Genomic DNA, 72089 nt, shown 5'->3' with positions numbered 1-72089 from the left:
TCAAGTCCAGCTCTTTGACAAAGAGTATCCTCTGAGTGACAAACAGAACATTCTGAGAATCCTTCATTCGTGCATTCATATCATTCTGAAGGTTCTATAGGAAGTATTGTAACTCTGTTATTCACTGTATTCCTTCTTTGTTGAAAGAAGTAGACCTCTGTGAAAGAGGGTGTTGCCCTTCTCTGTTGAGAGAAGAAGACCTCTGTGGAAGAGGGTGTGCCCATTCTCTGTTGAGAGAAGAAGACCTCTGAGGAAGAGGGTGTTGTACTATTTATCAGGTGACTCGGATGTTATAGTGGAAAGCTCAAGTGGTTTGCTTGGGGACTGGATGTAGGTCTGGATACTGATCGAACCAGTATAAATTCTGTGTTTTATGTGTTGTGCCTTATTGCCTGATTATTTTATTTTATCGATCTTTATCGTATTTCACTATTCACTCCCCTTCTAGTGGAATTTCATTTGGTATCAAAGCAGGTTTGCTGGTTTCAACGTAACAAGTCTTCCAGCACAAATGACATCTACCTCCTATGCTCGTGATATTGAAGGTCAACACGCATCTCGTCCACCTTTCTTCAATGGCTCCAACTATGGATACTGGAAGTGCAGAATGGCTATATTTCTCAAATCCATAGATTTTGCTGTATGGAAAATTGTTGAGCATCCATACACATCTCCATCCGCAGACTATAGCTTATGGTCTGATGAAGAAAAGAAAATGGCAAACCTAAATACAAAGGCTATGAATGCCTTATATTGTGCCATTGATCAAAACGAATTCAAAAGAATATCTATATGTGAATCTCCATATGATATTTGACATTCTTTGGAAGTTATTCATGAAGGAACCAACAAAGTGAAAGAAGCCAAAATTTCATCTCTTGTTAGAAAATATGAGTTGTTCAAAATGAACAAAGATGAACCCATCACAGAGATGTTTACCAGATTCACCAACATCACCAACGATCTGAAATCTCTGGGTGTAACATATTCCCAGACTGAAAAGGTGAAGAAAATCTTGAGATCTCTCACAACTGATTGGGAGAAAAAGACTACTGCTATTGAAGAAGCTCAAGATTTATCTAAGCTTACTTTGGACGACTTAATAGGCAATCTTATGGCCTATGAAGTCCACATGAAAGAAAGAAGGGAAGAAGAGCAACCAGTAAAGAAAACTCTAGCTTTCCCAGCCCTATCTGAGAATGAAGACTCAGATAAAGAATCAAAAATTGCGCTACTTACCAGAAAATTCCAGCGCTTCATGAGAAGGAACCGACTTCCAAACAGGCACAAGGAAAGAAAAGATCCTAAAGAAGATCCCATGTGCTTTCAGTGTAATAAGCCAGGCCACTTAAGACGTGACTGTCCCCTTCTCAAAAGAAAGTCCAAGACTAAGGAACCAAAGAAGAGGTTCTTCAAGCAAAAGGCTCTGCATGCTCAATGGGATGATTCAGAACCATCCACTAGTGAAGAGTCAAGAGATGATGAAGCCGAAACTGCAAATATGTGCTTCATGGCAAACAAAAGTTCGGTAAGTGAAATCTTTGATTTTTCCTTTGAAGAACTTCTAGATGCTTTTCAAGAACTATTTGAAGAATCTAGAAAATTGAGTTTCAAAAATAAAGATTTAAAATCTGAAAATCTAAAGCTTTCCCAAGAGAATGAAAAACTCAGCAGTGAAAATTCTGAGTTGAAAAAGGAAAATCTTATGCTTATGTCTGAAATTTCTTCTACTAGCTCCAAAACTAAAAATCTGCAAGTAGAAATTTCAAAGCTAAAAAGTAAAACTGAGAACCTCATGAAAACGGTTTTCAAGTTTACTAAAGGTAAAGAGAACTTGGATAAACTCTTATCCTCTCAGAAAGTCTCTTTTTACAAGAATGGTATTGGCTACTCTCATTTCAAAAAGCCTTCTTGTATGAATCAAAAGACCACGTTTGTGAAAAGTTCATCTGAACCAAATAAGGAGTATTATAATGATAATCTTTTTAACTCCTCTAAAGATATAGACAAACCCAAATCCAAATGGATATGGGTTCCAAAGTCTAACAAAAAAGGACCTGATTGGGTACCAAAAAAGGGATTTACTTAATGTTTTGCAGGCTCCAAAGAAGAAGAACAGATGGATACTAGATATTGGATGTTCAAAGCACATGACAGGACATCCAGACCTTTTTGCTGTTCTTCATCATAAAGAAGGAGGAACCGCCACCTTTGGAGATAACAACAAAGGTTTAATAATTGGTATTGGAAATATTGGTAACATAGATAAACCTCTTATCAAAGACGTTCTCCTTGTTAAAGGCTTAAAACATAACCTACTAAGTATCAGTCAAATGTGTGACACAGGTTATAATGTTAGCTTTAATCATGATGCATGCCTCACAGCAGACACCAATGAAAACATCATCTTAAAAGGTATAAGAAAGAATAATATATATGAACTATACCTAGAAAACATCACAGAACATTGTCTTATAGCTAATAATGACTCTCAACATTTATGGCACTTGAGAATGGGTCATGTAAATTCTAAGTACATGTCTAAATTAGCTAAAAATAAGTTAGTACGTGGGTTACCCAAAATTTCTTTTAAAAAGGATTACTTTTGTGATGCATGTCAATTAGGAAAATTATCAAAATCATCTTTCAAATCAAAAAATATCATTTCAAGAAAAAGACCTTTAGAGCTTCTCCACCTGGATCTTTTTGGTCCTTCTAGAGTAGCTAGTCATAATCACAATAAATACGTTTTTGTTATTATAGATGACTACTCAAGATTTACTTGGGTAATATTTTTGAAAAACAAAAGTGACACGTTTTGTCGATTTGAAATCTTATGTAAAAAATTACAAAACAAAAAATCTTGTTCTATTGTTAAAATCCGTAGTGACCATGGAGGAGAATTTGAAAATGAACTTTTTGAAATTTTTTGTAACTTGCATGGTATTTCTCATAACTTTGCCTTTCCTAGAGCTGCACCTCAAAATGGTGTAGTAGAAAGAAAGAATAGAACCCTTCAGGAATCTGCCAGGACTATGCTCCAACACAATAATCTTGCTAAATCTTTTTGGGCAGAAGCTGTTAATATTGCATGCTACATAACAAATAGAGTTCTCATTAGACCCTTATTAAATAAAACTCCCTATGAACTATTCTATGACAGAACTCCAAGAATAGACTATTTCAAAGTCTTTGGATGTAAATGCTTTATCCTAAACACAAAAGATAGCCTGGATAAGTTTGATGCTAAATCTGTTGAAGGCATATTCTTAGGATATTCGAGTCATAGTAAAGCATACAGAGTTTTCAATAAGAGTCATAATACAATTGAAGAATCTATGCATGTTAGTTTTTATGAATCTATTGATCAATTTGTTCATAAACAAACTAATGATGATGATGTTGAAAGTACAGATTTATTTTTAGATAACACAGCTAAGTCTAATGAAGATGATCATCAAAGAACCTTTGTCGATATCAAAGATCATCCTCAAAAGCAGATTTTGGGAGAACTAACAACGGGGGTTCAAACTAGAGCTCAGCTAGAACGGATTGCAAACATGGCATTCATTTCTCAACTTGAACCAAAGAAGATTGATGAAGCCATCATTGATGAGTTCTGGATGCTAGCCATGACTGAAGAACTGAATCAATTCCAAAGAAATGATGTTTGGGATCTTGTACCTAGACCAAAGGATCATCCAATCATTGGGACAAGATGGATCTTCAGAAACAAGCTAGACGAAACAGGTAATGTTATAAGAAACAAGGCCAGACTAGTAGCTCAAGGATACAACCAGAAGGAAGGTATTGATTTTGATGAAACATTTGCTCCTGTTGCTAGACTTGAATCTATTAGAATGTTTTTAGCATATGCAAGCTATATGGATTTCAAATTATATCAAATGGATGTTAAAAGTGCTTTCTTAAATGGTTTTATAAATGAAGAAGTTTATGTAAAACAACCTCTAGGATTTGAAAATGAACAATACCCAGATCATGTTTTTAAACTCAAACGTGCTTTATATGGTTTAAAACAAGCACCTCGTGCTTGGTATGATAGACTTAAAACCTTTCTATTAAAAACTGGTTTTTCTGTTGGCAAAGCAGACTCTACATTATTTGTTAAAGTAGTGAATAATCATACCCTAATTGTTCGAATATATGTCGACGATATCATCTTTCGATCTTCTAACAGCACTCTTTGTGAAGAATTTTCTAAGTCCATGCAGAAAGAATTTGAAATGAGTATGATGGGAGAACTCACCTACTTTCTTGGACTGCATATTAAGCAAACCAAGGATGGATTTTTCATCAATCAATCTAAGTATGCTCGTGAACTTCTGAAGAGGTTCAACATGAACTCAACTGCTTCAAAATCTACTCCTATGAGCACTAGTACTGTTTTGGACAAAGATGAAGATGGTAAGTCTGTTGATACAAAGGTATACCGAGGTATGATAGGATCACTTCTTTATTTAACTGCTAGCTGTCCAGATATTATGTTCAGTGTTTGCTTGTGTGCTAGATTTCAGTCAAATCCAAAAGAATCACATCTTAAAGCTGTAAAAAGAATAATGAGATATTTAAAAGACACAGTTGATTTTGGATTATTCTATTCAAAATCCTCTACATTTGATCTAATCTCATACAGCGATGTTGACTTTGCTGGAAGTAAATCTGACAGAAAAAGCACAAGTGGAACATGTCATATGCTAGGGCACTCATTAGTATCATGGTTCAGTAAGAAACAAAACTGTGTATCCTTATCAACTACTGAAGCCGAATACATTGCTGCTAGCCTAGCTTGTACTCAAGTTATCTGGATGAAACAAACCTTAAAAGATTTTGGTTTAAATTTTGAAAATACAACTATTTTTTGTGATAATACGAGTGCTATAAACTTATCTAAGAATCCTATATTACACTCATGAACTAAGCACATTCAAATAAGACACCACTTCTTAAGAGAACAAGTCTTAAACAACATAATCAAACTAGAATTCATACCCACTAATCAACAGTTAGCAGACATATTCACTAAACCATTGAAACATGAAGACTTTATACGAATTAGAAGAGAACTAGGAATATGCAAACTAAGTGACTTATAAATTAATCACACTTATTATAATACTTATAAGTTTTGTTAAAATCTTATTTTAAATAGGTTTTCTTCTTATCGATTTTTGTTAGTCAAACTAGGTTTCCATATTCACGTATAAGACACATGCTTTATGTCTTTCAACTTGTCATCTTTCAAGTACACATCCATTATGACTCCTTGTCCTATCTCCTTTCACTCATATCCATAAAAACCAATTATATTAAAAGCTATCACAACATCTCATAACTCCTTTATTATTTTTGTCCTTTTGTGAAAACTTCTCTTACGATAAATTGTTTCACCTTTCTACTTGATAACATATTAGTTTATGAGAACTCATGCTTTTCATTAGTTAAAATCGAATGATTATTTTTTTTTGTTCTTTTACCTTTTTCTAAAAGATCTAGTTGCTATGTTCTCACGTAAATTTTTCACTATATAATTTGTTATATCATAGATTACGTACACTCTATCTCACGTAAATTTTTACTATATCATCTTTTATATCATAGCCTAACGAACTATCTATTATCACCTCCTCATATTTTACATCTTTTGCAAAAAGTATCATAAAAACACTTGTACTCCACCCATTAGTACATTTTGTATCACCTTTTTCTCTCTATTTATATTATACGTAGCTCCTTCTCATATATTTTATATCTCTCTCCAATCGAGTTTCTTTAAAAATATGTTTATCAAATAAACATTAATTCATGTCAATCATAACTTTATTTTATGTCTTTCATCTCATATCAATCATGAATTTTTCTCTTGTTTTTTATTCCTATCCTACTCGAAAATCCATATATGTCATCTCACTTTTCTTTATGTCTACTTTTACTCCTTCCACGCATATCCATAAAAATACTTCCTATAAAAAGAATTATTACTCTTCACTCATGAATATCTTTTTCTTTATGTCATCTCTCTCACCACTATTCAAAGTCAAAGTGTGTCCTTCTCATATTTACGTATACTCATAAAAATTACAAATATGAAAACACATTAATCATGACACATTTTTTTTAAGTCATTCTTTTCTTTCAAAATGTCATATCTTTCAAAGTACACATCACATGATCACCCTATGGCCTATTTCCATAAAAACTATTTCTATATTAAATAAGCAATCATGACATTTCTTTCCATCCGTAACCATGCCTGTCTCTTACATTGTATATCTCTCTAAAATCGAGAATCATTAAAGTCTTGTATCCAAGCAAAGCTTTATTTATTTTTACTCTACTTTATGTCATATCTAAATCAAGTAAATGTTGTCCTTTATAACCTTTCTCTCTTCTCTACATATCCGTATCATCTTTTTATATCTTTCACTCTCCTTTTCACGCTTATCCATATATATAAATAAAAACTATTATTGCCTCTCACTCATACCCCATGGGTTGTCCTATTCTAAACTCTCCATTCACGAATTTAGAATACCTCCACATAAAGTAAAAAGTTGCTTGTTTTATTAGGCCATTATTTTCAAAAATCATTCACTCTTTTTACTTCAACATGACACCCCATACTCTATTAATGGCTTCTCTCACTAGTCGATAAACTCACCCATAGTAAAATCTATATATTTCAATACTATGTCATTCTCAACCTAATATAATACACTATCCTCAAACATTGATTTGATTTGTCATTCACAAGTCTCTTAACTTACTCCTCACGGATTTTCTTATTTGACTAAAATCTAAAAATCACTCACTTCCAATGTCATTCAAAACCTATCAAAAATTTTTTCATTCCTCTATTTAATGGATTGGTTCATCACACAACAATTCTACTCGTATCTATCTATCATCATACAAAGCTATTACCCACTTCAAACTCGCCCTTCTTAGTCCTCCTTTTTCCTTACAAACTCTTGCAATGGCCTCTTCCTCCTCCAACAATGTGATTACTGCAGCAGATCTAAGGTATCCAAATTTGTTTCACAATTACAACTTACTATGCTCTCGCCCCATTCATGAAGGTAAATTGGTTAACTTTGATGACTTCATGCTCTTTGACTTAGACACCTATCTCCCTGAACTCAAACCTCTACTAGGATCTTCATCCCAAGCTGCCTATTATCCCGAACTAGTTCGACTGTTTTATACCAACTGCTCTACTGATCATGAACAAACCACAATCACCAGCAAAGTTCGAGGAAAGCTGATGATTTTCGATGCTTCCGACCTAGGTAGAATTCTAAACCTACCTTCTACCGGTACCGACCTTAACACCATAGTACCAATCGAACGATCGGTACTTCGAAAAATACTTCTCTGCACCAACTGCTACCAACTTCCATGGCACATGAGGAATCTCCAACCTCATGCTCAACTACTTGCCCAGATTCTTCTCCACAACATCTATCCCAAGCTTCTCCGCCAGGGATTAGTTCCTCGAAAAATCTCTCTTCTAATCTACGCAATTTTTTCTTCTCTTCCGACAAACTGGTCATCCATTATTTTCGACCTTTTTATTCGTTATCAAAAATTTGAGCCTCTTCTTTTTGGGTGTTTCATAACTCCCATTCTCAAATACTTCAAAGTACCCCTTCACAACGAAGTCATCCTCCGTCCCTCTCAGGTCCTCGATGATACCACCTTCAATCTAAGGTCCCTGCACATGCCCGGCTCTGATGAAGCAGATCCAACATCCTCCTTCAATTACTTTTCTGCTATGATGGATATCGAGCACTCTCTGGATCGTATCCTTCGTAATCAAGTCCTGTTACAGCAGACTCGCAAGCGGAATCGTGCCGACCGAACACATTCACCTCCTCCACCTTCGAGATAAACTCATTTTTTTTGGTCTGTAATAACTTTTAATTACTTTTAGACTATAATATTTGGTCTGTAATAACTCTCTTACTCTGATCCCTTCCTTTTTGTCCATGACAAAGGGGGAGAAAACCTGTCTCCATTATTGGAGAAATACTCTCTTTAAATATTTTTTCAAATTTTTTATCATATTATTATTTCTATGCATAATGTCTTTTTGACAGGGGGGAGCATATTTTGTCATCATCAAAGAGGGGGAGAATGTTGAGAAACTCTGTTTTGATGTCACATAATATGATACACTGTCTCATTTGATTTTATATGATATGATAATATGTCCTCTTGAAAAATGTTATATTATGACTGAATATGTTTTGCCATAAATCTAACGAGTATTTGATGCAAGGATATCTCACCCAATAAGGATGGAGACTTCCTGTTCAAGTACAACTATGGTGCAATCATACTCCTTGAAGAAAAAGCTTGATGAGAGCCATGCATTCCTAAAGTTCAAATAAAGAGATCGGCTACCTCAAGATGAAGACTTTTTTCTTCTTTAGAGTCATATGTAATAGAACCTTCAGGAACTTGCATATTGCATATTACATACTCATTCATAAACACTATATCATAAAAGTATACGATAGTTTCAAAAAACTCCTTTTTGAAAACCAATAATTGTACCTTCTTACAACCCTTTATGAAAAAGATATTTTGTCATGTAATAATTGTACCTTCTTACAACCCTTTATGAAAAAGATATTTTGTCATGTAATAATTGTACCTTACACTATATACAAGAAAACATGAAAAAGAAATGTAGGAAAAAGACAAAAACATAAAATCGGCTACAAAAGAAAAACAAATATAATATGTTTTTGAAAGGACTCTAGTTACCTTTTTATAAAACCATAGAATGTCGACTTACTTGAAGTCATCATTCTCTTTACAAAGCATTAAATATCTCCTGTAACAAATCCTTGTTAATATCCTTCTCAAATAATGTCGACCTTCTTTTGGTCCTCATTCTTTCTGAAGACTTTGAAAAACACAACATAAAGAAAACACTTGACATGACTATGTACAAATAAATATCTCAAAGCACTCATTGTACTTACACTCATTTAAAGTAAAGAAGTACTTATGTACCTCAAATCATTAATTAGAATAAAGACAAAACTACAACCCAACGTTCAATGTACTATTGTAAGAAATAGACTTTTTACACAAAATATGTATTACCTAAAATATTACAAAGACTAGTGTACCCTTTATTTTACTTTTATGGAAAAAGGCATTCTCGAACTTCTCTAAAAGATATTTTTGAAATGACATAACATTTCACATTTCAAAAAGTTACAATTCCAAAATGTAACGACTACTTTTTAAAAGCTATATAAACACACTCAAATAAACTATTCAAACAATGGAATGGAATATACGTGTGAGCTTACAACGAGAAAAATTCCTATTCGATATTTGAAAAGAGAGCCTTGAAAAAGAAAGAGAAAAAGAAAAGAAAGAAAAGAGAAAAAGTCAAGTCCAGCTCTTTGACAAAGAGTATCCTCTGAGTGACAAACAGAACATTCTGAGAATCCTTCATTCGTGCATTCATATCATTCTGAAGGTTCTATAGGAAGTATTGTAACTCTGTTATTCACTGTATTCCTTCTTTGTTGAAAGAAGTAGACCTCTGTGAAAGGGGGTGTTGCCCTTCTCTGTTGAGAGAAGAAGACCTCTGTGGAAGAGGGTGTGCCCATTCTCTGTTGAGAGAAGAAGACCTCTAAGGAAGAGGGTGTTGTACTATTTATCCGGTGACTCGGATGTTATAGTGGAAAGCTCAAGTGGTTAGCTTGGGGACTGGATGTAGGTCTGGATACTGACCGAACCAGTATAAATTCAGTATTTTATGTGTTGTGCCTTATTGCCTGATTATTTTATTTTATCGATCTTTATCGTATTTCACTATTCACTCCCCTTCTAGTGGAATTTCATTTGGTATCAAAGCAGGTTTGCTGGTTTCAACGTAACAAGTCTTCCAGCATAAATGACATCTACCTCCTATGCTCATGATATTGAAAGTCAACACGCATCTCGTCCACCTTTCTTCAATGACTCCAACTATGGATACTGGAAGTGCAGAATGGCTATATTTCTCAAATCCATAGATTTTGCTGTATGGAAAATTGTTGAGCATCCATACACATCTCCATCCGCAGACTATAGCTTATGGTCTGATGAAGAAAAGAAAATGGCAAACCTAAATGCAAAGGCTATGAATGCCTTATATTGTGCCATTGATCAAAACGAATTCAATAGAATATCTATATGTGAATCTCCATATGATATTTGACATTCTTTGGAAGTTATTCATGAAGGAACCAACAAAGTGAAAGAAGCCAAAATTTCATCTCTTGTTAGAAAATATGAGTTGTTCAAAATGAACAAAGATGAACCCATCACAGAGATGTTTACCAGATTCACCAACATCACCAACGATCTGAAATCTCTGGGTGTAACATATTCCCAGACTGAAAAGGTGAAGAAAATCTTGAGATCTCTCACAACTGATTGGGAGAAAAAGACTACTGCTATTGAAGAAGCTCAAGATTTATCTAAGCTTACTTTGGACGACTTAATAGGCAATCTTATGGCCTATGAAGTCCACATGAAAGAAAGAAGGGAAGAAGAGCAACCAGTAAAGAAAACTCTAGCTTTCCCAGCCCTATCTGAGAATGAAGACTCAGATAAAGAATCAGAAATTGCGCTACTTACCAGAAAATTCCAGCGCTTCATGAGAAGGAACCGGCCTCCAAACAGGCACAAGGAAAGAAAAGATCCTAAAGAAGATCCCATGTGCTTTCAGTGTAATAAGCCAGGCCACTTAAGACGTGACTGTCCCCTTCTCAAAAGAAAGTCCAAGACTAAGGAACCAAAGAAGAGGTTCTTCAAGCAAAAGGCTCTGCATGCTCAATGGGATGATTCAGAACCATCCACTAGTGAAGAGTCAAGAGATGATGAAGCCGAAACTGCAAATATGTGCTTCATGGCAAACAAAAGTTCGGTAAGTGAAATCTCTGATTTTTCCTTTGAAGAACTTCTAGATGCTTTTCAAGAACTATTTGAAGAATCTAGAAAATTGAGTTTCAAAAATAAAGATTTAAAATCTGAAAATCTAAAGCTTTCCCAAGAGAATGAAAAACTCAGCAGTGAAAATTCTGAGTTGAAAAAGGAAAATCTTATGCTTATGTCTGAAATTTCTTCTACTAGCTCCAAAACTAAAAATCTGCAAGTAGAAATTTCAAAGCTAAAAAGTAAAACTGAGAACCTCATGAAAACGGTTTTCAAGTTTACTAAAGGTAAAGAGAACTTGGATAAACTCTTATCCTCTCAGAAAGTCTCTTTTTACAAGAATGGTATTGGCTACTCTCATTTCAAAAAGCCTTCTTGTATGAATCAAAAGACCACGTTTGTGAAAAGTTCATCTGAACCAAATAAGGAGTATTATAATGATAATCTTTTTAACTCCTCTAAAGATATAGACAAACCCAAATCCAAATGGATATGAGTTCCAAAGTCTAACAAAAAAGGACCCGATTGGGTACCAAAAAAGGGATTTACTTAATGTTTTGCAGGCTCCAAAGAAGAAGAACAGATGGATACTAGATATTGGATGTTCAAAGCACATGACAGGACATCCAGACCTTTTTTCTGTTCTTCATCATAAAGAAGGAGGAACCGTCACCTTTGGAGATAACAACAAAGGTTTAATAATTGGTATTGGAAATATTGGTAACATAGATAAACCTCTTATCAAAGACGTTCTCCTTGTTAAAGGCTTAAAACATAACCTACTAAGTATCAGTCAAATGTGTGACACAGGTTATAATGTTAGCTTTAATCATGATGCATGCCTCATAGCAGACACCAATGAAAACATCATCTTAAAAGGTATAAGAAAGAATAATATATATGAACTATACCTAGAAAACATCACAGAACATTGTCTTATAGCTAATAATGACTCCCAACATTTATGGCACTTGAGAATGGGTCATGTAAATTCTAAGTACATGTCTAAATTAGATAAAAATAAGTTAGTACGTGGGTTACCCAAAATTTCTTTTAAAAAGGATTACTTTTGTGATGCATGTCAATTAGGAAAATTATCAAAATCATCTTTCAAATCAAAAAATATCATTTCAAGTAAAAGACCTTTAGAGCTTCTCCACCTGGATCTTTTTGGTCCTTCTAGAGTAGCTAGTCATAATCACAATAAATACATTTTTGTTATTATAGATGACTACTCAAGATTTACTTGGGTAATATTTTTGAAAAACAAAAGTGACACGTTTTGTCGATTTGAAATCTTATGTAAAAAATTACAAAACGAAAAATCTTGTTCTATTGTTAAAATCCGTAGTGACCATGGAGGAGAATTTGAAAATGAACTTTTTGAAATTTTTTGTAACTTGCATGGTATTTCTCATAACTTTGCCTTTCCTAGAGCTGCACCTCAAAATGGTGTAGTAGAAAGAAAGAATAGAACCCTTCAGGAATCTGCCAAGACTATGCTCCAACGCAATAATCTTGCTAAATCTTTTTGGGCAGAAGCTGTTAATATTGCATGCTACATAACAAATAGAGTTCTCATTAGACCCTTATTAAATAAAACTCCCTATGAACTATTCTATGACAGAACTCCATGAATAGACTATTTCAAAGTCTTTGGATGTAAATGCTTTATCCTAAACACAAAAGATAGCCTGGATAAGTTTGATGCTAAATCTGTTGAAGACATATTCTTAGGATATTCGAGTCATAGTAAAGCATACAGAGTTTTCAATAAGAGTCATAATACTATTGAAGAATCTATGCATGTTAGTTTTTATGAATCTATTGATCAATCTGTTCATAAACAAACTAATGATGATGATGTTGAAAGTACAGATTTATTTTTAGATAACACAACTAAGTCTAATGAAGATGATCATCAAAGAACCTTTGTCGATATCAAAGATCATCCTCAAAAGCAGATTTTGGGAGAACTAACAAAGGGGGTTCAAACTAGAGCTCAGCTAGAACGGATTGCAAACATGGCATTCATTTCTCAACTTGAACCAAAGAAGATTGATGAAGCCATCATTGATGAGTTCTGGATGCTAGCCATGACTGAAGAACTGAATCAATTCCAAAGAAATGATGTTTGGGATCTTGTACCTAGACCAAAGGATCATCCAATCATTGGGACAAGATGGATCTTCAGAAACAAGCTAGACGAAACAGGTAATGTTATAAGAAACAAGGCCAGACTAGTAGCCCAAGGATACAACCAGGAGGAAGGTATTGATTTTGATGAAACATTTGCTCCTGTTGCTAGACTTGAATCTATTAGAATGTTTTTAGCATATGCAAGCTATATGGATTTCAAATTATATCAAATGGATGTTAAAAGTGCTTTCTTAAATGGTTTTATAAATGAAGAAGTTTATGTAAAACAACCTCCAGGATTTGAAAATGAACAATACCCAAATCATGTTTTTAAACTCAAACGTGCTTTATATGGTTTAAAACAAGCACCTCGTGCTTGGTATGATAGACTTAAAACCTTTCTATTAAAAACTGGTTTTTCTATTGGCAAAGCAGACTCTACATTATTTGTTAAAGTAGTGAATAATCATACCCTAATTGTTCAAATATATGTCGACGATATCATCTTTGGATCTTCTAACAGCACTCTTTGTGAAGAATTTTCTAAGTCCATGCAGAAAGAATTTGAAATGAGTATGATGGGAGAACTCACCTACTTTCTTGGACTGCATATTAAGCAAACCAAGGATGGATTTTTCATCAATCAATCTAAGTATGCTCGTGAACTTCTGAAGAGGTTCAACATGAACTCAACTGCTTCAAAATCTACTCCTATGAGCACTACTACTGTTTTGGACAAAGATGAAGATGGTAAGTCTGTTGATACAAAGGTATACCGAGGTATGATAGGATCACTTCTTTATTTAACTGCTAGCTGTCCAGATATTATGTTCAGTGTTTGCTTGTGTGCTAGATTTCAGTCAAATCCAAAAGAATCACATCTTAAAGCTGTAAAAAGAATAATGAGATATTTAAAAGACACAGTTGATTTTGGATTATTCTATTCAAAATCCTCTACATTTGATCTAATCTCATACAGCGATGTTGACTTTGCTGGAAGTAAATCTGACAGAAAAAGCACAAGTGGAACATGTCATATGCTAGGGCACTCATTAGTATCATGGTTCAGTAAGAAACAAAACTGTGTATCCTTATCAACTACTGAAGCCGAATACATTGCTGCTAGCCTAGCTTGTACTCAAGTTATCTGGATGAAACAAACCTTAAAAGATTTTGGTTTAAATTTTGAAAATACAACTATTTTTTGTGATAATACGAGTGCTATAAACTTATCTAAGAATCCTATATTACACTCATGAACTAAGCACATTCAAATAAGACACCACTTCTTAAGAGAACAAGTCTTAAACAACATAATCAAACTAGAATTCATACCCACTAATCAACAGTTAGCAGACATATTCACTAAACCATTGAAACATGAAGACTTTATACGAATTAGAAGAGAACTAGGAATATGCAAACTAAGTGACTTATAAATTAATCACACTTATTATAATACTTATAAGTTTTGTTAAAATCTTATTTTAAATAGGTTTTCTTCTTATCGATTTTTGTTAGTCAAACTAGGTTTCCATATTCACGTATAAGACACATGCTTTATGTCTTTCAACTTGTCATCTTTCAAGTACACATCCATTATGACTCCTTGTCCTATCTCCTTTCACTCATATCCATAAAAACCAATTATATTAAAAGCTATCACAACATCTCATAACTCCTTTATTATTTTTGTCCTTTTGTGAAAACTTCTCTTACGATAAATTGTTTCACCTTTCTACTTGATAACATATTAGTTTATGAGAACTCATGCTTTTCATTAGTTAAAATCGAATGATTATTTTTTTTGGTTCTTTTACCTTTTTCTAAAAGATCTAGTTGCTATGTTCTCACGTAAATTTTTCACTATATAATTTGTTATATCATAGATTACGTACACTCTATCTCACGTAAATTTTTACTATATCATCTTTTATATCATAGCCTAACGAACTATCTATTATCACCTCCTCATATTTTACATCTTTTGCAAAAAGTATCATAAAAACACTTGTACTCCACCCATTAGTACATTTTGTATCACCTTTTTCTCTCTATTTATATTATACGTAGCTCCTTCTCATATATTTTATATCTCTCTCCAATCGAGTTTCTTTAAAAATATGTTTATCAAATAAACATTAATTCATGTCAATCATAACTTTATTTTATGTCTTTCATCTCATATCAATCATGAATTTTTCTCTTGTTTTTTATTCCTATCCTACTCGAAAATCCATATATGTCATCTCACTTTTCTTTATGTCTACTTTTACTCCTTCCACGCATATCCATAAAAATACTTCCTATAAAAAGAATTATTACTCTTCACTCATGAATATCTTTTTCTTTATGTCATCTCTCTCACCACTATTCAAAGTCAAAGTGTGTCCTCATATTTACGTATACTCATAAAAATTACAAATATGAAAACACATTAATCATGACACATTTTTTTTAAGTCATTCTTTTCTTTCAAAATGTCATATCTTTCAAAGTACACATCACATGATCACCCTATGGCCTATTTCCATAAAAACTATTTCTATATTAAATAAGCAATCATGACATTTCTTTCCATCCGTAACCATGCCTGTCTCTTACATTGTATATCTCTCTAAAATCGAGAATCATTAAAGTCTTGTATCCAAGCAAAGCTTTATTTATTTTTACTCTACTTTATGTCATATCTAAATCAAGTAAATGTTGTCCTTTATAACCTTTCTCTCTTCTCTACATATCCGTATCATCTTTTTATATCTTTCACTCTCCTTTTCACGCTTATCCATATATATAAATAAAAACTATTATTGCCTCTCACTCATACCCCATGGGTTGTCCTATTCTAAACTCTCCATTCACGAATTTAGAATACCTCCACATAAAGTAAAAAGTTGCTTGTTTTATTAGGCCATTATTTTCAAAAATCATTCACTCTTTTTACTTCAACATGACACCCCATACTCTATTAATGGCTTCTCTCACTAGTCGATAAACTCACCCATAGTAAAATCTATATATTTCAATACTATGTCATTCTCAACCTAATATAATACACTATCCTCAAACATTGATTTGATTTGTCATTCACAAGTCTCTTAACTTACTCCTCACGGATTTCCTTATTTGACTAAAATCTAAAAATCACTCACTTCCAATGTCATTCAAAACCTATCAAAATTTTTTTCATTCCTCTATTTAATGGATTGGTTCATCACACAACAATTCTACTCGTATCTATCTATCATCATACAAAGCTATTACCCACTTCAAACTCGCCCTTCTTAGTCCTCCTTTTTCCTTACAAACTCTTGCAATGGCCTCTTCCTCCTCCAACAATGTGATTACTGCAGCAGATCTAAGGTATCCAAATTTGTTTCACAATTACAACTTACTATGCTCTCGCCCCATTCATGAAGGTAAATTGGTTAACTTTGACGACTTCATGCTCTTTGACTTAGACACCTATCTCCCTGAACTCAAACCTCTACTAGGATCTTCATCCCAAGCTGCCTATTATCCCGAACTAGTTCGACTGTTTTATACCAACTGCTCTACTGATCATGAACAAACCACAATCACCAGCAAAGTTCGAGGAAAGCTGATGATTTTCGATGCTTCCGACCTAGGTAGAATTCTAAACCTACCTTCTACCGGTACCGACCTTAACACCATAGTACCAATCGAACGATCGGTACTTCGAAAAATACTTCTCTGCACCAACTGCTACCAACTTCCATGGCACATGAGGAATCTCCAACCTCATGCTCAACTACTTGCCCAGATTCTTCTCCACAACATCTATCCCAAGCTTCTCCGCCAGGGATTAGTTCCTCGAAAAATCTCTCTTCTAATCTACGCAATTTTTTCTTCTCTTCCGACAAACTGGTCATCCATTATTTTCGACCTTTTTATTCGTTATCAAAAATTTGAGCCTCTTCTTTTTGGGTGTTTCATAACTCCCATTCTCAAATACTTCAAAGTACCCCTTCACAACGAAGTCATCCTCCGTCCCTCTCAGGTCCTCGATGATACCACCTTCAATCTAAGGTCCCTGCACATGCCCGGCTCTGATGAAGCAGATCCAACATCCTCCTTCAATTACTTTTCTGCTATGATGGATATCGAGCACTCTCTGGATCGTATCCTTCGTAATCAAGCCCTGTTGCAGCAGACTCGCAAGCGGAATCGTGCCGACCGAACACATTCACCTCCTCCACCTTCGAGATAAACTCATTTTTTTTGGTCTGTAATAACTTTTAATTACTTTTAGACTGTAATATTTGGTCTGTAATAACTCTCTAACTCTGATCCCTTCCTTTTTGTCCATGACAAAGGGGGAGAAAACCTGTCTCCATTATTGGAGAAATACTCTCTTTAAATATTTTTTCAAATTCTTTATCATATTATTATTTCTATGCATAATGTCTTTTTGACAGGGGGGAGCATATTTTGTCATCATCAAAGAGGGGGAGAATGTTGAGAAACTCTGTTTTGATGTCACATAATATGATACACTGTCTCATTTGATTTTATATGATATGATAATATGTCCTCTTGAAAAATGTTATATTTTGACTGAATATGTTTTGCCATAAATCTAACGAGTATTTGATGCAAGGATATCTCACCCAATAAGGATGGAGACTTCCTGTTCAAGTACAACTATGGTGCAATCATACTCCTTGAAGAAAAAGCTTGATGAGCCATGCATTCCTAAAGTTCAAATAAAGAGATCGGCTACCTCAAGATGAAGACTTTTTTCTTCTTTAGAGTCATATGTAACAGAACCTTCAGGAACTTGCATATTGCATATTACATACTCATTCATAAACACTATATCATAAAAGTATACGATAGTTTCAAAAAACTCTTTTTTGAAAACCAATAATTGTACCTTCTTACAACCCTTTATGAAAAAGATATTTTGTCATGTAATAATTGTACCTTCTTACAACCCTTTATGAAAAAGATATTTTGTCATGTAATAATTGTACCTTACACTATATACAAGACAACATGAAAAAGAAATGTAGGAAAAAGACAAAAACATAAAATCGGCTACAAAAGAAAAACAAATATAATATGTTTTTGAAAGGACTCTAGTTACCTTTTTATAAAACCATAGAATGTCGACTTACTTGAAGTCATCATTCTCTTTACAAAGCATTAAATATCTCCTGTAACAAATCCTTGTTAATATCCTTCTCAAATAATGTTGACCTTCTTTTGGTCCTCATTCTCTCTGAAGACTTTGAAAAACACAACATAAAGAAAACACTTGACATGACTATGTACAAATAAATATCTCAAAGCACTCATTGTACTTACACTCATTTAAAGTAAAGAAGTACTTATGTACCTCAAATCATTAATTAGAATAAAGACAAAACTACAACCCAACGTTCAATGTACTATTGTAAGAAATAGACTTTTTACATAAAATATGTATTACCTAAAATATTACAACGACTAGTGTACCCTTTATTTTACTTTTATGGAAAAAGGCATTCTCGAACTTCTCTAAAAGATATTTTTGAAATGACATAACATTTCACATTTCAAAAAGTTACAATTCCAAAATGTAACGACTACTTTTTAAAAGCTATATAAACACACTCAAATAAACTATTCAAACAATGGAATGGAATAGACGTGTGAGCTTACAACGAGAAAAATTCCTATTCGATATTTGAAAAGAGAGCCTTGAAAAAGAAAGAGAAAAAGAAAAGAAAGAAAAGAGAAAAAGTCAAGTCCAGCTCTTTGACAAAGAGTATCCGCTGAGTGACAAACAGAACATTCTGAGAATCCTTCATTCGTGCATTCATATCATTCTGAAGGTTCTATAGGAAGTATTGTAACTCTGTTATTCACTGTATTCCTTCTTTGTTGAAAGAAGTAGACCTCTGTGAAAGAGGGTGTTGCCCTTCTCTGTTGAGAGAAGAAGACCTCTGTGGAAGAGGGTGTGCCCATTCTCTGTTGAGAGAAGAAGACCTCTGAGGAAGAGGGTGTTGTACTATTTATCCGGTGACTCGGATGTTATAGTGGAAAGCTCAAGTGGTTTGCTTGGGGACTGGATGTAGGTCTGGATACTGACCGAACCAGTATAAATTCTGTGTTTTATGTGTTGTGCCTTATTGCCTGATTATTTTATTTTATCGATCTTTATCGTATTTCACTATTCACTCCCCTTCTAGTGAAATTTCATTTGGTATCAAAGCAGGTTTGCTGGTTTCAACGTAACAAGTCTTCCAGCACAAATGACATCTACCTCCTATGCTCGTGATATTGAAGGTCAACACGCATCTCGTCCACCTTTCTTCAATGGCTCCAACTATGGATACTGGAAGTGCAGAATGGCTATATTTCTCAAATCCATAGATTTTGCTGTATGGAAAATTGTTGAGCATCCATACACATCTCCATTCGCAGACTATAGCTTATGGTCTGATGAAGAAAAGAAAATGGCAAACCTAAATGCAAAGGCTATGAATGCCTTATATTGTGCCATTGATCAAAACGAATTCAATAGAATATCTATATGTGAATCTCCATATGATATTTGACATTCTTTGGAAGTTATTCATGAAGGAACCAACAAAGTGAAAGAAGCCAAAATTTCATCTCTTGTTAGAAAATATGAGTTGTTCAAAATGAACAAAGATGAACCCATCACAGAGATGTTTACCAGATTCACCAACATCACCAACGATATGAAATCTCTGGGTGTAACATATTCCCAGACTGAAAAGGTGAAGAAAATCTTGAGATCTCTCACAACTGATTGGGAGAAAAAGACTACTGCTATTGAAGAAGCTCAAGATTTATCTAAGCTTACTTTGGATGACTTAATAGGCAATCTTATGGCCTATGAAGTCCACATGAAAGAAAGAAGGGAAGAAGAGCAACCAGTAAAGAAAACTCTAGCTTTCCCAGCCCTATCTAAGAATGAAGACTCAGATAAAGAATCAGAAATTGCGCTACTTACCAGAAAATTCCAGCGCTTCATGAGAAGGAACCGGCTTCCAAACAGGCACAAGGAAAGAAAAGATCCTAAAGAAGATCCCATGTGCTTTCAGTGTAATAAGCCAGGCCACTTAAGACGTGACTGTCCCCTTCTCAAAAGAAAGTCCAAGACTAAGGAACCAAAGAAGAGGTTCTTCAAGCAAAAGGCTCTGCATGCTCAATGGGATGATTCAGAACCATCCACTAGTGAAGAGTCAAGAGATGATGAAGCCGAAACTGCAAATATGTGCTTCATGGCAAACGAAAGTTCGGTAAGTGAAATCTCTGATTTTTCCTTTGAAGAACTTCTAGATGCTTTTCAAGAACTATTTGAAGAATCTAGAAAATTGACTTTCAAAAATAAAGATTTAAAATCTGAAAATCTAAAGCTTTCCCAAGAGAATGAAAAACGCAGCAGTGAAAATTTTGAGTTGAAAAAGGAAAATCTTATGCTTATGTCTGAAATTTCTTCTACTAGCTCCAAAACTAAAAATCTGCAAGTAGAAATTTCAAAGCTAAAAAGTAAAACTGAGAACCTCATGAAAACGGTTTTCAAGTTTACTAAAGGTAAAGAGAACTTGGATAAACTCTTATCCTCTCAGAAAGTCTCTTTTTACAAGAATGGTATTGGCTACTCTCATTTCAAAAAGCCTTCTTGTATGAATCAAAAGACCACGTTTGTGAAAAGTTCATCTGAACCAAATAAGGAGTATTATAATGATAATCTTTTTAACTCCTCTAAAGATATAGACAAACCCAAATCCAAATGGATATGGGTTCCAAAGTCTAACAAAAAAGGACCCGATTGGGTACCAAAAAAGGGATTTACTTAATGTTTTGCAGGCTCCAAAGAAGAAGAACAGATGGATACTAGATATTGGATGTTCAAAGCACATGACAGGACATCCAGACCTTTTTGCTGTTCTTCATCATAAAGAAGGAGGAACCGTCACCTTTGGAGATAACAACAAAGGTTTAATAATTGGTATTGGAAATATTGGTAACATAGATAAACCTCTTATCAAAGACGTTCTCCTTGTTAAAGGCTTAAAACATAACCTACTAAGTATCATTCAAATGTGTGACACAGGTTATAATGTTAGCTTTAATCATGATGCATACCTCATAGCAGACACCAATGAAAACATCATCTTAAAAGGTATAAGAAAGAATAATATATATGAACTATACCTAGAAAACATCACAGAACATTGTCTTATAGCTAATAATGACTCTCAACATTTATGGCACTTGAGAATGGGTCATGTAAATTCTAAGTACATGTCTAAATTAGCTAAAAATAAGTTAGTACGTGGGTTACCCAAAATTTCTTTTAAAAAGGATTACTTTTGTGATGCATGTCAATTAGGAAAATTATCAAAATCATCTTTCAAATCAAAAAATATCATTTCAAGTAAAAGACCTTTAGAGCTTCTCCACCTGGATCTTTTTGGTCCTTCTAGAGTAGCTAGTCATAATCACAATAAATACGTTTTTGTTATTATAGATGACTACTCAAGATTTACTTGGGTAATATTTTTGAAAAACAAAAGTGACACGTTTTGTCGATTTGAAATCTTATGTAAAAAATTACAAAACGAAAAATCTTGTTCTATTGTTAAAATCCGTAGTGACCATGGAGGAGAATTTGAAAATGAACTTTTTGAAATTTTTTGTAACTTGCATGGTATTTCTCATAACTTTGCCTTTCCTAGAGCTGCACCTCAAAATGGTGTAGTAGAAAGAAAGAATAGAACCCTTCAGGAATCTGCCAGGACTATGCTCCAACACAATAATCTTGCTAAATCTTTTTGGGCAGAAGCTGTTAATATTGCATGCTACATAACAAATAGAGTTCTCATTAGACCCTTATTAAATAAAACTCCCTATGAACTATTCTATGACAGAACTCCAAGAATAGACTATTTCAAAGTCTTTGGATGTAAATGCTTTATCCTAAACACAAAAGATAGCCTGGATAAGTTTGATGCTAAATCTGTTGAAGGCATATTCTTAGGATATTCGAGTCATAGTAAAGCATACAGAGTTTTCAATAAGAGTCATAATACTATTGAAGAATCTATGCATGTTAGTTTTTATGAATCTATTGATCAATTTGTTCATAAACAAATTAATGATGATGATGTTGAAAGTACAAATTTATTTTTAGATAACACAGCTAAGTCTAATGAAGATGATCATCAAAGAACCTTTGTCGATATCAAAGATCATCCTCAAAAGCAGATTTTGGGAGAACTAACAAAGGGGGTTCAAACTAGAGCTCAGCTAGAACGGATTGCAAACATGGCATTCATTTCTCAACTTGAACCAAAGAAGATTGATGAAGCCATCATTGATGAGTTCTGGATGCTAGCCATGACTGAAGAACTGAATCAATTCCAAAGAAATGATGTTTGGGATCTTGTACCTAGACCAAAGGATCATCCAATCATTGGGACAAGATGGATCTTCAGAAACAAGCTAGACGAAACAGGTAATGTTATAAGAAACAAGGCCAGACTAGTAGCTCAAGGATACAACCAGGAGGAAGGTATTGATTTTGATGAAACATTTGCTCCTGTTGCTAGACTTGAATCTATTAGAATGTTTTTAGCATATGCAAGCTATATGGATTTCAAATTATATCAAATGGATGTTAAAAGTGCTTTCTTAAATGGTTTTATAAATGAAGAAGTTTATGAAAAACAACCTCCAGGATTTGAAAATGAACAATACCCAGATCATGTTTTTAAACTCAAACGTGCTTTATATGATTTAAAACAAGCACCTCGTGCTTGGTATGATAGACTTAAAACCTTTCTATTAAAAACTGGTTTTTCTGTTGGCAAAGCAGACTCTACATTATTTGTTAAAGTAGTGAATAATCATACCCTAATTGTTCAAATATATGTCGACGATATCATCTTTGGATCTTCTAACAACACTCTTTGTGAAGAATTTTCTAAGTCCATGCAGAAAGAATTTGAAATGAGTATGATGGGAGAACTTACCTACTTTCTTGGACTGCATATTAAGCAAACCAAGGATGGAGTTTTCATCAATCAATCTAAGTATGCTCGTGAACTTCTGAAGAGGTTCAACATGAACTCAACTGCTTCAAAATCTACTCCTATGAGCACTACTACTGTTTTGGACAAAGATGAAGATGGTAAGTCTGTTGATACAAAGGTATACCGAGGTATGATAGGATCACTTCTTTATTTAACTGCTAGCTGTCCAGATATTATGTTCAGTGTTTGCTTGTGTGCTAGATTTCAGTCAAATCCAAAAGAATCACATCTTAAAGCTGTAAAAAGAATAATGAGATATTTAAAAGACACAGTTGATTTTGGATTATTCTATTCAAAATCCTCTACATTTGATCTAATCTCATACAGCGATGTTGACTTTGCTGGAAGTAAATCTGACAGAAAAAGCACAAGTGGAACATGTCATATGCTAGGGCACTCATTAGTATCATGGTTCAGTAAGAAACAAAACTGTGTATCCTTATCAACTACTGAAGCCGAATACATTGCTGCTAGCCTAGCTTGTACTCAAGTTATCTGGATGAAACAAACCTTAAAAGATTTTGGTTTAAATTTTGAAAATACAACTATTTTTTGTGATAATACGAGTGCTATAAACTTATCTAAGAATCCTATATTACACTCATGAACTAAGCACATTCAAATAAGACACCACTTCTTAAGAGAACAAGTCTTAAACAACATAATCAAACTAGAATTCATACCCACTAATCAACAGTTAGCAGACATATTCACTAAACCATTGAAACATGAAGACTTTATACGAATTAGAAGAGAACTAGGAATATGCAAACTAAGTGACTTATAAATTAATCACACTTATTATAATACTTATAAGTTTTGTTAAAATCTTATTTTAAATAGGTTTTCTTCTTATCGATTTTTGTTAGTCAAACTAGGTTTCCATATTCACGTATAAGACACATGCTTTATGTCTTTCAACTTGTCATCTTTCAAGTACACATCCATTATGACTCCTTGTCCTATCTCCTTTCACTCATATCCATAAAAACCAATTATATTAAAAGCTATCACAACATCTCATAACTCCTTTATTATTTTTGTCCTTTTGTGAAAACTTCTCTTACGATAAATTGTTTCACCTTTCTACTTGATAACATATTAGTTTATGAGAACTCATGCTTTTCATTAGTTAAAATCGAATGATTATTTTTTTTTGTTCTTTTACCTTTTTCTAAAAGATCTAGTTGCTATGTTCTCACGTAAATTTTTCACTATATAATTTGTTATATCATAGATTACGTACACTCTATCTCACGTAAATTTTTACTATATCATCTTTTATATCATAGCCTAACGAACTATCTATTATCACCTCCTCATATTTTACATCTTTTGCAAAAAGTATCATAAAAACACTTGTACTCCACCCATTAGTACATTTTGTATCACCTTTTTCTCTCTATTTATATTATACGTAGCTCCTTCTCATATATTTTATATCTCTCTCCAATCGAGTTTCTTTAAAAATATGTTTATCAAATAAACATTAATTCATGTCAATCATAACTTTATTTTATGTCTTTCATCTCATATCAATCATGAATTTTTCTCTTGTTTTTTATTCCTATCCTACTCGAAAATCCATATATGTCATCTCACTTTTCTTTATGTCTACTTTTACTCCTTCCACGCATATCCATAAAAATACTTCCTATAAAAAGAATTATTACTCTTCACTCATGAATATCTTTTTCTTTATGTCATCTCTCTCACCACTATTCAAAGTCAAAGTGTGTCCTCATATTTACGTATACTCATAAAAATTACAAATATGAAGACACATTAATCATGACACATTTTTTTTAAGTCATTCTTTTCTTTCAAAATGTCATATCTTTCAAAGTACACATCACATGATCACCCTATGACCTATTTCCATAAAAACTATTTCTATATTAAATAAGCAATCATGACATTTCTTTCCATCCGTAACCATGCCTCTCTCTTACATTGTATATCTCTCTAAAATCGAGAATCATTAAAGTCTTGTATCCAAGCAAAGCTTTATTTATTTTTACTCTACTTTATGTCATATCTAAATCAAGTAAATGTTGTCCTTTATAACCTTTCTCTCTTCTCTACATATCCGTATCATCTTTTTATATCTTTCACTCTCCTTTTCACGCTTATCCATATATATATAAATAAAAACTATTATTGCCTCTCACTCATACCCCATGGGTTGTCCTATTCTAAACTCTCCATTCATGAATTTAGAATACCTCCACATAAAGTAAAAAGTTGCTTGTTTTATTAGGCCATTATTTTCAAAAATCATTCACTCTTTTTACTTCAACATGACACCCCATACTCTATTAATGGCTTCTCTCACTAGTCGATAAACTCACCCATAGTAAAATCTATATATTTCAATACTATGTCCTTCTCAACCTAATATAATACACTATCCTCAAACATTGATTTGATTTGTCATTCACAAGTCTCTTAACTTACTCCTCACGGATTTCCTTATTTGACTAAAATCTAAAAATCACTCACTTCCAATGTCATTCAAAACCTATCAAAATTTTTTTCATTCCTCTATTTAATGGATTGGTTCATCACACAACAATTCTACTCCTATCTATCTATCATCCTACAAAGCTATTACCCACTTCAAACTCGCCCTTCTTAGTCCTCCTTTTTCCTTACAAACTCTTGCAATGGCCTCTTCCTCCTCCAACAATGTGATTACTACAGCAGATCTAAGGTATCTAAATTTGTTTCACAATTACAACTTACTATGCTCTCGCCCCATTCATGAAGGTAAATTGGTTAACTTTGACGACTTCATGCTCTTTGACTTAGACACCTATCTCCCTGAACTCAAACCTCTACTAGGATCATCATCCCAAGCTGCCTATTATCCCGAACTAGTTCGACTGTTTTATACCAACTGCTCTACTGATCATGAACAAACCACAATCACCAGCATGTTGAGAAACTCGGTTTTGATGTCACATAATATGATACACTGTCTTATTTAATTTTGTATAATATGATAATATGTTCTCTTGAAATAATGTTATATTATGACTAAATATGTTTTGCCTTAAATCTAACGAGTATTTGATGCAAGGATATCTCACCCAATAAGGATGGAGACTTCCTGTTCAAGTACAACTATGGTGCAATCATACTCCTTGAAGAAAAAGCTTGATGAGCCATGCTTTCCTAAAGTTCAAATGAAGAAATCGGCTACCTCAAGTTGAAGATTTTTTCTTCTTTAGAGTCATATGTAACAGAACCTTCAGGAACTTGCATATTGCATATTACATACTCATTCATACATACTATATCATAAAAGTATACGATAGTTTCAAAAAGGTTCTTTTTTGAAAACCAACAAGTTTACCTTCTTACAACCTTTTATGAAAAAGATATTTTGTCATATAATAATTGTACCTTCTTACAACCTTTTATGAAAAAGATATTTTGTCATATAATAATTGTACCTTCTTACAACCTTTTATGAAAAAGACATTTTGTCATTATACCTTACACTATATACAAGACAACATAAAATCGGCTACATAAGAAAAACAAATAAAATATGTTTTTGAAAAGACTTAAGTTATCTTCTTTAATGAAATGTTTCTTAATACAAGAAGAAGACAAAAACATAAATCGGCTACACAAAAGAAAAACAAATAAAATATGTTTTTAAAGGACTCTAGTTACTTTTTCTCATAACCATAGAATGTCGACTTACTTGAAGTCATCATTCTCTTTACAAAGCATTAAATGCCTTCTGTAACAAATCCCTACTAAATATCCTTCCCAAAGAATGTCGACCTTCTTTTTGGGTCCTCATTCTCTCTGGAGACTTTAAAATACACTACATAAAGAACACACTTGACATGACTATGTACAAATAAATATCTCAAAGCACTCATAGTACTTACACTCATTTAAAGTAAAGAAGTACTAATGTACCTCAAATCATTAATTAGAATAAAGACAAAACTACAACCCAACGTTCAAATGTACTATTGTAAGAAATAGACTTTCTTACATAAAATATGTATTACCTAAAACACTACAACGACTAGTGTACCCTCTATCTTACTCTTCTGGAAAAAGGCATTCTCGATCTTCTCTAAAAGATATTTTTGAAAAGACATAACATTTCATATTTCAAAAAGTTACAATTCCAAAATGTAACGACTACTTTTTATAAGCTATATAAACACACACACATAAACTATTCAAACAAGAAGAATGAAATAGACGTGTGAGCTTACAAAGAGAAAAATATTCTATTCGTGATTTGAAAAGAGAGCCTTGAAAAAGAAAGAGAAAAAGAAAAAGAAAGAAAAGAGAAAAAGTCAAGTCCAGCTCTTTGACAAAGAGTATCTTCTGAGTGACAAACAGAACATTCTTAGAATCCTTCATTTGTGCATTTATATCATTCTGAAGGTTCTATAGGAAGTATTGTAACTCTGTTTATTCACTGTACTCCTTCTTTGTTTAAAGAAGTAGACCTCTGTGAAAGAGGGTGTTGCCCTTCTCTGTTGAGAGAAGAAGACCTCTTGGGAAGAGGGTGTGCCCCTTCTCTGTTGAGAGAAGAAGACCTCTTGGGAAGAGGGTGTTGTACTATTTATCCGGTAACTCGGATGTTATAGTGGAATCTCAAGTGGTTTGCTTGGGGACTGGATGTAGGTCTGGAAATTGACCGAACCAGTATAACTTCTGTGTTTTATGTGTTGTGCCTTATTGCATAATTATTTTATTTTATCGATCATTATCATATTTCACTATTCACCCCCCCTCTAGTGGAATTTCATTTGGTATCAGAGCAGGTTTGCTGGTTTCGACGTAACAAGTCTTCCAGCACAAATGGCATCTACCTCTTATGCTCGTGATATTGAAGGTCAACACGCATCTCGTACTCCCTTCTTCAATGGCTCCAACTATGGATATTGGAAGTGGAGAATGGCTATCTTTCTCAAATCCATAGACTTTGCTGTATGGAAAATTGTTGAGCATCCATACACATCTCCATCCGCAGAGTATAACTTATGGTCTGATGAAGAAAAGAAAATGGCAAACTTAAATGCAAAGGCTATGAATGCCTTATATTGTGCCATTGATCAAAATGAATTCAACAGAATATCTATATGTGAATCTGCATATGACATTTGGCATTCTTTGGAGGTGATTCATGAAGGAACCAACAAAGTTAAAGAAGCCAAAATATCATCTCTTGTTAGAAAATATGAGTTGTTCAAAATGAACAAAGATGAACTCATCACAGAGATGTTTACCAGATTCACCAACATCACCAACGATCTGAAATCTCTGGGTGTAACATATTCCCAGACTGAAAAGGTGAAAAAAATCTTGAGATCTCTCAGAACTGATTGGGAGAGAAAGACCACTGCTATTGAAGAAGCTCAAGATTTATCTAAGCTTACATTGGACGACTTAATAGGCAATCTTATGGCCTATGAAGTCCACATGAAAGAAAAAAGGGAAGAAGAGCAACCAGTAAAGAAAACTCTAGCTTTCCCAGCCCTATCTGAGAATGAAGACTCAGATAAAGAATCAGAAATTGCGCTACTTACCAGAAAATTCCAGCGCTTCATGAGAAGGAACCGGCTTCCAAACAGGCACAAGGAAAGAAAAGATCTTAAAGAAGATCCCATGTGCTTTCAGTGTAATAAGCCAGGGCACTTAAAACGTGACTGTCCCCTTCTCAAAAGAAAGTCCAAGACTGAGGAACCAAAGAAGAGGTTCTTCAAGAAAAAGGCTCTGCATGCTCAATGGGATGATTCAGAACCATCCACTAGTGAAGAGTCAAGTGATGATGAAGCCGAAACTGCAAATATGTGCTTCATGGCAAACGAAAGTTCGGTAAGTGAAATCTCTGATTTTTCCTTTGAAGAACTTCTAGATGCTTTTCAAGAACTATTTGAAGAATCTAGAAAATGGAGTTTCAAAAATAAAGCTTTAAAATCTGAAAATTTAGAGCTTTCTCAAGAGAATGAAAAACTCAGCAGTGAAAATTCTGAGTTGAAAAAGAAAAATCTTTTGCTTATATCTGAAATTTCTTCTACTAGCTCCAAAACTAAAGATATGCAAGTAGAAGTTTCAGAGCTAAAAAGTAAAACTGAGAACCTCATGAAAACGGTTTTCAAGTTTACTAAAGGTAAAGAGAACTTGGATAAACTCTTATCCTCTCAGAAGGTCTCCTTTTACAAGAATGGGATTGGCTATTCTCATTTAAAAAAACCTTCTTGTATAAATCAAAAGACCACATTTGTGAAAAGTTCATCTGAACCAAATAAGGAGTATTATATTGATAATCTTTTTAACTCCTCTAAAGAGATAGACAAACCCAAATCCAAATGGATATGGGTTCCAAAGTCTAACAAAAAAGGACCCGATTGGGTACCAAAAAGAAGATTTACTTAATGTTTTGCAGGCTTCAAAGAAGAACAGATGGATACTAGATAGTGGATGTTCAAAGCACATGACAGGACATCCAGACCTTTTTGCTGTTCTTCATCATAAAGAAGGAGGAACCGTCACCTTTGGAGATAACAACAAAGGTTTGATAATTGGTATTGGAAATATTGGTAACATAGACAAACCTCTTATCAAAGACGTTCTCCTTGTTAAAGGCTTAAAACATAACCTACTAAGTATCAGTCAAATGTGTGACACAGGTTATAATGTTAGCTTTAATCATGATGCATGCCTCATAGCTGACACAAATGAAAACATCATCTTAAAAGGTATAAGAAAGAATAATATATACGAACTATACCTAGAAAACATCACAGAACATTGTCTTATAGCTAATAATGACACTCAACATCTATGGCACATGAGAATGGGCCATGTCAATTCAAAATACATGTCCAAACTAGCTAAAAATAAATTAGTACGTGGGTTACCCAACATATCTTTTAAAAAGGATTATTTTTGTGATGCATGTCAATTAGGAAAATTGTCAAAATCTCCTTTCAAATCAAAAAATGTCATCTCAAGTAAAAGACCCTTAGAGCTTCTCCACCTGGACCTTTTTGGTCCTTCTAGGGTAGCTAGCCTTAATCATAATAGATATGTTTTTGTCATTGTAGATGATTACTCAAGATTTACTTGGGTAATATTTTTGAAAAACAAAAGTGACACGTTTTGTCAGTTTGAAATCTTATGTAAAAAATTACAAAACGAAAAATCATGTTCTATTGTTAAAATCCGTAGTGACCATGGAGGAGAATTTGAAAATGAACTCTTTGAAAATTTTTGTAACTTGCATGGTATTTCTCATAACTTTGCCTTCCCTAGAGCTGCACCTCAAAATGGTGTAGTAGAAAGAAAGAATAGAACCCTTCAGGAATCTGCCAAGACTATGCTCCAACACAATAATCTTGTAAAATCTTTTTGGGCAGAAGCTGTTAATACTGCATGCTACATAACAAATAGAGTTCTCATTAGACCCTTATTAAATAAAACTCCCTATGAACTATTCTATGACAGAACTCCAAGAATAGACTACTTCAAAGTCTTTGGATGTAAATGCTTTATCCTAAACACAAAAGATAGCCTGGATAAGTTTGATGCTAAATCTGTTGAAGGCATATTCTTAGGATATTCAAGTCATAGTAAAGCATACATAGTTTTCAATAAGTGTCATAACACTATTGAAGAATCTATGCATGTTAGTTTTTGTGAATCTATTGATCAATCTGTTCATATACAAACTAATGATGATGTTGAAAGTACAAATTTATTTTTAGATAACACAGCTAAATCTAATGAAGATGATCACCAAAGAACCTTTGTCGATATCAAAGATCATCCTCAAAAGCAGATTTTGGGAGAACTAACAAAGGGGGTTCAAACTAGAGCTCAGCTAGAACGGATTGCAAACATGGCATTCATTTCTCAACTTGAACCAAAGAAGATTGATGAAGCCATCATTGATGAGTTCTGGATGCTAGCCATGACTGAAGAACTGAATCAATTCCAAAGAAATGACGTTTGGGATCTTGTGCCGAGACCAAAGGATCATCCAATCATTGGGACAAGATGGATCTTCAGAAACAAGCTAGACGAAACAGGTAATGTTATAAGAAACAAGGCCAGACTAGTAGCTCAAGGATACAACCAGGAGGAAGGTATTGACTTTGATGAAACATTTGCTCCTGTTGCTCGACTTGAATCTATTAGAATGCTCTTAGCATATGCAAGCTATATGGATTTCAAATTATTTCAAATGGATGTTAAAAGTGCTTTCTTAAATGGTTTTATAAATGAAGAAGTCTATGTAAAACAACCTCCAGGATTTGAAAATGAACAATACCCAGATCATGTTTTTAAACTCAAACGTGCTTTGTATGGTTTAAAACAAGCACCTCGTGCTTGGTACGAAAGACTTAAAACCTTTTTATTAAAAACTGGTTTTTCTGTTGGCAAAGCAGATTCTACACTATTTGTCAAAGTAGTGGATAATCATACCCTAATTGTTCAAATCTATGTCGACGACATCATCTTTGGATCCTCTAACAACACTCTCTGTGAAGATTTTTCTAAGTCCATGCAGAAGGAATTCGAAATGAGTATGATGGGAGAACTCACCTACTTTCTTGGACTGCATATTAAGCAAACCAAGGATGGAGTTTTCATCAACCAATCTAAGTATGCTCATGAACTTCTGAAGAGGTTCAACATGAACTCAACTGCTTCAAAATCCACTCCTATGAGCACTACTACTGTGTTGGACAAAGATGAAGATGGTAAGACTGTTGATACAAAGGTATACCGAGGTATGATAGGATCACTTCTTTATTTAACTGCTAGCCGTCCAGATATAATGTTTAGTGTTTGCTTGTGTGCTAGATTCCAGTCAAACCCAAAAGAATCACATCTTAAAGCTGTAAAAAGAATAATGAGATATTTAAAAGACAGTTGATTTTGGATTATTCTATTCAAAATCCTCTACATTTGATCTAATCTCATACAGTGATGCTGACTTTGCTGGAAGTAAATCTGACAGAAAAAGCACAAGTGGAACATGTCACATGCTAGGGCACTCACTGGTATCATGGTTCAGTAAGAAACAGAATTGTGTATCATTATCAACTACTGAAGCCGAATACATTGCTGCTAGCCTAGCTTGTACTCAAGTTATCTAGATGAAACAAACATTAAAAGATCTTGGTTTAAATTTTGAAAATACAACTATTTTTTGTGATAATACAAGTGCTATAAACCTATCTAAGAATCCTATTTTACACTCACGAACTAAGCACATTCAAATAAGACACCACTTCTTAAGAGAACAAGTCTTAAACAACATAATTAAACTAGAATTCATATCCACTAATCAACAGTTAGCAGACATATTCACTAAACCATTAAGACATGAAGACTTCACACGAATTAGAAGAGAACTAGGAATATGTAAACTAAGTGACTTATAAATTAATCTTAATATAATACTTCTTGTAAGTTTTGTTAAATCTTATTTTAAAAGTCTTTTTCTTCTTATCGATTTTTGTTAGTCAAACTAGGTTTCCATATTCACGTATACTCTAAACTCTTATAAGACACATTCTTTGTGTCTTTCAACTTGTCATCTTTCAAGTACACATCCATAATGACTCCTTGTCCTATCTCCTTTCACTCATATCCATAAGAACTAATTATATTAAAAGCTATCATGACATTGTTCACATCACTCATCTCATATCTCCTTTATTATTTGTTGTCCTTTTGTGAAAACTTCTCTTACGATAAGTTGATTCACCTTCAACATGATAACATATTATTTTATGAGAAATCTTACTTTTTAAATTTTAGTCAAAATCGAATGATTTTTTTTTTGTTCTTTTTACCCTCTTCTTCTAAAGATCTAGTTGCTATGTTTTTACGTATAAATTTTACTATATCATTTGTTATATCATATAGTATGTACACTCTATTTTTATCATGTCTTCCTTTCATCCTATCGACACTTCACTAAGACATTAATGCCCTTCATGAAAAATTCAAATGATTATCCTCTCGTACCACCTTTTAAGTTATTATATTTCACATAAATTTTTACTATATCATCTATTATATCACAGCCTAAGAACAATCTATTATCATCTCTTCATGGTTTACATCTTTTACGAAAAAGTACGGTAAAATTCTCTTTTCAAAAACTTGTACTCCACTCATTAGTACGTTTTGTATCACCATTTTATCTCTCTCTCTACATTATACGAAGTTCCTTTTCATCCGTGACCATGACTCTCTCATATATTTTATATCTCTCTCCAATCGAGATTCATTAAAACCTTGTCCTTCACTCCACTTTATGTCATACAATTTCTATCCAACTTCAACTGATTGGTGTCCTTTATGACCACTCTCATTTCTTTTACATATCCGTATCACCCTCCTTTATATCTATTCACACTTTTTTCACGTATATCAAAATATACACTTCTTAAATAAGAAATTATTGCATTTCCTCATACTCTCATGTTTGTCCTATTCCAAACTCCCTCTTCACGATTTTGGAATGCTTTCACATAAAGTAAATTCTTGAAAAAAGTTGTTTGTTCTTATTAGGCCATTATTCACTCTCTATTCTTCATGATCTTCACGAAAAACTTTAAAAACTCTTGAATCATTCTTTCTCTTACGTTTAATATGACACTCCATACTCAATTCATGACTATTCTCACTATCCAACAAGATTGCCCATAGTAAATTTGTTACATATATAGAAAAATTATTTCGAAACTATGTTCTTCTTAATATCTATGCTAATATAATACACTTTCTTCCAAAATTGATTTGATTTGTCATTCACAAGTCTCTTATTTTACAACTCACGCATTTCCTCATTTCATATCAACAATTATTTTCTTCCTTCTATTTAATCAATTGGTTCATCTCCTACCATTCCATTCGATCTTTTCTATCCTTATACAAATTTTCTCTCGGTTCTAGCTCCTTTCTCTCCTAGTGCTTTATTTTCAAGACACTCGAAAATGGCTTCCTCTTCTACCAATGTGATCACCTCCGCCGATCTAAGGTATCTTGATTTGTTTCACACCTACACCTCACTCTGCTCTCGCCCCATTCATGAAGGAAAATTGATCAACTTTGACGACTTCATGTTCTTCGACTTAGACACCTATCTCCCCGAACTCAAACCTCTCATAGGATCTTCATCCCCAGCCGCCTATTATCCTGAACTAGTTCGACTGTTTTATACCAACTTCTCTTCTGATCATGAACAAACCTCAATCACCAGCAAAGTCCGAGGACAGCTGATGATTTTCAATGCTTCCGACCTAGATAGAATTCTAAATCTACCTTCCACCGGTACCGACCTTAACGCCATAGTACCAATCGACCGATCGGTACTTCGAAAAATACTTCTTTGCACCAACTGCTACCAACTTCCGTGGCACATGAGGAATCTCCAACCTCAAGCTCAGCTACTTGCCCAGATTCTTTTCCACAACCTCTATCCCAAGCATCCCCGCCAGGGATTAGTTCCTCGAAAAATCTCTCATCTTATCTACGCAATCCTTTCTTCTCTTTCGATAAATTGGTCATCTATTATTTTCGACCTTTTTATTCGTTACCAGAAATTTGAGCCTCTTCTTTTTGGGTGTTTTATAACTCCCATTCTCAAATACTTCCAAGTACCACTTCACAACGAAGTCATCCTCCGACCCTCTCACGTCCTCGATGCTACCACCTTCAATCTAAGGTCCCTGCACATGCCCGGCTCTGATGAAGCAGATCCACTGTCCTCCTTCAATTACTTTTCTGCTATGATGGATATCGAGCAAACTCAAGATCGAATCATTCGTAATCAAGCCCTGTTGCAGCAGACTCGCAAACGGAATCGTGCCAACCGAACAACTTCACCTTCTCCACCTTCGAGATAGACTCATTTTTTATTATAATTGGTCTGTAATAACTTATTAAATACTTTCGGTCTGTAATAATTTTTTTATTACTCTGATCCCTCCTTTTTGTCCATGACAAAGGGGGAGAAAACCTGTTTCTTTAAACATTATTTCACCTTTTTTTTCTATGCATAATGTCTTTTTGACAAGGGGAGCATATTTTGTCATCATCAAAAAGGGGGAGAATGTTGAGAAACTCAGTTTTGATGTCACATAATATGATACACTGTCTTATTTAATTTTGTATGATATGATAATATGTTCTGTTGAAATAATGTTATATTATGACTAAATAAGTTTTGCCTTAAATCTAACGAGTATTTGATGCAAGGATATCTCACCCAATAAGGATGGAGACTTCCTATTCAAGTACAACTATGGTGCAATCATACTCCTTGAAGAAAAAGCTTGATGAGCCATGCTTTCCTAAAGTTCAAATGAAGAAATCGGCTACCTCAAGTTGAAGATTTTTTCTTCTTTAGAGTCATATGTAACAGAACCTTCAGGAACTTGCATATTGCATATTACATACTCATTCATACATACTATATCATAAAAGTATACGATAGTTTCAAAAAGGTTCTTTTTTGAAAACCAACAAGTGTACCTTCTTACAACCTTTTATGAAAAAGATATTTTGTCATATAATAATTGTACCTTCTTACAACCTTTTATGAAAAAGATATTTTGTCATATAATAATTGTACCTTCTTACAACCTTTTATGAAAAAGACATTTTGTCATTATACCTTACACTATATACAAGACAACATAAAATCGGCTACATAAGAAAAACAAATAAAATATGTTTTTGAAAAGACTTAAGTTATCTTCTTTCATGAAATGTTTCTTAATACAAGAAGAAGACAAAAACATAAATCGGCTACACAAAAGAAAAACAAATAAAATATGTTTTTAAAGGACTCTAGTTACTTTTTCTCATAACCATAGAATGTCGACTTACTTGAAGTCATCATTCTCTTTACAAAGCATTAAATGCCTTCTGTAACAAATCCCTTCTAAATATCCTTCCCAAAGAATGTCGACCTTCTTTTTGGGTCCTCATTCTCTCTGGAGACTTTAAAATACACTACATAAAGAACACACTTGACATGACTATGTACAAATAAATATCTCAAAGCACTCATAGTACTTACACTCATTTAAAGTAAAGAAGTACTAATGTACCTCAAATCATTAATTAGAATAAAGACAAAACTACAACCCAACGTTCAAATGTACTATTGTAAGAAATAGACTTTCTTACATAAAATATGTATTACCTAAAACACTACAACGACTAGTGTACCCTCTATCTTACTCTTCTGGAAAAAGGCATTCTCGATCTTCTCTAAAAGATATTTTTGAAAAGACATAACATTTCATATTTCAAAAAGTTACAATTCCAAAATGTAACGACTACTTTTTATAAGCTATATAAACACACACACATAAACTATTCAAACAAGAAGAATGAAATAGACGTGTGAGCTTACAAAGAGAAAAATATTCTATTCGTGATTTAAAAAGAGAGCCTTGAAAAAGAAAGAGAAAAAGAAAAAGAAAGAAAAGAGAAAAAGTCAAGTCCAGCTCTTTGACAAAGAGTATCTTCTGAGTGACAAACAGAACATTCTTAGAATCCTTCATTTGTGCATTTATATCATTCTGAAGGTTCTATAGGAAGTATTGTAACTCTGTTTATTCACTGTACTCCTTCTTTGTTTAAAGAAGTAGACCTCTGTGAAAGAGGGTGTTGCCCTTCTCTGTTGAGAGAAGAAGACCTCTTGGGAAGAGGGTGTGCCCCTTCTCTGTTGAGAGAAGAAGATCTCTTGGGAAGAGGGTGTTGTACTATTTATCCGGTAACTCGGATGTTATAGTGGAATCTCAAGTGGTTTGCTTGGGGACTCGATGTAGGTCTGGAAATTGACCGAACTAGTATAACTTCTGTGTTTTATTTGTTGTGCCTTATTGCTTAATTATTTTATTTTATCGATCATTATCATATTTCACTATTCACCCCCCCTCTAGTGGAATTTCACAGCAAAGTTCGAGGAAAGCTGATGATTTTCGATGCTTCCGACCTAGGTAGAATTCTAAACCTACCTTCTACCGGTACCGACCTTAACACCATAGTACCAATCGAACGATCGGTACTTCGAAAAATACTTCTCTGCACCAACTGCTACCAACTTCCATGGCACATGAGGAATCTCCAACCTCATGCTCAACTACTTGCCCAGATTCTTCTCCACAACATCTATCCCAAGCTTCTCCGCCAGGGATTAGTTCCTCGAAAAATCTCTCTTCTAATCTACGCAATTTTTTCTTCTCTTCCGACAAACTGGTCATCCATTATTTTCGACCTTTTTATTCGTTATCAAAAATTTGAGCCTCTTCTTTTTGGGTGTTTCATAACTCCCATTCTCAAATACTTCAAAGTACCCCTTCACAACGAAGTCATCCTCCGTCCCTCTCAGGTCCTCGATGATACCACCTTCAATCTAAGGTCCCTGCACATGCCCAGCTCTGATGAAGCAGATCCAACATCCTCCTTCAATTACTTTTCTGCTATGATGGATATCGAGCACTCTCTGGATCGTATCCTTCGTAATCAAGCCCTGTTGCAGCAGACTCGCAAACGGAATCGTGCCGACCGAACACATTCACCTCCTCCACCTTCGAGATAAACTCATTTTTTTTGGTCTGTAATAACTTTTAATTACTTTTAGACTGTAATATTTGGTCTGTAATAACTCTCTTACTCTGATCCCTTCCTTTTTGTCCATGACAAAGGGGGAGAAAACCTGTCTCCATTATTGAAGAAATACTCTCTTTAAATATTTTTTCAAAATTTTTATCATATTATTATTTCTATGCATAATGTCTTTTTGACAGGGGGGAGCATATTTTGTCATCATCAAAGAGGGGGAGAATGTTGAGAAACTCTGTTTTGATGTCACATAATATGATACACTGTCTCATTTGATTTTATATGATATGATAATATGTCCTCTTGAAAAATGTTATATTATGACTGAATATGTTTTGCCATAAATCTAACGAGTATTTGATGCAAGGATATCTCACCCAATAAGGATGGAGACTTCCTGTTCAAGTACAACTATGGTGCAATCATACTCCTTGAAGAAAAAGCTTGATGAGCCATGCATTCCTAAAGTTCAAATAAAGAGATCGGCTACCTCAAGATGAAGACTTTTTTCTTCTTTAGAGTCATATGTAACAGAACCTTCAGGAACTTGCATATTGCATATTACATACTCATTCATAAACACTATATCATAAAAGTATACGATAGTTTCAAAAAACTCCTTTTTGAAAACCAATAATTGTACCTTCTTATAACCCTTTATGAAAAAGATATTTTGTCATGTAATAATTGTACCTTCTTACAACCCTTTATGAAAAAGATATTTTGTCATGTAATAATTGTTCCTTACACTATATACAAGACAACATGAAAAAGAAATGTAGGAAAAAGACAAAAACATAAAATCGGCTACAAAAGAAAAACAAATATAATATGTTTTTGAAAGGACTCTAGTTACCTTTTTATAAAACCATAGAATGTCGACTTACTTGAAGTCATCATTCTCTTTACAAAGCATTAAATATCTCCTGTAACAAATCCTTGTTAATATCCTTCTCAAATAATGTCGACCTTCTTTTGGTCCTCATTCTCTCTGAAGACTTTGAAAAACACAACATAAAGAAAACACTTGACATGACTATGTACAAATAAATATCTCAAAGCACTCATTGTACTTACACTCATTTAAAGTAAAGAAGTACTTATGTACCTCAAATCATTAATTAGAATAAAGACAAAACTACAACCCAACGTTCAATGTACTATTGTAAGAAATAGACTTTTTACATAAAATATGTATTACCTAAAATATTACAACGACTAGTGTACCCTTTATTTTACTTTTATGGAAAAAGGCATTCTCGAACTTCTCTAAAAGATATTTTTGAAATGACATAACATTTCACATTTCAAAAAGTTACAATTCCAAAATGTAACGACTACTTTTTAAAAGCTATATAAACAGACTCAAATAAACTATTCAAACAATGGAATGGAATAGACGTGTGAGCTTACAACGAGAAAAATTCCTATTCGATATTTGAAAAGAGAGCCTTGAAAAAGAAAGAGAAAAAGAAAAGAAAGAAAAGAGAAAAAGTCAAGTCCAGCTCTTTGACAAAGAGTATCCTCTGAGTGACAAACAGAACATTCTGAGAATCTATCATTCGTGCATTCATATCATTCTGAAGGTTCTATAGGAAGTATTGTAACTCTGTTATTCACTGTATTCCTTCTTTGTTGAAAGAAGTAGACCTATGTGAAAGAGGGTGTTGCCCTTCTCTGTTGAGAGAAGAAGACCTCTGTGAAAGAGGGTGTTGTCCTTCTCTGTTGAGAGAAGAAGACCTCTGTGGAAGAGGGTGTGCCCCTTCTCTGTTGAGAGAAGAAGACCTCTGAGGAAGAGGGTGTTGTACTATTTATCCGGTGACTCAGATGTTATAGTGGAAAGCTCAAGTGGTTTGCTTGGGGACTGGATGTAGGTCTGGATACTGACCGAACCAGTATAAATTCTGTGTTTTATGTGTTGTGCCTTATTGCCTGATTATTTTATTTTATCGATCTTTATCGTATTTCACTATTCACCCCCCCTCTAGTGGAATTTCAGATCCTATCTTTCCAGAAGGTCACATCTCCTATGAGGTGCGACAAAGTCGTCCTGAACATCGATCCCTTAGCACCGGAACTTTCATTTCCCGGTGGTACTATTTCTGGCTCAAAAGCTTTTCCCGAATGTTCCCGGACCATTTGAGCGAGTGCGGATTAGAATTGGCGTCAACAGTCAGAAAGCAGACCATCAACGGCAACCTGATCCACCCAATGGCAGAGCGATGGAATCCACGGACATGTACCTTTTGGTTCCCATGGGGAGAGATGACCCTTTTAATGGATGAATTTTCAGAAATCATGGGATTACCAGAACCAGTCGGTCAACCCAAAGATTCGTTAGAGCATCAATTTTTGATCAATGTCAAGGGTTTGGACCCCCGAGACTCATTAGCTCATATGACAGGCCGTCGATCTTGGCCCTTGATCTAGTTGGATGAAAATGAATATGTCAACCTGCTCGAGCTGTACCGCCAGTACGGGACCTTCATCGAAGTCAGCTCACTATCAAGAACAACTAAAGAAAGGATCCAGAATGCAATGGTTCTGTGCACTGTAGGATTAGCCCTCTTTCCAGATGGACAAAACTAAATGGACATCAGAATAATCCAACTTATGAGAAGATGGGGAAGTCGACAAACCAACTGTCTCTCTATCGCCATGGCAGCGCTTGCTTTTCTGTATTGGGGTCTGACTCGTTTCTCACTTGGAGAGTCCATTCTCGTCGAAGGTTGAATCTACGCACTTAAATCCAGGTTCTTCCAACACGTTCCAGCCCGAGCAAGCTCTTTCAGATACAATGGTCAACAACTTCTTCCAGTGGCACAGTACCGGTCCATGATCGACAGCATCCAAGAAGATGACATAGTCTGGGACTATTTTGATCAACAATTGTCCCCTCCCAGATACACATACGCTTATGGCAAGCGGTTCAAGTTGCTGAGACCATTCTTCTGCACTTACTATCAACCGGAGCGATGTGTTCGACAGTTCTCTCAGAGGCACCAGTACATCGAAGCCAAACTACTATCAGGAGCCATGGCAGAGTTCGATCTCACTTCCGCACAATGGTCCGGGGCATATCATTCTGTCCGCTACAACTGGGATTCCTTTGTTTCTCTCAAAATCTTTCCTGGTCCTAGAGTGTCTGCCGACTATCATGAATGGTGGCAAATTGTTTGTCCTCCACCTCTTTGTCAAGATCAATAAAAGTTCAATTTTCTCATTCCAATAAAATTTTCTCTTTCTATTATGGTTTGACGACCTCGCCTAGGTAACAAGGCATATTTTCGTTGTTTATTTCTCTTGCAAAAAGAATGACAACACAAATGTCATGATTCCCGCGATGACTCAGTCCCTAGTAATGGGATATCTTTTTTAAATTGTCTACCATATTTTCAGCAAATATTTCTTCCAAAAAACCAATTCCTTCAGAATCTAATCATGCATTTGCCCTGCAGAGAGCATCCATAACATTTGATGGTTTGGACAAGATCAGGCAAAAGAACAACGGCATCTCAATACTCGTCAGCCTCAGAAGCAGAGATGGGCTCCCCGCGATCCGGGAGGAGTCAAGAGCAGCAACAAGAGGATGATGGTATAGACCCACAAATGTATGCCATGTTCCGAAAAATGATGAATAAGATGATGAATGAGCAGCCCGGTACCAGCTCAAAAAGAAATCCATTCAGAGAGAAGTTCCACGGCCACAAGGATAAGAAGGCTCCAAAGAAGCAAGTTCAGCCGGAAGAGATCTCAGACGGATCAGACTCAACTGAAAACACCGATGAAGAATATGAGGTGCCTCCGGCATTTCAGAAGCCGGGCCAAGAACAAAGGAAAAGCCGCAAATCAAAGAGTCAGGTCGCAGAAGCACCCATGCAAGCACAATTCAAGGAAATGGCAAGAGTGTTAAAGATTTGCAAGCCCGCGATAAGGGCAAGAAAGTCTTCACCAGTGAGGACTTTTATGATGGCTTAGAAGGGGACGATGATCTGGAAAACCTTTCCCGAAAATTCATCAAGTTCGATGGTTCTGGCGATCCGAAAGCTCATCTTGCCACATTCTTTGCTGAGTGCTCAAGGTTCAAGAGAGATAACAGGGCACTATTTCTATGCTTTCCCCGTAGCTTGGAAGGAGTTGCAGCTAAGTGGTATGCTAAGCATATCAATCCCATTGAGCTCAAGGAGTTCGATAAAGTGGTAAACTTGTTTATCGAACGCTTCTTGTTCAACACAGAGGCACTCCCAACACTAAGTCATCTCTACAATCTAAGGCAGAATGAGAATGAAAAGGTGCGGGACTTTATTCACAGATGGAGGTTAACCTACAACAAAATGAGAGATCTTATTTTAGAAAGGCATGCCCTGTCATTGATCCTCAATAATTTTTTGCAACCATTAAGAGGATTAATCTCTACTGCATCATCCCGTACTTTTATTGAGCTGACCGAGAGAGCCGAATGGCTCGAGCTGAGTGTGGAGAATACACTCTACGAAGGCTTCACTTTTTCCAAAAACAACCCTCAAGGTGAGCAGAAGACGAAAGCTCACTTCACCTATTCTGCCAACAACAACAACAGCAGTTAGAATCAGTATAAAGGGCAGAAGAAAGATTACTACTACAACGCAGGAAGTTCAAACAACAAAGGCGATCAGAAAGGAAAGCCTGCTCCTCAATACAGCAAGCCTCCTCAGCAGGATCAAGGGCCGAAACTGCGTGAGAAAACCAAACATGAAGGATGAAGCTATGACCGAAAGTTCACACCTTTAGACCAATCACTCGAAGATGTGCTCGAGTATATGCTGTCGAAAGAGATGGTCAAGTTGCCAAGACTGGTTGATCCCCCTGTGCCCATGGGGAAGTGGAAAGATCAATTCTGCAAGTTCCACAGGACAGTGGGACACAACACTGAGAACTGCTTTGTTCTCAAAAACATTGTGCAAGATCTTATCGATAAAAATCTTTTAGTGGAAGGAGATGAAGAAGAGAAAATGGATATTCTAAAGCAGCTCTTTCCTTCACACACCACAACAGTAGTATCTGAACAACCGTTCCTACCTCATGAACACATCAAGCCATGTTCTGTTCAGGATCTCCAAGTTCAACATCAGGTGTCAGTGCTATGACAAGCAGCCTCAGCTTCTAAGAAAATGGACATAATCTCAGCATTCGACAAGATGAAAGTTTTTGAAGCACCTGCAAAGTCATCCCTTAAGCCAAAGAGAATTCCCGACTTCCTCAATCGAATCATCAAACCCAGGCCAGAAAATTTAAGTCAGAAGCCTCTGACCGCTCTATCCAATGTTTTCATTCTTGACTTGGCCAAGAATTCTCGCAAGCATCAGCAAGTACTGGATGATCTGCTCAGAAAGATTAAAGTTAAGCCCAGTACCACACCCGAAGACATGGCACAAATTGTGAACTCCGCCATGACCAATGCACCGATCACCTTCTCAGATGAGGACCTTCTGAAGCCTCATTCCTTTCATAATAATGCCTTGTACATTGTCGTTTGAGTCAGAATAATGATGGTACTACATGTGCTAGTTGATGGAGGCAGTAGCCTCAACATATGTCCTGAAATGACAACAAAAGCATTAGGGATCAAGGATGAAGAATACATTCCAGATCCTATCACCATCTATGGGTTTGACAATCATGGTCAAATGGCCAAGGGCAAGATATTTCTAGAGGTGTTCATCAACTACTCGGTGCACTCAGTACTTTTCCATGTGGTCAATGTACCACCCACCTACAACCTGCTGCTCGGAAGGACGTGGATTCATAATGCTAATGCAGTGCCTTCCACCCTGCATCAATGCGTGAAATGGTCAAAAGGTGGAATGATTACGACAGTACTGAGAGAAGACCCAAAAGAATCGCTCCCGCAGCCCATGATCCCTCGACCATCATTCACGGCGGATATCCCCAGCATCAGAGAGAGCGAAGAAATCAATCTCGGAGAAAATCGAGAAATACTCCAGACATCCTCAGAATTATCTCTGCACATTGTAGCCATGACCCGATAGAGAGGTCCTCAATTCTTCAAGATTGGAGGCCGGATCAACTACAGCGCTATTAAAGATCATCCGTTGTTCCCGCAATTCATGAAAGCAAGAAAGGGATTTGATTTACTCCTGAAACACGAATATCAACCCTTCAAAGGATTGGGCAAAAATGAAGATGTCCGCATTGAGCCAGTGATCCAAAAGGATCGTCCCCACAGATCAGGACTAGGGTTCTCCGGCGGAAGCTCACCAAAGAAGACTGTTTTTGTCAAAGGGGCACATTAAAGACCATTCATTATTTTCTTTCTATTCTTTTCAATAAATGTCTCATTTTTATTAATGTCCTTGATCCATTCAAAATCAATAAAATTTCAAGTTTCTTTGTCTATCTGGATGCCATCTGTCTCCTTTCCGTCTATCTCTTCATTTTATATTTTTAATGTCATTTTATGCATAGTTCTCTTCAAATGATTGTTTGACTTATGATGGGTGATTTTATCTGAATCAAGTTTCTCATCCAAAATTTCAGAATGACTTCTCGGACAATCAAGAAGCTCGTTTTCAATCCGAAGGCTTTTCAGAAGTCGACAACAATTCACAGAGTCAAAGCAAGCACTGAAGATGGCAAGATTGCAAAGCGGTCAGATGATTGTGCAGAATATGATCAGTCTCTTCAGGAATTACCAGAGTTCGCCGCAGTTCAGAAGCAGAATGAACCATCTCCTCTAGTACAAGATCCGACTGAAGATGTCAATATCGGTTCAGAGGACGATCTCAAAATTCTCCAGATCGGAACCAGTCTGAGTCCGGAAGAGACAGAAAGGCTCACTAATTTCCTCAAGCAACATGAAGAAGTGTTCGCATGGACATATGAAGATATGCCAGGTTTAGACCCAAAATTGGTCGAACACCGCCTCGTTTTAAAGTCAGATGCTAAGCCAGTCAAGCAGAAGCTAAGAAAAATGGATCCCAGAATAGAACAACAAGTCAAAGAAGGACTTAAAGATTTGCTCAAAGCAGGGTTCATTCGGACTATTGACTACCCAGATTGGTTAGCTAATATTGTTGTCATTCCAAAGAAAAGTGGCAAAGTGAGGATTTGTATAGACTTCAGAGACCTCAATAAGGCAACTCCGAAGGATGACTATCCACTTCCAAGCATCGATCTTCTAGTCGACAGCACGGCAAGACATGCCATGTTCTCTTTCATGGATGGATATTCCGGCTACAATCAGATTAAGTTGGCCGCCCGCGACCAATCCAAAACTTCCTTCACTACGCCTTGGGGCACCTTTTGCTATACAGTCATGCCTTTTGGGCTCAAGAATGCTGGAGCAACGTATCAACGAGCAATGGTTGTTATCTTTTACGATCAGATGCGCAAAATCATGGATGCGTATGTTGACGATATTCTCGTGAAATCCAAAGAAGAAGAAGATCACCTCGAAGCGCTTGATCAAGTCTTTAAGTGACTCATTCTTTACAAGTTAAGGCTTAACCCGCAAAAGTGTGTCTTTGGAGTCAAATCAGGCAAACTGTTGGGTTTTCTGGTCAGCAAAAAGAGAATTGAAGTTGACCCAGCCAAAGCAAAGGCTATCATTAATATGCCACCCCCAAAGAATCTCAAAGAACTGCGTAGCCTTCAGGGACGTATGCAATCAATTCGACGATTTATCTCCAACTTGGCAATGAGATGTGGGCCCTTTAACCACTTACTCAGAAAAGGAGTGAAGTTCGAATGGGGACCAGAGTGTCAGCAATCGTTTGTTCGGATCAAGAAGTATCCTCTCGATTCTCCCATCATGAAGCCGCCAGAATTAGAAAAACCTCTTTTGCTATATATATCAGTCAATCAAGTCGCATGCGGCGAATTCTTGGCGCAGTATAAAGAAGGCAGCCTGATAGAGCATGTGTAAACACCCCAAATTTTCACCCTCATCTAGTGTTTACATTTCATATATCATCGCAAAATCATTTCATTCATTTGACATGTCATTTCACTGCATTGCATGGCATTGCATGTAATTACATCTCATTTTCGAGATCCAGCACTTCTGTTTTCAAAGTATTTAATCCAGATTCGGGTTTTAAAACTTTTCTTTCAAAATCAATTTTAAAACCTGGGTTTTTAATCAGCATTCTGTCATTTGCCAACCCCCAGGACCTTATATTTTGAAATGTTTTCTCAGAAAACAATCTGCATTTGCTTTAAACTCAATTTTCAACCGATTTTAATTCTCAGATGAGACTCATTTAGATGATGTCGCTTCTGGATTCCTTTACTTGTCAAAAATCTCAAAAATTTTAGAGTCCTAGTTGGATCAGGACTCTGTATCTTTTTAAAATTCCATTCTGATTTTAAACCAGTTATGGTCATATCCCTTGTCAGTTTCCTCTGTTTTGGCTAAAATCTTAGAGTTCTACTTGGATCAGGACTCTTTTTCCAGAGTCCAGTCGGATCAGAACTCTACTTTTCACTACCTTTTTACCTGTTTTCGGAGAAAACCTTTCAAAATCCTCTGTTTTGGCCAAAATTTAAGTGTCTTAGCTGGATCAGGACTCTTCTTCAAGAGTCCAGTCGGATCAAGACTCTTCTTCAGAGTTTTAATCGGATTAGGACTCTAATCTTTTACAGCTACTTTATCCATTTTCAATCAAATCTTTTAAAATCTTTCAAAATGAGTCAAAAATTCAAAGTTCTAGTTGAACCAGGACTCTGTTTGAAGAGTTCTAGTTAGATCAGGACTTTGATCCTGATTCCAATTTTGAGAGAATTTTTTAGAAATCTTTCAATCTACCAAAACTATTATACTTTTATCAAAGAATTTCAAAATTCTGAGGTTTTAGCCCAGAGTCCTGATCAAATCAGGACTCTACCCCCAGAGTCCTGATCGAATCAGGACTCTATCCAAAATTGGTTTTTATACTTCATTTTCATTGGTTTTCAAAAGCTTTGCCCAAATTTCATCATTTGCTTATCAGAAAACCAAAATTCTTAGAGTTTTGATCGAATCAGAACTCTTTTTCGTAAGACCCACATTTTTTCAGAAAATATCTGAATAAAATTCATGAGGCATTTACCGGTAAAAATAGCATTTCTTCTCAGAATGCAAAACGAATCAATTCCTGCGAGCCAGCTATACTTAGGATATTCGTCGAATCGCGAATATATGCTCAAACACTCGGGAAGCCATAACTTCCTAACTAAACGAAATCAATAGATTCGTACGAGCCAACTTTCTTAGTTACGTCAATACGAAGAAAATGGCGTACTCAGAATTTTTCGAAAAAAATCGCCGGAAACCCGAAATTCTTGCGGGACCCACGGAAATATTGGTGGGACCCACAGAAATATTCCTCAGAAAATATATGGTGGGACCCACAAAAATATCCCATGGAATATCCAAGTGGGCCCCACACCAAGGAACCTCTTGGAATTAAAAAGAAGCCAAGGGGGTAGTTTGGGCATGGAAAAACCCAAGAGGAGGTGGGCTTGGGCTATAAATAGCCCTCCCCACTCTCTCTCTTCTCATAAAAAAATCGACCCCCCCTCTCTCTCTTGCCTTCTCTCTCTCTCCTAAACCTCCCCTACCTAGCCTAGCCCACCTGAGCCCACCTGACCTGGTCTGAGCCTGCCTGACTTAGCCTGAGCCTGCCTGACCTGGTCCTAACCCACCTGACCTGGGTCTGAACCCACTTGACCTGGTCCAAACCCAGTTGACTTGACTTGAACCTAGTTAGGTTTAAAGTCAAAGTCAAAGTCCTTTTTAGTCCTAATTCCGGTTTGGGTTTCTGAACCCAGACTTAGCCTACTTGAGCTGAGTTCGAACCTGCTGAACCCAGTTGACTTGGATTGAACCCTGTTAGGTTCAAACCACTTAGGTTGAGTAGCTTGACCTGCTCTACCTCTTTCTCAACTAAGTCAGCTTCATCTGACTTAGTCTGACCTCTCGAAGGAAGGCTCGAAGCCAAAGAAGCAACCCGGAGCCGTTTCTTCCACGATTTGAAGTAAGTTCGCTTCGTTGATCCATCTCTCTCAAGTATTTGATTGTTTGTATATAGAATATACTTTCTGAAGTAGTATCTTGCTTTAGTTCTTGGTTGAGCCCTCTAGGACGCTTCGGTGTTCACGCGCTCGCCTCGTAACTATCGTCGGATATATATGTTCGAATGCGCAGTATATGCGTTCTTCAAAAATAGTATCTCACCCTAGTTCTTGGTTGAGCCCTCTAGGACACTTCGGTGTTCACTCGCTCGCCTCGTAACTATCGTTGGATACAGATCTAGGTGTATATCTGCTGATTCTGCCGACGCGTCTTATATCGCACAGGCTATGTAATTTACCTTTGCCGTCGCGTCGTATGATGCCAAGGCTCCCTGTTTTCTGCACTTCCGATTATGCATTTACTTACGCCGTCGCGTCGAACGATGCCAAGGCTCCTGCTTTCTGCAATGTCTTTACTTACGCCGTCGCGTCGAACGATGCCAAGGCTTCTGCTTTGTTATATATGTAGAATATTTCGTTCAGTTACACACCCTGAACAATAGTATATGCATTTCTTTACGCCGCCGCTGTATAAAGCACAGGCTTCTGCTTATACTACATATATAGCGCATAAATGAGCGTTCAAATGGAGATCAAACTCCAAATCGCCCATGCGATTCCTTGACCGCTCCTCGTTCAAGATTCTGCTTGACGAATGAAGCCCCTATTGGAAAGGCTTTGGTTTTTTGGCAAAATGCTCTTTACGTAATGACTAAGCCAATTTCGTATGGCCTGGCTATGGCCAAGGGTTCCTGCAACCTTGATGGATGCAAAGTACGCACAACGGTGCGCATCCATTTCCCGAATTAAGCGTGGCGATTTCCTACCAAAGAGGGGAGATGCCGCTGAAATGGATAAAAGAAACGCACGCTTTCTCCGTAAAAGAGAGGAAGTGCTGCTGAAATTTCTGAAGAAGCTATGAATAGCTCAGAAAGAACGTAGCAGGATACTCTGACATATAGCAGAGTGCTACCCAGTTCATGGTTTGCCCTCTACAACGTAGAAGGGTTTGTCGCACCACTGCCGGTAGAGCAGGGGAGGTGCTGACGAAATGGTTGGCAGAAGAGCTGCCGGAACCAATGGAACGGCATAATGATGTCCGTTGATGGAACGATGCCAGATCGGCTCGTATCCTTGTGCCTGCAAGGGCACCTTGCTCGTAAGGGCCGCTGAGCCGGAGTAGAGGTTGCGCCTTGGCTAGGTTTGGACTCGTTGCGTAAAAATACGCCGAGTAGCCGATCTATTTAGATCGAGTCATATGCATGCTCATTGAGAACGGTTACACAACCAGACTCGTAAGGGCCGAAGAGCCAGAGTGTGTTGTTTCCACCCAAAGAGGTGTGATGCTCGTGGTGGCCGAAGTGCCAAAGAGCGGTGTTCTGCATGCATATGAATAAGACTTAAGGTCGCACATACCCCGCGGTTGAAAATCGTGTTAGGGGTACCCCCTCAGTAATGACTGTGTTGGGGAAGACTGAATGGGGTCGGGTACATACTCCCGTAGTGCTGAAAGCACGGGCTGCCTAAATGGCATGCAGATTCTGTCCAAGTAATTGTAAGACTGGCAGACCCCTTCAGGAATTATGCTCACTGTGGAATGACAGTGATGGTACAGCCTTGAGTGACATGTATTTTACTTTGGACCTGATAGAGTCCACGATGGCCTCAGTCACTCATGGGTTTTGGGGTCGTGGTTATCCTTAAGATCTAAGGATTGAACCCAACTACTGCAAGTAGAGGATGCATCCGAATATGGGCCTAGTAGGATTCTCCCAGTTGAAACACACTGCCCTACTATGGATAGGGTCAACAGGCCTCTGGGGTATCTAAAATACATAGAATAATCAACCCCCAGAACGTCGCGTTGATGCCCGGACAATAGCTCTACCTGCGTACCAAAGGCGGGAGCGGTTAATTATCAAACAATGCATTAGTTCTAGGTACAGCGATGTTTTGAATGTATGAGTGGATGACGTGTTGAGTCAGTCCTGCATAACCTTTGTGAAGGTGTCATGTTCGGTATACTACTGGACCGACTGGGCAAAGACCCGTGTTGTATCCGCACGACTAAGCGAAGCTCGAGGAGTTGTCCTTAGATGCGTGGGATACGGATGTGCCAAGTATGAAGACTTGAGCTAGACATCACTTTGAGACCCGAAAGAGGTCATGGCTAAGTCGTGGAGACTTATGCGACTATTCAAATCACAGCCCGGAAAAGGCTTGCTCTAAGTCATGAAGACTCGAGCGGATGTTCAACTCATAGCCCTGAGGAGGCTCTTGCGATATACGCTAAGTCTTGGAGGCTTGAGCGTCGTTATTGCGCATTGCGACCCTGAGTGGTCATTATTGTATTTGAGTTGAATGGATGTATGACTGCATACTTACCAGACCATCAGTGGTTCTGACCCCGTTTTATGGGGATTTCAGGTGTTGGACCTGCGTGGCGATATACGGAGCAAGGCGGCATCAAGTTCCAGGGTTTCTCTAGACAGAGTTGTACTGCTTCCTTTTATTGAACCTATACTGCTTTTCTAAGCAGTAGTGTTGTAATAAACATATGTTTTCGATAAAATGGAACACTTTGGTGGTCAATGAGTTGCTTGGCCACATACCTGCAACGTGCTTGGAGTTTTCTAAAACTGACGACTCATTATCGTCTGATTCCGCTGCTAAAAGCTTTTCTAAGTTCCGCTGCAAAAGAAAAAAAAAAAGAAATTCATGAAAATTTTAACTTAGCTTTGTTTTGGAAATCTGGGGCGTTACAGAATTGGTATCAGAGCATGAGTCTGAGAAACCTGGTTCAAGATCCGTCATGGTACCGATATCGCACTGTAAGTATATGTTTTTTTCTTTTGTTCTGATCTGGGTGCATCTTTGTATAGATGGCAACTCATGACTCGCGTGGATATTGCTATCGCTGCAAGGTCATGCACGATGAGTGGATATGCCCGTATGAAGTCCAAGACTGCCAATATTGTGGCGAAGATGGGCATTCCGCCAACGAATGCCAAAGGAAATATACCGCCGATATGGGTCGGCGGGCTTCAAAGGGTCTCAGGGATGAGACTTTGCGTGTCAGTGGACCGCATCACTCTAGTGTTGGGAGCAACCATACCCCAACATCTTTTGATGAATTACCAAGGCTGAGGGATTTTGATTTGAACTTCCCTGCGGAGGTCTATCACTCGCCAAGCTACCATCCGGCACCACATATGCCGAGCTTAAATGGCAGGAACAAAAGAGGGGATTCTTTCTGTTCGCCAATCATTATTCCAGACTCCCAGAGTCTTGATCTTGCTGACTGGGAAAGTGGACTGGAGTCTCTCATATATCCCCAGTATTCGCTTGCTAGTGCGGAAGTGCCGCCCAAGCCAAAGCTAGTAGTGCCTGCACCAAGGCCATGTGGCAATAGATGGACCTTTTGGAGTTCGTCTTCATCAAAGAAATCCAAGTCTTAAAGAGACTGGTGATGTTTTGGAGTCAATAGACTCATGTATATAGTTTCTCAACGCCTAAAGTCTGCCAGTGCGGCATGACGTTTTGTTTAAGGCGATGCTTGTGTAAATGTGATGTATATTAAGTAAATAAAGCTTTTACTTCCTCATATACATCGAGAAACTAAAAACAAGTGCTTGTGTGTGCATAGATAAATGGCTCCTACGACGAGGAGAACCATACCAAGCGAGGAGTCTCATACGCAAGGATTCCTGTTGGAGACACTCAACAACCTGGTTACCGCTATCCGTGAAACAAGGCCAGAACCAGTCGCACCACGAAACGAGCACCTGGGAGGAGTGACTTATGAGAAGTTCCTCAAGCTTGACCCGCCAGTTTTCATTGGCAGAGCCGATCCTGAGCTCGCGGAGAGTTGGATCGAAGAGACAGAACGTGCCTTCTTAGTACTGGGAGTACCAGAGGAAAAGAAGACCAACTTTGGCACGTATCGATTAAAAGACAATGCACGGAAGTAGTGGGATACCACTAAACTTATCCAGTTCTCACAAGTCGAAGTCATTCCTTGGACTGACTTTCGGAGGACTTTTATGGATAACTACTTCCCGTTGCATTCCAGAAACAAGAAAAAGATGGAGTTTCTGGAGTTGGAACAAGGCGGTATGAGTCTAATGGACTATACCACCAAATTTCAGAATCTAGAGCGCTACTGCTCTCGATTGTTCGAAACAGACCAAGAAAGGGCCGACAAATATGTGAATGGTCTGCGCGAAGGGCTGCGATCTCGAGTGATAACAAGCATGCCTTCGACCTTTCAGGCTGCGGTAGCAGCAGCTTCAAAAATCCAAGAGGACTGGGCACGATCTAAAGTGATCGTAGCAAAGAAGCCCATAGTGAATGGTGGGAATCGTAAAAGGACATTCCCAAGTGGCCAGGGTTCACGACAACCCTTTTCAAAAGAAGAAGTTTCAAGGAGGGAACAACACTCAACAAGTCATGAGGCCAAGACAGAACCCAACTCCGAATGGTCAGCAGTCCAACTTCAGCTGCCCAAGGTGTCGTATGAACCACCCTGGAAAGCCATGTCCTCGTGACATTGGTGGGTGCTTATATTGTGGCAAGATGGGCCACTTTATAAAGGATTGCGCCAAGAAGGCTGCAGATGAACAGAGGGGTAATGCCGGATCTGCCGGACCCTCTCGACCAGCGCCACAACGTTCTCAGTTTCAACGACCTCCACCTAGAGTAGAACAAAGGCCTGCTGCAGGTCGTGTATATGCTGTAACGACTGAACAAGTCGAAAATGGTGACCTGATTGAAGGCACCGTACCTGTTAATGGACATGCAGCTTACGTCTTGTTTGATTGTGGTGCTACTCATACGTTTATCTTTGACGATTTCACCGAACAACTCCACGCTTCGGTGCAACCGATTGATAAAATGATCGAAGTATATAACCCGTTGGGTTCACGCACCAAATGTATCCGGTGTGTGAAAAATTTGGATATTGAGATAGCAGGGCAACACTTGCCTACTGACGCCATCCTGATCGATATGATACAGTACGATGTCATTCTGGGAATGAATTGGTTGGCTCAGAATAATGCCAAGATTCTGTGCCGCGAGGGCAGAGTGATTCTATCTCGACCCGGATTCCCTAAGATGGAGTACCGATTATCCAAACCAGTTCCACAGAAAAGGCTCATATCAGCACTTAAGGTACAAAAATACCTTAGGAAGGGTTGTGTGGCCTTCCTGTTGAGTCTCTCGGTGGAAAAATCCAATGACCAAACCCTTGAGAGTTTGGAAGTGGTGCGGGAGTTTCCCGATGTGTTTCCTGAGGAATTGCCAGGACTTCCGCCACTTCGTGAGGTTGAATTTGGAATTCAATCCTTACCTGGAACAGCGCCGATATCCAAAGCCCCGTATCGAATGGCGCCAGCTGAACTCAGTGAGTTGAAGTGTCAGTTGGAAGAACTGATGGAACAAGGGTTCATCCGTCCTAGTGTGTCACCGTGGGGAGCCCCGGTACTGTTTGTAAAGAAGAAGGATGGATCCCTTCGGTTATGCATCGATTATCGGATGCTTAACCAGGCAACTGTTAAAAATAAGTACCCGTTGCCTCGGATTGAGGACTTATTCGATCAACTCAGAACAGCGAGGGTGTTCTCCAAGATCGACCTCAGGTCTGGGTACCATCAGCTCAGAGTAAAGGAAGAGGATATACCCAAGACTGCCTTCAGAACGAGATACGGCCATTATGAGTTCGTAGTAATGCCCTTCGGACTCACTAATGCGCCTGCTGCCTTTATGGATCTAATGAACCGGATATTCAGACCATATTTGGATAGCTTTGTCATCGTCTTTATTGATGACATTCTCGTATATTCTGAGAACAAGGAACAACACGTGGAGCACTTGAAAATCGTCTTGAAAACCCTTCAAGATAACCAACTCTATGCTAAGTTTTCAAAATGTGAATTCTGGCTAGATAAAGTGATGTTCCTTGGTCATGTGATCTCGAAAGATGGAATCGCAGTAGATCCTGCGAAGGTGGAAGCTGTGATGGACTGGAAGCAGCCAGAAAATATCACTGAGGTCCGTAGCTTCCTTGGACTTGCCGGATATTATCGGAAGTTCATACAAGACTTCTCCCGAATCGCCGTACCGATGACGAAATTGCTGAAAAAGGGAGTCAAGTTTGAATGGACTGACCAGTGTAAGGAGTGCTTTGAGGTTCTCAAACAGAGGCTTACCACTGCCCCTGTCCTTACCTTACCTTCTGGTCAGGGAGGCTTCGTGGCATATACCGATGCCTCATGAACAGGTCTGGGTTGTGTGTTGATGCAGCATGGCAAAGTAATCGCCTATGCATCACGACAGTTGAGGGTCCATGAGAAAAACTATCCAACCCACGACTTGGAGCTTGCCGCGGTAGTGTTCGCGCTTAAAATCTGGCGACACTACCTGTATGGAGAGAAATTTGAGGTCATGTCGGACCATAAAAGCCTAAAATACCTCTTTTCTCAAAAAGAACTCAATATGCGGCAACGGCGATGGCTGGAATTCCTCAAAGACTATGAATTCACGCTTTCCTATCACCCTGGAAAGGCGAATGTTGTAGCAGATGCCCTTAGTCGCAAGACTGTTGGCACTCTGGCCAGCCTAACCGGACAATGGAAGTTGATGGAGGATTTCGTCAAGTGGAAGCCATTTTTGGCTGATTCAGGTAGAATCCAAATGTCATGTTTGACGATCCACATTGAGTTCCTCGATCGCATCGTAGCCAAACAGTTCAAGGATCCCCAGTACTTGGAATTAAAAGCTCGTGCTGAAAAAGATGACACTTTCTTCCATTTGAAAGAAGATGGAGGAATATGGATGGAAGAAAGGATTTGGGTTCCAAATAACCCTGAGCTAAGACAGGAAGTACTCCAGGAGGCCCATAGTAGCAAATATACTATCCACCCTGGGGGTACGAAGATGTTCCGAGATTTGCAGAGAAAGTACTGGTGGAAGGGTATGAAGCGTGATGTGGCTACGTTTGTCTCGAAATGTTTGATCTGCCAGCAAGTTAAGATCGAACATCAGCGCCCTGGTGGAAAGATGCAACGGATCGAGATTCCAGAATGGAAATGGGAAGGCATTACGATGGATTTCATCGTTGGATTGCCTCGATCCAAGAGACAGCATGACTCAATCTGGGTGATTGTGGACAGACTCACCAAGTCTGCTCACTTTCTGCCAATCAACACTCGATACTCAACAGAACGATTGGCGGAGATCTACATTCGGGAAATCGTTAGACTCCATGGAGTGCCGATTTCGATCATATCTGATCGTGACCCGAAGTTCACCTCTCACTTTTGGGAGCAGCTTCAGAGAGCCCTGGGGACGAAACTCAAGTTTAGTACAGCATTCCATCCCCAAACAGATGGGCAATCAGAACGAACCATACAGACTCTTGAAGATATGCTCAGAGCCTGTATGCTGGAATGGAAAGGTGATTGGGATTCCCACCTAGCGTTGGCTGAATTTGCTTATAATAATAGCCACCACGCTAGCATTGGGATGGCGCCGTATGAAGCCTTGTATGGACGACCCTGTAGATCACCGATCCATTGGGGTGAGGTGGGTGAGCGAACCTTGGACTCGCCCATTGTGTTGCAGCATTATACTGAGCAAGTCCACATGATCAGAAAGAAGCTACTGACTGCTCAGAGTCGACAGAAGAGCTACGCCGATCAGCGGCGTAGGGAACTCACTTTTGCGGTTGGAGATAAGGTTTTTATCAAGGTCTCTCCAACCAAGAGTGTGTTTCGTTTTGGAAAGAAGGGGAAGCTCAGCCCTAGATTCGTTGGTCCCTTCGAAGTTTTGAGCCGGATCGGAGAGACTGCCTACCGAGTAGCATTGCCACCCCAATACGCGCAAATACATGATGTATTTCACGTATCAATGCTTAGAAAGTACGTTCATGATCCTTCTCACGTTATTCAACATGAAGACATTGACATCCGAGAAGATATGACGGTAGAAGAAAGGCCAGTGGAGATCATGGACCGACGGGAGCAAGTGCTAAGAACGAAGGTCATTCCACTTGTTAAAGTGAGGTGGCAGCATCATGGAATCGATGATTGCACTTGGGAGCCCGAATCGGATATGCGGGATAAATATCCTGAACTCTTCACCTTGTACTCTTAGCTGAATTTCGCGGACGAAATTCCTTTAAGGGGGTAATGATGTAAGACCCACATTTTTTCAGAAAATATCTGAATAAAATTCATGAGGCATTTACCGGTAAAAATAGCATTTCTTCTCAGAATGCAAAACGAATCAATTCCTGCGAGCCAGCTATACTTAGGATATTCGTCGAATCGCGAATATATGCTCAAACACTCGGGAAGCCATAACTTCCTAACTAAACGAAATCAATAGATTCGTACGAGCCAACTTTCTTAGTTACGTCAATACGAAGAAAATGGCGTACTCAGAATTTTTCGAAAAAAAATCGCCGGAAACCCGAAATTCTTGCGGGACCCACGGAAATATTGGTGGGACCCACAGAAATATTCCTCAGAAAATATCTGGTGGGACCCACAAAAATATCCCATGGAATATCCAAGTGGGCCCCACACCAAGGAACCTCTTGGAATTAAAAAGAAGCCAAGGGGGTAGTTTGGGCATGGAAAAACCCAAGAGGAGGTGGGCTTGGGCTATAAATAGCCCTCCCCACTCTCTCTCTTCTCATAAAAAAATCGACCCCCCCTCTCTCTCTTGCCTTCTCTCTCTCTCCTAAACCTCCCCTACCTAGCCTAGCCCACCTGAGCCCACCTGACCTGGTCTGAGCCTGCCTGACTTAGCCTGAGCCTGCCTGACCTGGTCCTAACCCACCTGACCTGGGTCTGAACCCACTTGACCTAGTCCAAACCCAGTTGACTTGACTTGAACCTAGTTAGGTTTAAAGTCAAAGTCAAAGTCCTTTTTAGTCCTAATTCCGGTTTGGGTTTCTGAACCCAGACTTAGCCTACTTGAGCTGAGTTCGAACCTGCTGAACCCAGTTGACTTGGATTGAACCCTGTTAGGTTCAAACCACTTAGGTTGAGTAGCTTGACCTGCTCTACCTCTTTCTCAACTAAGTCAGCTTCATCTGACTTAGTCTGACCTCTCGAAGGAAGGCTCGAAGCCAAAGAAGCAACCCGGAGCCGTTTCTTCCACGATTTGAAGTAAGTTCGCTTCGTTGATCCATCTCTCTCAAGTATTTGATTGTTTGTATATAGAATATACTTTCTGAAGTAGTATCTTGCTTTAGTTCTTGGTTGAGCCCTCTAGGACGCTTCGGTGTTCACGCGCTCGCCTCGTAACTATCGTCGGATATATATGTTCGAATGCGCAGTATATGCGTTCTTCAAAAATAGTATCTCACCCTAGTTCTTGGTTGAGCCCTCTAGGACACTTCGGTGTTCACTCGCTCGCCTCGTAACTATCGTTGGATACAGATCTAGGTGTATATCTGCTGATTCTGCCGACGCGTCTTATATCGCACAGGCTATGTAATTTACCTTTGCCGTCGCGTCGTATGATGCCAAGGCTCCCTGTTTTCTGCACTTCCGATTATGCATTTACTTACGCCGTCGCGTCGAACGATGCCAAGGCTCCTGCTTTCTGCAATGTCTTTACTTACGCCGTCGCGTCGAACGATGCCAAGGCTTCTGCTTTGTTATATATGTAGAATATTTCGTTCAGTTACACACCCTGAACAATAGTATATGCATTTCTTTACGCCGCCGCTGTATAAAGCACATGCTTCTGCTTATACTACATATATAGCGCATAAATGAGCGTTCAAATGGAGATCAAACTCCAAATCGCCCATGCGATTCCTTGACCGCTCCTCGTTCAAGATTCTGCTTGACGAATGAAGCCCCTATTGGAAAGGCTTTGGTTTTTTGGCAAAATGCTCTTTACGTAATGACTAAGCCAATTTCGTATGGCCTGGCTATGGCCAAGGGTTCCTGCAACCTTGATGGATGCAAAGTACGCACAACGGTGCGCATCCATTTCCCGAATTAAGCGTGGCGATTTCCTACCAAAGAGGGGAGATGCCGCTGAAATGGATAAAAGAAACGCACGCTTTCTCCGTAAAAGAGAGGAAGTGCTGCTGAAATTTCTGAAGAAGCTATGAATAGCTCAGAAAGAACGTAGCAGGATACTCTGACATATAGCAGAGTGCTACCCAGTTCATGGTTTGCCCTCTACAACGTAGAAGGGTTTGTCGCACCACTGCCGGTAGAGCAGGGGAGGTGCTGACGAAATGGTTGGCAGAAGAGCTGCCGGAACCAATGGAACGGCATAATGATGTCCGTTGATGGAACGATGCCAGATCGGCTCGTATCCTTGTGCCTGCAAGGGCACCTTGCTCGTAAGGGCCGCTGAGCCGGAGTAGAGGTTGCGCCTTGGCTAGGTTTGGACTCGTTGCGTAAAAATACGCCGAGTAGCCGATCTATTTAGATCGAGTCATATGCATGCTCATTGAGAACGGTTACACAACCAGACTCGTAAGGGCCGAAGAGCCAGAGTGTGTTGTTTCCACCCAAAGAGGTGTGATGCTCGTGGTGGCCGAAGTGCCAAAGAGCGGTGTTCTGAGCATGCATATGAATAAGACTTAAGGTCGCACATACCCCGCGGTTGAAAATCGTGTTAGGGGTACCCCCTCAGTAATGACTGTGTTGGGGAAGACTGAATGGGGTCGGGTACATACTCCCGTAGTGCTGAAAGCACGGGCTGCCTAAATGGCATGCAGATTCTGTCCAAGTAATTGTAAGACTGGCAGACCCCTTCAGGAATTATGCTCACTGTGGAATGACAGTGATGGTACAGCCTTGAGTGACATGTATTTTACTTTGGACCTGATAGAGTCCACGATGGCCTCAGTCACTCATGGGTTTTGGGGTCGTGGTTATCCTTAAGATCTAAGGATTGAACCCAACTACTGCAAGTAGAGGATGCATCCGAATATGGGCCTAGTAGGATTCTCCCAGTTGAAACACACTGCCCTACTATGGATAGGGTCAACAGGCCTCTGGGGTATCTAAAATACATAGAATAATCAACCCCCAGAACGTCGCGTTGATGCCCGGACAATAGCTCTACCTGCGTACCAAAGGCGGGAGCGGTTAATTATCAAACAATGCATTAGTTCTAGGTACAGCGATGTTTTGAATGTATGAGTGGATGACGTGTTGAGTCAGTCCTGCATAACCTTTGTGAAGGTGTCATGTTCGGTATACTACTGGACCGACTGGGCAAAGACCCGTGTTGTATCCGCACGACTAAGCGAAGCTCGAGGAGTTGTCCTTAGATGCGTGGGATACGGATGTGCCAAGTATGAAGACTTGAGCTAGACATCACTTTGAGACCCGAAAGAGGTCATGGCTAAGTCGTGGAGACTTATGCGACTATTCAAATCACAGCCCGGAAAAGGCTTGCTCTAAGTCATGAAGACTCGAGCGGATGTTCAACTCATAGCCCTGAGGAGGCTCTTGCGATATACGCTAAGTCTTGGAGGCTTGAGCGTCGTTATTGCGCATTGCGACCCTGAGTGGTCATTATTGTATTTGAGTTGAATGGATGTATGACTGCATACTTACCAGACCATCAGTGGTTCTGACCCCGTTTTATGGGGATTTCAGGTGTTGGACCTGCGTGGCGATATACGGAGCAAGGCGGCATCAAGTTCCAGGGTTTCTCTAGACAGAGTTGTACTGCTTCCTTTTATTGAACCTATACTGCTTTTCTAAGCAGTAGTGTTGTAATAAACATATGTTTTCGATAAAATGGAACACTTTGGTGGTCAATGAGTTGCTTGGCCACATACCTGCAACGTGCTTGGAGTTTTCTAAAACTGACGACTCATTATCGTCTGATTCCGCTGCTAAAAGCTTTTCTAAGTTCCGCTGCAAAAGAAAAAAAAAAAGAAATTCATGAAAATTTTAACTTAGCTTTGTTTTGGAAATCCGGGGCGTTACACTTTTATCAAAGAATTTCAAAATTCTGAGGTTTTAGCCCAGAGTCCTGATCAAATCAGGACTCTACCCCCAGAGTCCTGATCGAATCAGGACTCTATCCAAAATTGGTTTTTATACTTCATTTTCATTGGTTTTCAAAAGCTTTGCCCAAATTTCATCATTTGCTTATCAGAAAACCAAAATTCTTAGAGTTTTGATCGAATCAGAACTCTTTTTCAGAGTCCTAATCAGATCAGGACTCTGAACCAAAACTTTAATTTCATCCTGTTTTTAACTGTTTTTCAAAATTCTCTCATTTGTTTTCTCAGAAAATCCAGAAATCTGAGCGTCCTAGTTCAATCAGGATCCTGTCCTCAGAGTCTCAGTTGAATCAAAACTTTGTTCTATTTCAATACTTGTTATTGTTTACATTGTTTTCACAAGTCCTTTCATCTGTTTTTTAGAAAAATACCAAAAAATTCTAGAGTTTTAATTCGATCAAGACTCTGTCCAGGAGTCCTAATCGAGTCAGGAGTCTGTTTTAAAGTTCATTTTTACTTCCATTTTCGTTTCTTTCCATTTGTTTTTAAAATTTATGTCATTTTGTAGAGTCTAGTTAATCCAGGACTCTATTTCAGAGTCCTGATTGAGTTAGGAGTCTAACCCTGTCAGTATTTTCTGACTTATTTCATCATTTTTGATAAAATCTTTTCAGAAATTCCCTCACTTGGTTTTTAACCAAAAATCTCAGAGTCCTAAAAATCCAGGACTCTAACTTGGAGTTCCAGTTCGCCTGAGACTCTATTTTCAAAAATTCTGAATTTTAATTATTGATTTTAACCTCTTTTCAAAGTTATTTTCAGTGTTTATTTCAAATTTCTCAAAACATGGTGTGGGCCCACTCAGTTGGCGCCACATCCAGAGGAGTTCTGACTCAGTTGGGACTCTATGCCTATTCAAAACTTTTAATTTCAAGTTTACTTTTGAAAATCTTTTGAAAACTCTCTCAATTTCAAGTTTTAAAATCATTTTTTTTGGAAAACTCAAGTAGGGCCCACTAGGGGTGGCGCCACATTTGAGAAAATCAGGGTTAGTCTAGGCTTAGTCAGTGTCTTGGTTAGTTTTAGAAGTTTAGAAGAGTCAAAATCTATTTTGAAAACTCCTTTTTAAAGTTTGGTTTTTTAAATTGTTGTTTTTAAAAGTTTTAGTTAAAACTTTAAAAACCCAATGTGAGAAAATGCCAAGTGGCACCACATTTGGGGTTTTTTTAGGATTAGCTAGGGGTTAATTAAGAATTAATTAGGATAATTTTGACTAGGGGTAGTTAGGTAACTCCACCCCAAAATCTCCCCCCCCCCTTTAGAGTCCAAAATTCCTAATTTTTAAAAACTAAAAAATTTCTATAAATAGTCTCCATAGGGGGGACGATTTTTCAGGTCTCTCTCCTTTGGATTCTTGGAGCTTTTCTATCCTCTCCAGCCCTTCATTGCTGCAAGCATTAAGGTAATATTTTTATATTTTTTAGTTTTATTCAATACTTTTCATGTTTTAAATCAATTTTAGTCATTGGTGTCTTCTATTTCATGTATTTAACCATGGATTCAAGTCCAAGAACCTCAAGAGAGGTTCAAGAAGATGATCTAAGTCTTTTTTGATGTTTTTCAGATGTTCTAATCCATTAGAATCGATTATAGTGTGGTTTTTCATGTTCTTAACCATTAAAACATGCGATTTACCCGTTAAATGGGTAAAATCCATGCTTTTTAAGGTAAAATCGAATTCCAGCCAATGATTCCCTGTGTTTATTTTTTTTTTTTTATGTTTATTACATGTTTTTTAGCATAGAAATCAATTTCGTTTTGTTGTTTGGTATTTTTTATTATTATTTTCATTAGTTAAAGCATGATTTATTAAGTTTTATCAAATTTCTGTGTGTTTTTAGTTTAGAATAGAAAAGAGCATGCTGTTTTGGATTGAAATATTCACTGTTAGTTTCTGATTTTTTTATATGTGATACATGGATGTGTAAATGAACTACTGTAAAAAAATCAGAGGTTTTGGGATTCTGAAACCCTGTCAGAAAAATCAGATATCAAACCGTGATTTTAAATCTTTAAAATCATTATTTAAATTCAAGAGGTAGCTTGCTGTTATGTTATTTTTCTCATCCGATATCCGATTTGAGATCCGTAAAATGATGTGGATTCATGTTGAGATGATCTATTTACTGCAAAATTTTGGTAATTTTTGGCCTCTGTTTAGTATTTTTATTTTGACAGAAAATCGGATTTTAAATTTAAAACTCGTTAGGGTTTACCAAAACCCTAATCAGACTTGTAATGACCATAGATCTCAAACCACAGATCCGATTCACGATCTGTAAAAAAGGAGTTTCATTATTTTTCTGTCTAATGTTCACTGATAAAATTTCAGAAATTTTTAATTAACTTTTCTATTTATCTCTGTATTACTATTTGCAATACGAAGTAGTTGTTTTAACCCCTGTTAGATTTGTTATAGTTTAGTTCCAATTGTCGGAAGGGTTTCTCCCTAACCGGAGATGCTTTTTCTGATATTTAAAAAAGAAAACCTCTGTTATTATGTCTAGTTTGCCTCTGTAAAAATTCAGAAGTTTCCATGGAGGATTGGCCCCTGATTCGGGTCTAACTCTGAAACTAGTTTGTGACTTAGGTTAAAAATAACATATTTTATGGTTTTAATGCAATTTTTGGATTAAAATAATGTCAAAAAATTATTTTTATGATCTCAATATGATTTTATGGATATAACAAGCGCCGATATCGATTTCTATAAAATTTGGAATCCGTTTGATGCCTAGATTGATCAAATTGCAAAACAGGGCTCCGCAGGATCCCGAAACACTGCCAAAATCACAATGTTTGTGATATTTCTTGATTTTCGTGCATAAGTGTGTGTTTTAAGGGTTATTTTATGTTTAGAATCATATTATGGTGATTCATGTTTGATTTTGTGTTTATTTCAATCATAAATCCCAAGTTTTTAACAAAATCTATTTCAGAAAACCCTGATTTCAAGGCCATAGTCTTGCTATCAGGGTAATTTGGTCATTTGACCTCAATTTTGAAATTCTAAAACCTAATTTTTACATTTTTAATCATGTCATATCATATTTGAGTTAATTTATCCTTATTTGTATTTCAAAAGTTGCATTTTACAAAATATCTTTCTGAAAACCCTGATTTCAAGGCCATAGTCTTGCTATCAGGGATATTTTTGTCATTTTGACCCAATTTCGAATTTTCAAATCTTATTTCCATTATTTATTCAATTTTATTTCATATTGTATTAAGTTTATATAAGGAAATCATATGGAAAATGGCTTATATCTAGCAAAATCTAGTAATTTCTAGATATTACTGGATAAATCTAGAAAAGCCAACATATCTTCACTAACAAATTTTCTAGTTTTGTAGGAACATTGAAGACTTTATTTTCCTTTATTTCCTGTATTTAAATTTGATTAGTGATGTAAATTGTAATTAATTTTTTATTAAGAATTTCAATTTCTGCATAGAATAGGTTGCATTGCATATAGTTTTAAACTTTGATATATAACTGCTATGTATGCCAATTCATGCATATTTTTACCAATTCACTATGGTCTACACGAATGACACGTGCACTAGCTCTTATGGAGTTGACAAACTTGGTGAAATTTGTATTTATGGCTATAGTCAGAATACGAATGATACCTAGATTTGTAATCTTCGTATTAGCCACATTCAGCCTACACTCTTAGGCTAACTTCAAAATGCACTGCATTTCTCAAAAATACAAAAAGGATTTTCTCAATTCCTCAAAATCAAGTCTTTCAAATCCATATTCATTCAATCCTTTCATTTGCAAATTCTAATTTCAATTCAAAGAAATTGATTTTCTCAAAATTTCTAAGTCTTATTCTAAAATCGATTTTCTCAAAACTCTAAGTTTTCAAATGATATTTCAAGTATTTTTCAAAGTTCAAAGTTCAAAATTCGATTTTCCAAGTTACATTTTCAATTTCCAAGTTCTAATTCAAAGAAATCAAGTTTTTCAAAGTTATTTGAAATTCCTCAGAATCGATTTTCACAAAACTTCAAGATTTCTTAAAAAACCGATTTTCACTTTCCTTATAAATATTCTCTCACAAAGCTCACGATTTTCCAAATAACATCTTTTCCAAGAATTCTCCAAATATTTTCCAATATTCAAATCAAACATCATGTTTTCAAATATGCATTTTCAGAAAGCCATAGCACATGCCTGATTCTTTGTGCATTTAGGAAATAGAATATGATTTAGACAAGTTGAGCAAAGTTAAGCATACAATTGATCCTTGGTTCAATTACCCTTGGTAAAGGCGCCAGGAACGATTGAACCTTGTACCGACAGGCGAGTCCCATTCTTCAGAATTATCCCACATTTTAAAACAGAGGTGAGTTATTTTCAAAATCTTTTTCAAAGGTCAGTTTGACTTGCAATAGTAAAAATTTTGCGATGATAACAGGTTTGGCGACCGTGATAGGACCTGTCTTCGCCTGATCAATTGTGTGCTTAACTTAGTTCAAATTGTCAAAATCGTGTTCCATGGAATGTCAGCTTTTATTTCATGATATCATGTGAACCTAGAGCCTAGACTTGAATCCAACTGACATGAATTGCATACAGACTAAGTATGGTTTGGTAGGACCATATTGAGGAGGAAATTTTCATGCTCACATAGACTTAGGTCTAATACAACCCTCCTCAATCTAGGTTTGATTGAAAACAATGTTTGCTTCTTCAAATTTTTCAAAATCTCTACTTCTTTATGTCTTAGAGCCTTCTGATTTTCTTGCATGTGCTCATGTTTTCAAAAACCACCCCACCTATCTTTACCCGGTCTTCACGTTGCTAGGCTTTCTTCCAGAACCATAGTTTGGGACAAAGCCTCACAACTGGGCCACCTATTTGGGTGAAAACCCCCCTGCCACGTACCAAGGGCCACAGTCCAACGTATATCGGCAGGTGCTCAAGGATGTTGGAAAACTTGAACCTAGAACCGAAGAAATTGATTTTATGCCACGTACATCGGGCCTCGGCTCGAGTATATAGGCATAGCATGATTGGACACAGATGATCTGAACCTTAGAGTTAGGATTAAGGTCCTATAACTATTTCAAAACTTGTGTATCTAGAGTCAGCTTTTAGGGAATGTTGTATGTGCATACTTGATTGTACAAGATGTGATTGAATGTTAGTTTCTTTTATTCTATTTTATTACATTTTCCATAAGTTTTCTAAAATACTGGACGATTTTCAAAAATCCCCAATTTGTTCCATCCATTTCCATATACTATCTAAAAATTGTTTTATTCAAACCTTGGACAATTTTCAAAAAAATTCCTCTATTTCCTTCAAAACTCCAGGTGATTTTTAATCCTTTCGTTCTTCTGGATCTCGAATTTCCAGCTTTATTATCATGCCTGCATCTTTTTAAAATCCTTATATTTTCTCAAGTCTTATTCCAAATTTTCCATGTTTTTCAGTCTACTCTGATGGCATCCAGTCAACTTGATTCAGTCTTTTCTGAGGGTCACATCTTCTATGAGGTGAGACAAGGTCTTCCTGAACATCGAGTCCTCAGCACCGGATCCTTCTTTCCTCGGTGGTATTATTCATGGCTCAAAAACTTCTCTCGTATGTTTCCGGACCATTTGGATGATTGTGGATTAGAACTGGCATCCGCAGTGGGAAAGCATACAGTTAACGACAATTTGATCCACGCACTGGCAGAGCGGTGGAATCCGAGCACTAGTACCTTCTGGTTCCCATGGAGGGAAATGACTTTGCTGATGGACGAATTCTCAGAGATTATGGGATTACCTGAACCAGTTGGTCAGCCTGAAGATCCATTGGAGAAGCAGTTTTTGATTAATGTCAAGGGTCTGGATCCCCGAGACGCTTTAGCTCGCATGACAGGACACAAGTCTTGGCCATTGATAGAGGAGAATAGAAGCGAATATGTGGACCTGCTCGAAATCTACAAACAGTATGGAGCATTTGTGGAAGTCAGATCCTTATCTCGAACAGCTCGAGAGAGAATCCAGCACGCGATGGTTCTATGCACTGTGGGATTAGCTCTCTTTCTAGATGGACGGAATTACGTGGATATCAGGATAGTTCAACTTCTGCGAAGGTGGGGAAGTCGACAGATCAGCCGCCTCTCCATAGCCATGGCCGCACTAGCTTTTCTATACCGAGGGTTGACACGTTTCACGCTTGGAGAATCAATTCTAGTCGAAGGGTGCACCTATGCATTGCAATCTTGGTTCCTCCGACATGTGCCAGCCCGAGCCAGTTCATTCAGATACAATGGTGAAAAGCTTTTCTCAGTTGCTCGATACCGATTCTTGATCGATAACCTTCAGAAGGAAGAAGTTGTATGGGACTACTTTGATCGTCAGGAATCACCTCCCAGATATACTTATGCATATGGCAAGCGATTCAGGCTACTCGGCCCATTCTTTTGCGCATACTACCATCCAGAGCGGTGTGTCAGGCAGTTCTCTCAGAGACAGAAGTGCATAGAAATTCGCCCACTATCAGGGATCTTGCCAGAGTTCGATCTCACATCATATTAGTGGTCCGGAGCATACCATTCTGCCAGACATGGCTGAGATTCTTTTGTTACTCTCACTATTTTTCCTGGTCCTCGAGTGTCCTCTGATTATCAGGAGTGGTGGAAAATTGTTCGACCCCCTCCGCTTTGTCAAGTTTATTATTAATGAAATCATGTTTTTCCTTCAATAAAATTTCTTTAAATTTCATCCTATCTTGGTTTGATGACCTCGCCTAGGTAACAAGGCATATTTTTCAGTTGTTTGTTTTTGCAAAGGAATGACAACGCAATTGTTGTAATCCCAATGACGACTCAATCCCTAGTAATGGGATGCTTTTTAATTGTCTACCAAAATTCTCAACAAATATTTTCCCCAATCAGAATTTCTTTCAAAAGTCTAACCATCAATTTTGCCCTGCAGAGAGCGTTAGTGACATTCAAGAGAGCACTTACATCCTTACATGGTTCAGATGAGGTCCGAAAAGAAGACCGCACCAATCCAGCTTATCAGTTACTCGCCAGCCTTAGAACAAGAAATGGCCTCTTCAAGATCTGTCAGAGACAAAAATCAGCAGGACAATGATGATGTTGACCCTCAGATGTATGTCATGTTTCAAAAGATGATGAGTAAGATTATGGCAGAGCAAGCAGAGGTCAATTCTGACAAGATATCTAGCAAGAAGAAGGCTAAGAAACACTGAAGAAGCAACCGATGATATCCAAGAAACATATCCAACATGAGGATACATCTGATGAATCAGAATCGGTAGGCGACACTGATGAAGAGTATGAAGTCCAGCAAGCATTTCAAAGATACCCTCATAGACAAGGGACATCCTATAAATTAAAAAATCAAGCAATGGATGATCCAGTCCGAATACAGCTGAAGGGAATGGCCAAGATGATTAAAGATTTGCAAGCTCATGACAAGGGAAAGAAGGTCTTCAGGAGCAAAGATTTCTATGATGGCATCCCCTCCGTCAGGAATAATCAAGATTCGGAAAAGAAGACAAAACTCACCTTCTTCGTTGATGCCAATCGCAGTGATTGCAAAAATAATAAGAACAACCATACAGGCCAAAAAGAAAAGTCTTCAAGGCAAAATAAAAAGTTGGATCAACAGAAAGAAAAGATAAAGCGAGATGGTTGGGGTAGCGATCGCCAGTTTACTCCTCTTGAGCAACCTCTCGATGAAATCCTTGAATATATGTTGACCAAGGAATTGGTAAAGCTTCCAAGAGCTACAGATCCTCCCACAATCATGGGAAGATTCATGGACCAGTTTTGCAAATTCCATCGGGCAGTAAGGCATGATACTGACCATTGTTTCATCTTTAAGAATATCGTCCAAGACTATATCGACAAGAATTTCTTTATTAAGGGTGAGAAAGGATACAAGTCGACTGTCTTTGCCAAGTCTCAGTGGAAATCAAGCACTCGGCAAGAGGTACAACATGATGACCAAAATCAGGACCGTAAGATGGCCCCTTTGGATCAAATATTTGAAAGTTTTTTGGAATACATGCTCGCGAAAGATACAGTAAGATCTCTGAAGGCTCACTCCACATTTTCTACCAATTCCACCAGAAATAGTAATGGACACAACAAAAGAGGGGATAGAAAAAATCATGCTGGAGGCTCAGGAAACCCAAACCTAGAGAGAAACGACCTCGCAAGTCGAAAGGATAAAATGGACAAGCGAAATGACAATTCTTCCTCAAGTGTCCAAGGAAGACCGAAGCATGACGATTGGAGATATGACCGCAATTTTACTCCCTTAGAACAACCGCTTGAGCAAATTCTAGAATATATGGTAGCCAAAGGGATGGTCAAACTTCCCAGGATGGTGGATCCTCCTGTGACCATGGGAAGGCTTAAAGATCAGTTATGCAAATTCCATCGGACAATGGGTCACGACACCGAGCACTGTTTTGTCTTCAAGAACATCGTTCAGGACTGCATCAACAAGAATCTTCCTACCGAAGATGAAAAGAAGGACCAATCATCCTAACCATGCCTTTCCTCAATCATTCAAGACATTGATAACACTAATGTTTTTCTAATATCTTGCTTTTATTTAAAGGGATAATACAATCTCATTTATCTTTCCTTGATTTGTCACTTTTCCTTCAATGCATCAATAAAGTGTCTATTTTTTTCGCAAGCTCGGTGCCACCTTTTATTCTCCTTCTCTGTAAAATGTTCTTTCATGAGTAATGATCTGTTCAGAGTCTCTTCTAAATCAATCAAAAGCCAGTTGCCTTGTCACCTTCAGAGAGCGTTCTTCAAATATCAATCATTTATCCTTTTGTTCAAAATATTCTTCCCCCATTACACTGGGGCATTACTTTGAAAATTGCCTTCAAAACTTTCTGTATGCAGGCAGGATCAAACAAATCTCTCATTTTGCATACATATACAGCCATCATTTTGCATTCATTTTCATCTGCATGCATTCATTTGCATTTACATCCATCCAATACCCATTCAGGATAAGGGATAAATCCTGAGACCCGTGGCATTTGTCCAAGTCATTGTGAGGGTGAAGATTGAAAATCCCCTATTACAATCAATCAACAATCTTTCAAAACCTAGTGCTCATACTGGCAAACCTTTTAAAATCCAGTGCTCGTACTGGTATTCTTCCCAAATCCGGTGCTCGTGCTGGTACTTTTCTAAATCATGTTTTACTGGTTGAAACTCTTTTGGTTTTCTTCCTAGTCAATGTTTCCAAACACAAAATATATTCATCTAATTTTCTTTCCTTCAAATGTCTTGAATTGGTCTAGAAGATCCGAGTTCCAACTTGAATTTGCTTCCAAATCCAATTCAGAATTGGTCTAGAAAATTAGAGTTCCGACTCGAATTTTCTTCCAAATTCAATTCATCTAGTTTTCCTTCCTTCAAATGTCTTGAATTGGTCTAGAAAATCCGAGTTCCGACTCGAATTTTCTTCCAAATCCAATTCAGAATTGGTCTAGAAAATCAGAGTTCCAACTCGAATTTTCTTTCAAATCCAATTCGCTTAGCTTTCCTTTAAAAGTTTGAACTTCTACTCAAACTTTCCTGCAAATTTAGCAATTGGTCTAGAAGATCCGAGTTCCGACTCGAATTCTCTTTCAAAATCCAATTTATCTAGTGTTTCCTTGAAGATTTGAATTTTGATTCAAAGCTTCCGACCGAACCCAGTTTTCCACCGGTCCGGTTAAATCCAATTTTTAAATTGGTCCTTTTATGAAATCCAACATCGTCTTGATTGCTTTACCAAATCTTGTATTCGTATGGGTAACCTTTTAAAATCCAGTGCTCGTACTGGTAGCCTTTTAAAATTCAGTGCTCGTACTGGTAATCTTTGGAAATCGAGTGCTCGTACTGGTAACCTTTTAAAATCTAGTGCTCGTACTGGTAACCTTTTAAAATCCAGTGCTCGTACTGGTAGCCTTTTAAAGTTTAGTGCTCATACTGGTATCCTTTAAAAATCTAGTGCTCGTACTGGTAATCTTTTAAAATACAATACTCGTATTGGTACTTTGTCAAAATTCGGTCTTCATACTGGTCGCAACATAAATCTCACATTGAGGTTCAGACTCAATCCTCAAATCTGCGAACCAAACAATCTTTATCAAACCTTTGGGTCACTCTATTCTTTTGATCCGACCTTCGGGTCACCAATTTTGTCAGACCTCTGGTCATCCATTTTACCAAGCAAACTTTTGGGTTATCAAATCCTATCAATGTCAGTCATGTTTGTCCAACCTTCAAGTCGTATCTTGCAATCATAGTCTTTCAAGATTCAACTTTTATGTCGAATCTGTCTGCCAGTTAGTTCAGAACCAATTATCAATCTTTTCTCTTGCGAGGGACCCTTTTTCCAAGGAGAGTTCGAGGGAGCTCGTTCTTTTCGCATGTCTTTGTTGTTCGTTCGTTGAACCCCTTTTTCTAGGGAGAGTTTGAAGGGACTCGTGCTTCACGAACAGTTTGCAAAATAATCTTTATTGCCATACAAGGAACCCTTTTTCCAGGGAGAGTTTCAACGGAAGCTCGTCCTCCTTGTAACCCTAAATGTCTTTTGTTAGGCCACCCCCGTCGTCGAGGACCCTTTTTCCAGAGAGAGTGTGATGAACTCGTTCCTCTATGATATCCTTTCAATCTTTGTTAGCGGCCCCCTTTTCATAAGAGAAGCCTAGAAATAGGGAGTTTTGACGAAAACTTTATTTCTCTTCGAAAGTTTGTTTTGCAAACACCTCCTCTTTAAGGAAGAGAGGAGTATCTTTTTATTACCCGTTCAGATAAGGGTCAAGCCTGAGTCTCTCCTTTGGGGAAAGGAGAGGAGAATCTAGCCACGGATAGGTCATTTAGATCTCAAGTGATTTCTTTCACCAAGGATTTCAGGAATATTTTGCCAATTTGCCATGAAAAATAGTTGTTGATTTCAAAATCTTTATCGCATAAAATTGTACCTCAGAATACCTTCAGTATTACTTCCGAAAGGACAAAGCTTTTGCGAAAAAGGATTCAAAATTCAAAATATTTGTATTGGCCCACCAAAAGGATGACGAATAAATCCACGATATGGCCGGTAAAGAAAATTCAATGTTGTTGCAAATCCATGAGTGGTCGATATTGATCGCAGCCAATGGCACACTTTTAAAGATTATTCTTGGGAAATTAAAACAGTCGAAATATCCTGGGTGATATAGAAAAATCCACTCAATCTCCATATCTCCTTAATCACCTAAGCTGCAATTAAATATCTGCAAAAGGGATCTCTCAATTGTCGTCAAGATGAAGGCGAATTAAGCGAGTAGACCCTCGGGGCCAAAGAAGATTTGGATCATCTCCAAGATGACGGAGTTTGTGACGGATCCTTCCAGGGAAAGTCCAAAGCATTGTCGAGATGAAGGCATATGCGATGAACCTCCCGACAATCCCTAAAAGGTATTTAATTTCTGCTATCACCAATAGATTTTCAACCAAAGAGCCAATAACCGTCAATATAATCCCTGAGAGAAAAGAAGGATCCGAACATCTCTGAGATGAAGGAGTTTGTGACGTACCCTTCCAAAAAAAGAAAAAGAGAGAAAAGTCAGAACATCTCCAAAATGAAGGATGATGTAATTCCAAAAAAATCCAACAGAGCACCAATTCTGTTAAAAAAAGAGTGCAGAAAGATCATCATAAGAAAAGAATCCGAGGATATCAAACTACTGAATCTATCAAGAATCCTTCTTTAATTTTGTGAAATTCTTTTATCAATATTCTTTCACCAATAGCTCTCGCAATATTAAGAATACATTCTTTCCCATCCATATCAAGGAAATTGATAGCTTCCTTGAAAGAAAGTCAATGGCAATGATATTTGAATTCGAATCTTGAATCTACGGAGTTAAGTCCAGTCAGAGGTAATACTTCAGGAAGACAAAAGGGAATATTTTTCATATATATATGTGCTTATCATTCTTGAATTAACTACAATCTTTATCTTATTGGCAATCTTTTCAAGTTATCCTAACATGAAGTGAGAACTGGATGTCTATTTTGATGTATCCAGGCGTTGTTGTTATCCCTTTTAGGATCGGATGATGGGAGTTGTCCAAGATCCTTCCCTTCTTGTTTTAATCTGAGTGCCTGGGC

This window comes from Nuphar pumila, chromosome 3 (assembly GCF_984573655.1).
Source record: "Nuphar pumila chromosome 3, dmNupPumi1.hap1.1, whole genome shotgun sequence".
In the NCBI taxonomy this organism is placed as follows: domain Eukaryota; kingdom Viridiplantae; phylum Streptophyta; class Magnoliopsida; order Nymphaeales; family Nymphaeaceae; genus Nuphar; species Nuphar pumila.
The sequence above is the reverse complement of the archived record's forward strand: the minus strand, read 5'-3'. Positions refer to the sequence as shown.